Raw genomic sequence first — 72,089 nt, 5'->3', positions numbered from 1 at the left:
ATTTTTTAAAAGATTTTTAAAATAATTTTTTAAAGATTTTTAATAGGATTAAAATAATTTTTAAAACATTTTCTAAAAATATTTTTAAAATAATTTTAATAGGTTTTTTAAGATAATTTTAAAAATATTTTTAAGTAATTTTATAAATATTTTTAAGTAATTTTTTTTAAAAATAAAATAATTTTTAAAGGATTTTTAAAACAATTTTTTAAAAGATTTTTAAAATAATTTTTAAAAGATTTTGAAGATAATTTTTAAAATATTTTAAAGTAATTTTTTAAAAGATTTTTAAAATAATTTTTAAGTGATTTTAAAAAAAATTTACAATAATTTTTAAATGATTTTTTAAACAATTTAAAAAAAAATAAAATAATTTTAAAAAGATTTTTTAAATAATTTTTAAAAGGATTAAAATAATTCTTAAAAGATTTTTAAATCAATTTTTTAAAGGATTTTTAAAATATTTTTAAAACATTTTTTAAAATATTTTTAAGTAATTAAAAAAAAATATTTTAAAGTTATTCTTTAAAATTTTTTTAAAATAATTTGTAAAGGGATTTTTAAAATAATTTTTTATAGGATTTTTATAATATTTTAATTATTTTTTTAAAAAAATAAAATAATTTTTATATAATATGTTAATTAATATTTGTTTAATTTAATTTTTATTTTAGGGTTTAATTAAATTAATATTGGTATTTATTTTAATTTATTGTATTTTAATTTAATGTAATTTAATTTAACTCAATTAATTTTAATTGAATTCTAATTGAATCCTTTTTAAATTTTACTTTAATCCTTATTTATCTCACCTAATCTTAGTGTTAAGACAAAGGGTTCCTATGATTTTGTGAGATGAGTTAAATTAAATTTCAAGATTTGGTTTAACTTGTGTTAGATTCAAGTTTAGCTTTGAGTTCAACAAATAGAAATTCTTTGGATAAACGTCTAAGTTTTGGTGAGTCACTTGGACATCATTAGAGTAATCATACCTTCGAAATTTTTCAAATAGTCCTGTCCACTGAACTTAATAACAAAACTTTTGTCTCACCAGCTAAGATTAGTAAGGGGTAGCTTCAGTTAGTTCCATTAAGCCAAATGTAACAGATCGAAGTCATATTTTCCTAGACATGTATAGATAGAGTTTCCTTAATCTACTATATCATCCAAAAACTTCTCCAGTATCATTTATCATGTTAAGCTTTTGTCCCATTGAACTTTAATCCTAATTACCCTTCCAGGTAACTTATTGTTTTAGAGGTGCCAACTAATTTGGAGCCTCCTCTGAATTATTGAACTTTTAGTTTTAGGTTTTATATAGATTTAGTTTGGTTCTACTTGCTTGGTTAGACATGTTTTAGGAACCCTTTCTTTAATTTGTTAAGTTTAATTATGTTTTAGTTAAGATTTAATTAATTGTAGTTTAGGTTGAATTTATGTTTTTAATTTTAAATTAATTAAATTATCCTTCTTTAAAGGAGTGTACTTAATATTTAAATTTTCTTTCAATTTTAATTTTATTAAGTCAATTGAATTATCTCTCTTTAAGAGATTATTTTTAATGCTTAAGTTTTTATTAATTTTAATTTCAAATTGGTTAATTTTTTTGAATTATATTTCTTTAAAGATTTATCTTTAATGTTTAACTTTTTATTAATTATTAATTTTGAATTTGCTAGATTATCTTTATTTAAGATGTTATCTTTAATATTTAATTTCGAATTTGTTAAATTTAGTTTTAATTTTATCAAAATGTTTGATTTTACCCTTATATTTTCTTTATCTTTTAAGTTTATATTATTAGTTGAATTTGTTAAATTAGTTTTATCTATGTACTTGTCTTTAATATTTAAAATTTTGTTAATTAAATTATCTTGATTTTGGATAGAATTTTCTAAATTGATAGTATCTAGATTATTAAATAATTTATTAAGGTATTTATTGATTTTATCTAAATCTATTTTCTCATTTTTTTAAGTTTTAAATTCAAATTTATCTTAACGTTTGAATTAATTATTTCAGAATTTTTATTTAATTTTAAATTGTTTGAATTAATTAATTAATTTGAATTGATTTGGTCAATATTATGCTAATTTGGTCAAAGTCTTGATTGACTTGATTATCAGAATCTAGATTATTTTGTAGTTCTGAATTTGAATCATGTAAATCTAGATTATCATGAACCATATTTATGATAATTTCATATTTATCTAAATTATCATGTAAATTATTTTAACTACTACTGATAGAGATATTTTAGTAAATTATACTAACCTTAAGTGCATCCCTTGATTCGATAGGCTTCTCCATTGGATTTGACTCAAGTTTGGATTCACTTTTGACTTGATCCTCTAACTCCATCAGTTCCTCATGAAGCTTGGTCAAATGAGTGCAGAACTCATAGTCATCTCAGTGTTCTCCAATTCTGCATGTGATTTTATTAGGTAATAATTTTATAATTGAATTTATTACCTTTCTGTTGGCTTCTGTGTTTTTGGTTGATCGCCTCAGTGTTATACCGCCATCGAAGTCGTCCATAAGGATGAAGCATTCCATCTGCATCCTCCATAGATTGAATTCGTGCCTCTTGTGCATCTTATATGGTGGTGGTTCGTGGATGCTCCGTCCTTCTTGATGAGGCATTGATATTTGCAAAAATTATAGACAAGAAGTAATTTCCAAGACTTTTCTTGGGGTAAGTAATGTGGGAGATAAAATAAGGACGTTTCATCAATTTCAAAAATAATAATAATAAAATATTATGACAAATTTTGTCAAATGAGTTACTTAACCCATTCCAACTAATAGTGAAAAAATGAAAATGAATTTTTCAAAAAAAAATGGAGGGAAAAAATGAAAGGCGTAAGAATAATTTTTAATAAAAAATTATATATAATTTTTTTCTTTTAAAATAGAACCCTCTTTGCCTAATTGGTGGTTGTACAAATTCAGAGCGGTACCGCTCTGATACCACTTGTAGGATCAGAAAGATGTTAGAGGGGGATGAATAGCATTTGTAGATAAAAATTGCGAGCGAATTAAAAACAAGTATGCAGTGGAAGAATAAAAAAAATAATGCTAACAAACCAAGTTTTACTTGGTTCGGAGCCTTCGACAACTCTTACTCCAAGACCCGTACTTGTCGAATGCTTTTCTTGGGCAATCACTATCAGTTCACAAAAAGTGTTACAAGAGTTGAGTACAAGAACTGGAAATAAAAGTTACCGACAAACAAGAAAGGAAACAAAATGCAGTCTCTCATTCCGCTAACTTCGAAGTAGCCTTTTGGTGATTTTAGAGCCTTTTCGGAGCAGCACGCAAGAGAGAAACTTGCAGTAGTTATTTTGAGGCTCTTGGCTGAAGGCCTTTAAATAGGCCCATTCCGGGTGCCTGGACCACGTGGCTCGACTAGTCGACGTGCTCCACATTAGCTTGTGAATGAGTTTTTGGGTTTGGGCGCCTGGATCGACTCCGATCACCCGAGCCTCCCGGGTGCCAATGGTACTCACCCGGGCAAGCCTAGTCCGGGGGCCTAGATCCCTTCCGGGCGCTCGAACTCTCCTTTTCTTCAGTAGCTTCTTCCTTGCAAAAAGATTAGTCCAAATAATAGAAAATATATTTACCCTACAAAATAGAGTTAGCATAACATAATAAAATAGCAGTAATAATTAAATCTTGTCTCCTCGAAACCAGAATCTAGTCAAGATCTCAACTTAGGTTTTCTAAATGGACCTAAGTTGGATCGACGCCTACAGTTCCCTCAATGAGGAATGCGTCCTCACTGGATCTCTCCTCCAATTTCTTACATTCACTTACCAACTATATTCACTTGACTTGCCTTTGACCCATCAGATCTTCCCGCCAATTCTCAGGTCCGCAGACCCAATTGGATTTCGACCGGTTGTCAGGTCTCATGGACCTAACCGGACTTTTCGTCAGATATCGGGCCCTGTAGACCTATCTAGACTTCCCACCAGCTATCAGGTCTCACAAACCTAGCTGGATTTCAACCTGGTGTCAGGTCCTTCAAACAAGTCAACTCCTGCACACTTGGTAGAAAGCTTAGACAAATAACATATCTAACTTTAACCTATTTATTATATATCAAAACTAGATTATTAGTGTAACCTGCACCAACATTATCATCTACAACGCCAACTAATTTAATCTTAAAAGTTGCTTTCTCAATGGTGTAAAAGAGACTATTTAAAACATCTGGGTCTATATTCTTTGAAGTGCTTGATTTTGCTTCAAATTCGGTCCTATCTTGTTTTCTAGTTGCTTGTGGAACCTCTAAACTCATAGGTTGAGATGGTAATAGTCAAGCAGGGTCCTCAGAAAATAGTGGCTGATATGAAGATTCTACCTATTGCTTTGCATGAATTTGCCACTATTGTGATCAGACACTTAATCATTTAATAAGTTAGTACCCCCATTTTCTTCCGTCTCAAAGGTTCTTGCATCAGTGTCATCTCCTAATCCAATTGCGTATTTTCTTGTAATAGTTCCATTCCCAACTACAAGTCTTAAGTCTTCATAATTTTCAAAAGTATCAGTATGATAATATTCATGTTTAGGGTGAGACTTCCAAAGAACAAAAATCATAAGTGCAATTCAAATTCTAATTGTAAATATACAGTTTGTAAATATGCAGTTTATTATTCTAACCTTAAAATTATCCTCCCATGCTTCATCATTAGACATGAATTTCATTGTTATAGAATCCCATCCAAACCTAAAACTATGACGTATAAGCTTATAGTAGTTATTATATCATTGTTTGAACCATTTTAAACGGCTTTGATACTGTGCAAAAGTCTTTTCACACCTAAGTTTTGCATTAAGAGTAGAAAGTATTTTTATTTCCACTGTTCTTTTGTTCAACACACCATTCCTATCACGCTATTTTCACATTGCAGCATCAACTATAAATTTTAATAATTCATTGTTCTCCTCAGTAGTCCATATATTATATTTTGCTTGTGAATCTCCCATTGATAGTACTTCTTTAAATGCATAAGATAGAAAAATGATGGATAAACACATATCTAACAATATTCTGTTTTGTTTTATAATAAAAGTTTGCCTTATGCGACCAATTAAAAAAAAAAGAAAACTTCAACAATCAAATGCTTCTTAATTTATCAATTTCACTATTAAATTATATGAGGGTTTTCATCAACTCCTTCAATGGAAATAAAATACTCTATATTTATGCTCTCCCTAATGCCTTAAAGTTTATACCATTCTCGGTTACATATTTGTGCATGTCTATGAAAGCAAGTCATCATGTATAAAAATGCATGATGACTTATACCTTCATAGTATAATTAAAAATTGACAAATAATTGATATCTTCTTTGATCCTTTGTTCTTTGATAAAATCAATATTGGAAACTACACAACATAGAGCAGCTGCTCCATTTTTCCCAAATTACATAAATCATAAACTAGCGACATTCAAAGTTAATTTTGAGTTAGTATTGTTAGGCGATCGGTGGCCGGCTTGAAGGGGGGTTGGATAGCTAGGTCACCCCTAAATTCGTTTCTTTTCTACAAGGTTAGTTTACGCAAGCGGAAATATAAAAACTAAAGCAATAAAGATAAACAAGAATACAAACGCTAACACAATTCCTTTACGTGATTCGGAGATTGCTTGCTTCTACTCCACGGCGTGTCCTTGAGGTGGACGAACCCTTGATCTTTCAGTGGATCAGTCCTCGGTAATCTCTGGCTAGAACTTACTCCTTCTCAATGGAGTACAACCTCTCACAAGGCTCTCTTCCTCTTACAAGATAGAGACTTAGATTAGGAGGAAGAGAATGAACTTGGAAGCTTTGGGCAAAGACTAGAAGTTATTCAATAAGCATAAGTAATCTACTTCATGCCCCAAAGCTTCCCTTAAATAAGTTGAGAGGGTTGATCATCAAATCAACCCAACCCGATATCAGTCGACTGGTCCATGCACCAGTCGATTGATGTAGCCGTTAGACACAACCAACAGCTCTCTGCAAAAGCCATCTTTTACCAACGACTATGTACCAGTCGACTGGTCCCCTTAGCCAACGAGCATAGAAGCATTCTGTGCTTTCTGTGAATTTGGACCAGTCGACTGGTCCAAGTACCAGTCGACTGGTACCTTACATTCACTCTCACTCATCCTCTCCGGAGTCGCCTTTGAAGCCCTCTTCCTCGGCCTTCGTCCCTCAAATGCACCCGAGCCCACGACTTCTCTCAGTGCCATCCTTCACGTTGCCTTGAAGTCCGCTTCCTTCGGCTCCACTCCATTGCTCCTCGTCCGACGATCCCTCGGATGTCTTCCACACCATCCTTCACCGACTTAAGGATCCGAGCCCTAGGATGAGCTTTCCAATCTTGGCCACACCAAGCTCCTCATGTGTTTTACCAACTCCTGCAAGACTCAAACACATATCAAACACATATGAAAGTCTAACTTAAACTCTTTGACACACACATCAAAACCATGATCATACCGATCAAACTTGGGTTGATTGTGTAGGACCGTTGTGGCCGGCTAAAAGGAGGGTTGAATAGCCCTGTAAAACAAAAACAAATACCCTTCTCGAACTCTTAAACTAACACTTATAAAAAGAATAAGCAGAAAGTAAATAGAACATTAAAAGAAGAGGCACAAATATTTACTTGGTTACAACCGATGTGGTTGTTAATCCAAGGAGGTTGAAGCACTAAATACTCCTTCAGGCGGAGAAGCCTCTTACAACGTTGACGCGCAAAAAACAGAAGCTTAACTCTAAATTACAACACACAAGCGTTGGAAGTGAATTTCTAAGTTTATTTTAAGCTTATGGACCAAGGCTATATTTATAGCCTTGGTCGGGGCGGCTGGAAGGGTTCTGGGCGCCCTGGGGGGGATAAAATTTTATCCCCCAACGTTTAGATCGCGTAAAAAGTGATCCAGTCAAATATTGACTTTCGGGCGCCCGGACGTCCGGGCGCCCGGAATGAATCCGGGCCCTCTGCTCCGGTTCAGCTTGCCTCGGTCCGGGTCCTTCTGCTCCGGCTCCGCTCGCTTGGGTGATCTCGACCATCCGGAAAAGGGCTCACCCGAACCCAACTTCCGGTCTTCTCGAGTGGGCTTCCGCTCCGACTTCTCGTCCCTAGGAATCGCCGCGTGTTTCCTTCTTGTCTGCCGGCGTACTCATCCGCAGTCTTCGTCTCTCGGACACACCGCATGCCGTCCTTCTCGCTAGTTGCGTCTCTTGCTCCTCGAGCAGTCTTCCGCTCCGGCTTTCGTCCCTCGGAACCACCGCACGCTTCCTTCTCGTTCGCTGGTGTACTCTTTCGCAGCGCCTCGTCCTTCGAACGCATCGTGTGCCGTCCTTCTCGCTAGCTGCGTCTTCCACTCGACTACCTGTGCTCCTAAGCTCCTGCACACTTAAACACAAGGTTAGAAACACACAGGACCTAACTTAACTTGTTGATCACACTAAAATAACCTTGGGGTTCCAACAGATTGCACCAACAAGTATGACGTAAAAACAACCACCTATGTACCACAAAAGAAGAATATTTTACAAGAAGTTTCTATGATTAATTTTCGATACACAAATTGTGCTCCATAAAATAAAATGAAATCGAATACCCACTAGAATGAATAAAAAATGAAATCAAACAAAAATTCCGCTCTTATCCTTCTTATATATACATAATACACTATTCATATAATAGTACTTCAATATCTATTTACGTTGGCTCATAGAGTTAGAAAAAAGTCTATATTAAATAAAATATTCATAATTAATGGTGGTAGAGACAGTAGGTGAACAATCGAAATAATATCAATTGTTAGAGATGATTAATATAGATATATAGATTTATGAAATAAGGAAAAAATTATAGACGAACAGTCGAAACAGTACCAATCATCCCCCCACAAAAAAAAAAAAATAGTACTAATCATACCTTTGAATAGAAGAAGAGAATTTTTTTTATTGTGAGAGGAGAGGTCTTGTTTTTTTGGATCGTGAGAGAACCCTAGAGACATCTTGAGAGAGTTTAGTGTGATTAAAATCTGTCAGAATCTTTAGGTTGAATGGAAGACAGTTTTTTACTTTTTATGGTTGTACCTCAGACATTAAAATTTGTACTAAAGAATTTTCTAAGAATCCTTGGAAATCTATTGCAATTTTAGATACCTCTAAATTTTTATGGAGTCTTCAAAAGTCAAGTTTAAATACCACGTCACTTTTTATAACTTTTTAAAAATCTATTTTAAATACCACTAAAATCTATTTGTATAGAATTTATAAAAGTCTAGTTTCAATACATATAGACTTTTAAATTTCAGAAGAGTCATTAAAAGTTATTAAAAGTCTAGTTTCAATACACCCCGTTAGTTTTGAATCACATACACATGTATTTTGGATGAAAGGCTAGTTGGTTATTAAAAATGGTAAATATTGTAGATTTCTATTTTTATTTTTTGCTAAAAAACTTATTTGTTGCTTTGATTTTTGAAGATAAATTAGATGTTTAATTTTCTTCCCATCAAATATGGTATTTTTTTGGGATTTTCATCCTACATAAATTAGTATAGAATAAATTAGTATAGATAAGAGTTAAAGCACTATTACAATATAATATTGACAAATATTAATTAAATATGAAAGGTTCATATATATATATATACTATAGCTGTTAAACATATTATTATTAATATTGATTAAAATTAAAATATCTATGGTATAGCAATTATAAAATCATAGTGTAGTAGCTATGAACAACAATAGTTTGAGATAAAATATACTAATGCGGAATATAACATATAATTCCAATAAAAAATCCCTTAAAGCATATAATTTTTATAATTTAAATGTTCAACTTTGTCCAATTAGTGTTGGAGTTACACAACCTTTTGTCCTAGTTTGTTTACTATGAAAAATCTGAAACAGAATTTGTATAGGCATTCAAAAATTGACTTCCGAAAAGGTTGGGTACGAATAATGTGCATGAAAAAGAAGATTTATCAGTTGGATTCGACTGAAGGCCCATCTTCTTCTTTAGCCATAGTGAACACTACTCGTTTTATTCATTACACACTCTGCCTTCTGCATTAATGCCTTAATTTGCATAGGAATTGATATATTATAAACAAATTGATTTGCAGATGTATTTTAATTTTATCTGCCGTTTTTCTTAATATTTTACATTCGCTCGTGGAATGGAATTTCTATCTTCCTGTTAATAACTCTATAATAATTTTTTTAATGGAGACATTAGCTATCCAATTTATATTAATTTTTAAGAAGACAGTATGTATCCAATTTACATTAATTAATCTTAAGGATAATTTGACATTATAAAAATTTTCTATCGACTACTAAGATAAATAATAAAGTATTCATAATGGACATCCCATCAACTAATACAAAATAAAGCTTCGATCTAGCCGTGGAACCCATTTGTTACGAATCACGACCAATATGTGATTCCTTCGTTCTCATCTTTTTATCTTTCTTGCTTTCTTTCTCTTCTTTAAGCAAAGCAAAGTAAAGTTGAAAAGTAATTAGATGAAGATCTAATCCTCTTTATCTTGACTTGTCTTCCTTCTTAAGGAAGTTGAATTAGAATTAAAATAAGTGCACTAACATCCGACCCACCTTCATAATTATGATCTTTTATCTCCTCCTCCCTCCTCCTCCTTCACAAGTCGTGATTGACCATTCAACTTTCTTCTTTTTCAAGAAAAAACTTCTTATTTTTATTTACATGTTTTTTGTGGAGGAGTGAAGAATTCATAGTTTAGGTGGAAAGCTCCACCTAATCTTTTTTTTTTCCTTAAAAAATTGTGAGGAAAGACCAAATTGACATTTTCTTCTTGAAAAAGTGAAAGTGTCCAAATAGAATTTCTATTTCATTTTCAAAAGAAATGGATTTACTTTTTGTACGTCTTCAATTTTTTTCAAATGCGTGGTTGAGTTGGAGACCATTCAAAGTGGGCATATGTCACATCATCTCCAAACATTCATTCATTCGCGTGTTTTTTTAAATAAATACATAAAGTTAAGAGCAAAAATTTTTTAAAAAAAAGACTTCTTTTGCTCGAATTATTAAAGGAGTGTTACTTTTAATTTATAATCAAACGATAACCTAGTTTTTTTTATTCTAATGCATAATTTTTTTTAAGTAGATGATTAATTTAAAAATATGAGTACTTTTAATTTACTTTTATAGATCTAACCAGTAATCTCAAAATTAATAATTACACGACCAAATACTAAAGAAAATATCCTACTTAACTCCCTACTACTGCACTCTACAGTTAGTTTGTCAGCCAAAATTTAGATTAGATCTAATGCACACGCCTAAGGATATCTCCAATAGTAAAAGTTTTGAATGATTTTTTTTTTTTTTTTTTTTTTTTTTTTTGAAGATTTTAATATGCCACATCAATATTATAAAAATTCATTGAAATATTCCTAATGGTTAAAGTTCTAAGTGAGCTTTTTAGTAATTCTCTCCACATATAATTGCATGGCTCATGCACATTAATTCTCTCCATAAGTGGGCTTATTATTAATTATTTATAAAATGAAACATTATAAAACATTATGACAATCATTGACATTAATTATTAGCTCTATGTTTAAGAGAAAAAAGCAGGTTTGGAAACTCAAACCTGCTCTTAAATTAAAAACCCCAAACCTTATATACACAACCAAAGCTCTTTTTGGTGAGGTTTTTCAATTTTACAAACCTCTAATAAAAAAATGTGGAACCGCCACATCAGCGGCCCCCCCTAGAGCCGGTCCCACGGATATGGAGGGAGGTAAATACAGGTACACAGGTGGAAAGTGCATGGCGGAGACGTTAACCCCAGGCAATGACACCCCGGGGATCGACCCCTGGACCTTTCAGCCACAGAACCATGCACTCCCATCTGTGCTACGCCCTGGGGACAACAATAAACCTCTAATAAAGCTTGCATTGTAGATGCTCTAAGAAGACACGTGCAGTTATCGATTTAATTAAAACTATCACATGAGAATTATATATATATATATATTACTATTTTATTAAAAATCTCTCCCCTTTACTAACTAATTTTGGTGAAGCCTAAAATGAATTTACGTTACTGTCCTTTTTTCTATTCACACTAAAAATAATTTCAAGGTTTATTAGTAATTCCACAAGCGAAACAATCAATGATCTAGAGTTCGAGACTCAGCTACGACGTATTATTATGAATTTTTCTCATCATTAATTTTCTCTAGTTGTTTTATATAAAAAAATATAGTTCTCTTTAGTCCCACATCTTAGAATTGACAACACTATGATCAAACCAGCTTCTATAAATATTTTAGGCCGACAATGTTAAAAAATATACTTTTCTTAGTTTCTTTTACTAAGATAAGTATAATATTAAATTAAAATAATTTTTTGCATAGGGAAGTATATTACAGTAGTTTATTGCTGGGATTCTCTAACGACACCCTTATAGTAGTCCAAATGATTAATTCTTGCTTCTGAACTTAAGGGCTAGAAAATCCAAATAATTCGGATTTTCAAAGACCCAAATAATTTATATATTATTATATTACACGCGCAATTACACACGCAACGCGTGTGTATGATCACACTAGTATATATTAAAAATAATATAGAGTAAATCGATAATAAATTTTTATTATAAATTTAAAAAACAAAATTTATAAAATTATTAAAAATATATTTTTTAATGTTAAAAATTAAAATATTATGACAAAATATAAACTTTAAAAAATAATAGACATCAAATTAAATAAAAAAGTGAAATATAATAAAAATATGAAGATTTTGGTCAAAATAATCCATGTAGCAATTTATGCCAGGTGATTTTCTCTCTAAATTTTGAAATTAGAAAGATAAATACACCCTAGAGTGTATTGGAATCAACCTATACTTTCAAAGTAATCAACAAATTTAAAAATAACTATGTAGAAGTTTTGGCCAAAAATACTTTATGATCATTTTTTTCCCATCTAAAATAGATGGTTTTTTCTCTTTAAAATTTGAAGTTAAAAAGATAAAAGCACTTTAGAGGGTTGTTGAAATCATCCCATGCTATTAAATTAATCGAAAGATTCAAAAACAGTCGTCGTTGTTTTAATCAAATTTATTAAATGACTATTTTTTTATTTAAATAGATAGTCATTTTCTATTTGAAATTTAAAGTAAAAAAAGGATAAAAGTCCTCGAGGGTCATTGGAATCAACCTATGTGTTTCAAAGTAAATAAAAGATTCAAAATCCTGTGTAGCAATTTTGATCAAACTTATTATATGATCAAATGAAAGACTAAAAAATGATAATAAGTAATTATGATAATAAGTAATTGTAATCAAAATTCTGATATGGTCATTTTTATCTCAACTTTTGAATTTATATCGATAAAGTTCATTTTGTTGGTGCAATCAACCCCTATCAAGGTTGATTAGGTTCATCCAACTAGAGTTGACTTGAATTTGATTTTGATGTTTGTGTTAGTGCAATCAGGTTTAACTAAGTACGGGTTGGTTCGAGTTTAAGTTTTGATGTTTGACAATATATAAGAGAAAAGTCAAGTAGATCAAGGGAGGACCGGATATTTAACTGAAAAAGTCCTAACTGGAGGTTAGATAATAGAAAGTTCTAACTAGAGGTTAGACAACAGAAAGTCCTAACTGGAGATTAGACAATGAAAGTCCTAGTGGTGCTAGGCAATGGATGACCTAGTTAGGAACTAGGCAATGGAAGTCATAGTGGAGTTAGGTAGTGGAAGAGTTAGTTGAAACTAGGCAATTGAAGTCCTAGCAAGGTCAGACGAGATATAAAATCCAAGTGGGTGAAGGTGGACTGGACACTTGGCATAAAGCGATAAGTCCAAATGGGTCATGGAGGATTCGACACTTGACACAAGTGGAAGTTCAAGTGAGTCATAGAGGACTGAACACTTTGTATGAGATGGAAAGTCCAAGTTGGTCAAAAATTGACTAGACATTTCGTGAAAAAACCCTAGTAGGTTAAGGTTGACTAGATGTTAGGCAATAAAAAATTTCAACGATTCACGGATGACTTTAGGGTTAAGCAAAGGAGCCCTAAACTCTGATTCAGAGTTTAGGGTTGGGAATTGATTAATGTAATTGATTGAAAACTTTTTCGTGGAACATAGAAGGTACTGGAATTGATTAGGCAATGTCAATCAATCGAGGCAATTGATTAGGCAGTATTTGATCTATGAATAGAAGCTTATTGAATTGATTGGTCCAATAGATTCAGCATTACCAATTGATTAGATTCATCAATTAGGAGGTTGCTTTTCGCGAAGCACAATAAGTTGCTGAATCGATTAGCCTAATCAATTCAGCAGGGGCCAATCGATTTGGTTAATCGATTGAAGTGGTTTTGCGAAGAAGAGAAACCTTCAGAATCGATTGAAGTAATTGATTAAAAGCTATTAATCGATTGCTATGACTCATCACCAATCGATTGATCGGGAAAAATGAGCTAGTCTACAAGTTTTGAATTGTCGATTTGACACGATAATCGATTAGGGATAAGGTCAATCAATTGAGATGTATTTTTCAACCCAACAGAAACCCTAGAAAAGGGGTTCTCGTGGCCATTTCAGGAGATCCATTATCGAGAAGTTAGAAGCAAAGTGATGCTACATTTCCAACCAATCAATATATATTTTCAAGCAACAAGATAGCAAGCTAAGCAAGATTTCATTCTAAAGTGTCTACTTTCATTTTTACTTGTGTATTTTGTTATGTTTGTTGTGTTCTTATGAGAACAAGTGTATGAGGCTTCTCTGCCTCTAAAAGATTTTCAAGAAGGAGACATTCATAGTGGAGATGTGAGTGTGAGGAATATACCCTTGGATTATCCACCTCAAGGAGGTGGATACCAAGTAAAATAGAAGAAGTTGTGTCGTGTTTATTTCTCTTCAAGTTGCTGTTGTGACTCAAAATCAAAGAAGCAAAGTGAGTTATTCATCCCCTAGTTCATACATGTCCTAATAAGTGGTACCAGAGCGAGGTCACTCTTCATTAGATTAATCATCAAAAAGACCAAAGAACTAGAGGAAGAAGAAGAGTCCTAAATTTCAACAAGTTAAGGACTTAATTATCATCAAATAAACTCAACTTCAAAATGGATTCCCAAGATGGATTCAGATATAACATCCAAACACCACCACCTTACGGATAAGGAGGCTTCAATCTTTAGAAATCAAGAATAGAAAATTTATTAATAATGGATATAGGGTAATGGTTTACTCTACTAGAAAGATTTGAAGTCCCAATGAATAGCAAAGGAAAACCTCTTCGAGAGAACAAATGGTCTAAGGAGTAAGTTCAAAAGTCCATGACAAATGAAAATGTAACTAGATTACTAGTTAGTATTTTGCCTAATAACATTTTGTGCAAGGTGTTGGTGCAGTCAGTACTAATAATCAAACTCAGGTGTTTTGATGTATGATAAATGGTTAAAGTTGTTGTATTCTAAGTTATTTATTAAGCGTGTAGGACTAAAAGACTTGATGGGACCTGGCACTAGGCTAAAGTCCAGTTAGGTCTAGAGGACCTGATAACTAGCAGGAAGTCCAAATAAGTTGATATATGGCAGGAAGTCTAGTTGAGTCTGCAAAACTTGACAACTAGTTAAAGTCCAGATGATGCATCTAACAGGAAGACCCAGTGGCTCAAGAGATCAGAGTCAAGTAAGTCTGTAAATGATAAGTGGAGGTAAACACTAGAAGAAAGAGATCCAGTAAGGACGAGTCCCGATGGGACTATAGGCACCGATTGAACTTAGATACATTTTAGAAATCTAGGTTGAGATCAAGACTAGATCCTGGTCTTAGTAAGACAAGATCTAACTCAAAAATATATAAATTATTTGTGCATATATTTTTCTAACATTGTGTTGTAGATACATATGTAGATATTCAAATCCTACATGTGTGGCCACTGACAGAGCCTGATTTCGTGTCCGAAGTCAAAAGATATGACCTTCAGAAGATTGTTGTGTTGAACAGTGATTGGAGGCACCTCAAGTGGATGGAGTGAATTGAACCGGACCAAACCGAACCAAATTAGACTAAAGCAAAGCAACAGAGAAGATCTTAATTATTTAATTAGTTTTCTCGACAAAATTATCTGTAAGATACGAAGTCGGAAAGTTTATCTCGAATTCAATGGATCTGATAAGAACAAGTTCATCTATAAAAGGAGGTTAGACATTCAAGAAAAGAATAACATTTCTACACGATTCCTTGACTGTACAACTGCTCTAACATCATACTACTGCTGTGCTGCGACACTGCTACACCCGACTATTACAGATGGACCAACACCAATGCACTAACACATTCAGATCTTCGTTTAAGTATTGGGTAACAGTTTTGGTTTAAAGTTAATTATTGCTTAAAGAAAGTGTAGGTATTGTTACATGTTCTTCTTTGTTTGTGTATTCAATTATAATTGATTAGTGGATTACCCATCAAAAAGATCGAAAGAACCTGGATCTTGAAGTAAGAGTCATTGAAGGCTCTGAACCAAGTAAAAATAATTGTGTTATGTTTCTTTCTGTTTTTCTTACTTACTTTATTTTTCTATTGTGCACTCATTTTTCAAAACTAAAAATAAAGTTTTAAAATACATGTGATTCACCCTCCCCCCTTCTCATGTACAATTGATCCTACACAAGGTAGGTGAATATCAAGATGCTAAAGAGTTATGGAGTAAGTTGTCCAAGCTCCATGAAGATCCAACCTCAACAAATGTGAAAACACATCCAAAGAGGGAGACTCGATTAAGAACAAGAGGATTCAGAAGTTAAGAAATACTCAACATCCGAGGATGAAATTGAAGAAATATCCACCTCAAGAATTGAGGGGGAGAAGCCATTGCCACAAGACCAAGAGGATGTCTCTGTTGGAGTAATCAGTGTAACCCTAAATTTTGATGTTTGGGCAAAAGTTCCAAGTCTGTAGCCTTGGCAACGTAAGTCCAAGTATGATTTGGCAAGGATGAAATCCTAGAGCATGGCTCTTGGCGGTGAAGTCCCAAAGGCGATGCCTCTTGGCAATAGAAGACCCGACAATAAAGGATGACCAAGTCAAAGGAAGCTCTTAAAGGCAAGCCACAAAGGATGAGGAAGCATCCAAGGGACACAAGGTTGATGGAAGAGGCTAGAAGGCAAGGTTGAAATTGTGTAGGCGAGGACAAGTGCGTGAGTGATTATATTCAGGGTTAAAACCCTAGTGTTAGAGTTTACCAGTCGACTGGTATATGTCCTAGTTGACTGATCTAAGGCACAAAATGTTTCTGTGCACGACAGTTGTAAGGTCAGTCAACTAGTAAAGAGGTGTTGAACATAATCACGAATTCTATGGAGGCCCATTAGCTATGTCCAACAGTAACACCAGTCGACTGATGATAATATCAATCGACTAGCAGGTGGAAAATCTAATTAGGGATTCCAAGCAGTGACCTATATAAGCAAGTCTTTGGAGTTTGGTTATGGTTAATGAAACAGGAGTGGAAAACCCTTGTTAGTAGTCTACCTTGAGCTGTGATCAGGGTGTGGTGTATTGATTAAGGTTGTGTGAGGTTTACTTCACCGAGAAGGATCTCGACTAGCCGGAGGTTGCCGGGGCTTGATCCACCGAAGGATCATAGGGGTCGTCCACCTTACAGACAGTTACGTTGTAGAGTATAAGTTTTATCTTCAAATCATGTTAAACGAATGTGTTAGGTTTGTCTTCGTACGTTGTGTTTTCATTATTTTGCTATGCACTAACTAATTGTAGGATGAAAGTCGATTTAGGGTGATCGTCTATTCAACCTCCCATCTAGCCGGACCACGATCCTCAACAGTCTCTACCTCCGGATCAAAAGAAGAAGAATGTGTCACCCCTACAAGTAAAGAAGGTATAACAATTTCGATTGTTAAAAATAAAAATCATATCATATGCTTTGAGTATAGGAAAAATGGGCACTACAAGAGTAAGTGTCCAAAATTAGTAAAAAAAAAAAAAACCAAAGTGACACCTAAGATAAAAGAGAGGTTAAGAGAAGATAGCTCCTTGATACAAAGGGCAAAGAGTACATTGTATGCTTCTTATGCAATCACAAACGACATTATCAAAATCAATGTCCAAAGGGAAGCTTCTAAAAATAAAACTAAGGTACCATTAATCAATGATATTTCTATATATCATGATAACAAGTATTTTAGAAATAAATATTATCATTTTAGTATTATTTATCATGAAAGTAGAAAGAATGACAATCCTAAGGAAAATTACAAGTCATATTACGCTAAAATAACTTTACCTAAGCATAAGAAGGTAGAAAATGATTTAGGCAAACATTCTAGGCAAGTTAGATATATGTCTAAAAAGAAAAATGTTCAAGGTAATCATGAAAAATCTAAGTTTGAGGATTTAAGAATTGAAAATCAAAGTTTAAAGTTAGTACCTGAAAAATTGGAGTAGACCCTAGAGAAAATAACAAATAATGTCAAAGAGTCCAAGAATACAATGAATAAAAGACAATTATTCTCTTTTTTTATCATTAAAAATACCTTCCTCATCCTCAAATGTGACATACAATTAATAAAAGGCAATTATGCTATTATTTTTTTTAAATCATTTTTTTATAATAACCTTAAGAGGAAAAAAATATTAAATTGACCATTATATTCTTTGATAAAAACCCTTACAAAATTCATATATGTACCAGTATAAATAATAAAAAAGTAATAGCTCTAAAAGGGACAACCAACCAAAAACTCATTCCACCACTCACAAAATTTAAAAAAAAACGTCAAAATTCTAAATTAATGAATCAAAATCACTCCTACTTCAATGTATGCCACATTTAATGATAAACTTTGTCCATCTTCATTTAATTTTGATTTATCAATTTAAAATTCTGACTCTTTTTTTATTTTGATCAGGGTGGTGGAATGATTTTTTAGTTGATTATCCCTTTTAGAGTTATTATTTTTTTGTTATTTATATTGATATATATATAAATTTTGTAAGGATTTTTATCAAATAATATAATGATCAATTCGATATATTTTCTCTCTCTTTTAATTATTATCAAAAAAAAAAATAATAAAAAAGATAAGGCACAATTATCTTTTACCCGATTTCTTATACTTTTGGTAAAAAGAAATTAAATATTATTTTTTACATTTAGGGGTAAAATATTACTGGATAAAAAATACATGAGGCGGTATTTTTTTTTAATTCAGTATTATAAGGGTCGGTGAGGAAAATAAAAAAAATAAATGTATCTTTTAGAAAATTTAAAAAGTTAATACGCCTGTTAATTTTTTTTATAATTTTCAATTGCTGAACACGTGAAGAAGGTTCGGTGACGTCAAAGTCACACGTGACTACGGATTGCATTAAAATAAAAGATAAATTTAACTCCCTCGCGCGCGTGTGTATACCAGCTGTGGGTCGGCAGTGGTAAAGTCAAGCTCGAAGAAAAACAAGATTATGGCCAAACTGAAAATTAGCCTTAATTAAGTAATTATATAAAATTATACAAACAATCGGGTATTTAAGATTCCAATTCGAACGATATCATCCTATATAAATTTTTTAATGGGATGATCAATAAATTTAAGAAAATTGATAATTTGGATGTACTCAATACTTTTTATCAGTAAAAAAATTTTCTAGACTCAAATTAGTCGTCATTAAAATTAATCAATTCAGATCGAAAGTTAGATATCTGAATTCCATAAAAAAAACAATAGTTAAGGAACAATCATTGATTATAACACATTAACACTAAGCAGTTGACTCAGATAAAATTTGAGGGTTGATAAGATTTTATTAGGATCAAGATGAAATCTAGTGAAGCCATAAACATACTTTAGGAAGAAATAAGAAGACTTTGCACTTTTGTCAATGAGATCATTCAGGTAAATGCACTTGATCTCGCTACTTGAGTCTTTTGTGACTAGTAAAATATGTTAAACATGCAACATTCATGAGTCCTCTCTCTCTTTAGTCTGTTTTTTTTATTTTTTATTTTCGGTTTGGTAAGAATTGTCTAGATATATGCATAAGAAGAAAAATGCTTAAGATAATCATACACTATAAAAATAATCATGAATAATGACTGAATTTTTTATTCTGACGATATTTAGGGTTAACGATGAAATATCGATAGAATTTGTGACATCGAAAATAATTTGATTGGTACTATAATTTACCGACGGAAATGAAATTCAGTCGGTAATTACTGACGGAACTTTTTATTCCGTCGGTACAATTTAACGACAGAATACTTGTCCCGTCAGTAGAGAGCAAACAAAAGGTAACAGAAGTTGCCGACGGAATTAGTGGTTCCGTCGGCAATTGCTGATGGAATACCTAATTTCGTTGGCAATTGTCGACGAATCCACTAATTCTGTTGGCAATTGCCGACGGATCCACTGATTCCGTCGGCAATTTACCAACGAAATACCTAACTCCGTCGGCAATTATCGACGGAATCAGTTGTTCCGTCGACATTATATCGAAATCACTACTGTGTAAGTTCGATATTTTACTGACGGAATGATATATTCCGTTGAGAATCACCGATGGAATCACCATTCCGTCAGTAAAGTTTAATAAAATTTTTTTAAAAAAAACCCTTTTGTTTACCTCGTATCCTATATACAATTTTCATATAAATAAAAATCATCACAAACGATGGCAGCACAAATACAATTTATATATATATCACAATCCATACAACATATAATAAGCTATAATATAAAACTATCCAAAATACAATACAAAACATAATCATAATTGCCCAAATCTCCAAAATTCAATACAAAATACAAGCAGAACTATCCAAATATCAAGTACTCATAATCATAAGTATCCAAAAGTGAATGATAAGTGAAAGGTAAATACAAAATATCTAAAATACTTACTATGATACATCATCTACACATATATCTAAATATAATCTATAGAAGTCAAATACAAGAGATTATGATCAGAATGAATCTATGCAAATGTAATATATAACTCAAAATTCTTCCTTTGATGTTAACTGATTTGTCTTTCTCTTTTGCAGCCGAAGTCATGTTGCAAGCACGTCTGGCCGGTAAGCCGAAGCTTAAGGATGCCGCGATCAATGTGGCAGTTGTTGAAGAACCGGTGAGCCGCAACCTGTAGCCGGTCGGCTCACACGAAGAGCCCCAGGATGAGAGCGATGTGATGCCCATATTGGTGAGCGGAGGCGAGGCCAGCCATGCGCTGAGTGGAGGGGCGGCCACGGGGTCACAACCTCTATTCGAGCGACTCTCGATCACCTCGGTTGATGAGTAATCAGGCTCGACCTCCTCCGATGTAACACTGAACAGGCTCAAGAGGCGCCGAGCAGAGCCTTCATGCCACCACCTTCGAAGCCCTTGAAGGTAAAAAAGTCTGGCATCCGTCCGACATCCACCTCCCGACCGTCCGACCGAGTGACCTCAGCTCAATCGACCCCGAGCGACCAGCGCCATATCACGACGATCCTCCACCTACCGACCGAAGAATATCGCGAGTCGAGTGCCGAGTCTCGAGCCCCCGAGCACCAGATCATCATCCAGGGGCCGCTCGCCAAAATCTAGGAGGACGCCGGAGCCCATGCTGCGATGATGCCTTCGAGTGCTCTCGCGGACATCCATACCCAGATGTCCACTGGGGTAAGTGTTCCCCTTAGTGTACTTTCCTACTTTATTGCTGATCGGTGCTTACCTTTCCTCACTTGACTGCAGTATTGGGTAGAGAGCCTGGCTATGTGTCAGAGGCTCATCTTTTTGGAGGAGGAGGTTAAGAAGCTGAAGGCGTCGAGCGGTCAATCCTCCGCCGCTTAGGAAAAATAGATGCCGAGGTGGCCAAGCTGCGGGCCACTCTGGAGAAGAGCGACAAACTGGTTGATGTCGAATGGGCCAAGAGTGCCGAGCAGGCCATGATATTGGAGCGGCTATAAACAAGTCACCACTTTTGACAATAAGATTGAGTCGGCGAACGCACGGAAGAACCGGACCATCACAAACCTTGAGGAGAAGAATAAGGAGGCCCGAGCTCTTGCTAAGAAGATCAAGGAGGCCGAAGACTTTTTGGTGGCTGAGAGGAATAGCTGCTCGGCTGAAGAAACGACCCTTCGTGGCCAACTTGCCTCCAATGATGCTGCGTTAGCCGCCGCCAAGGATGAGATGGAGGGCTCCCGAGTGGATTTGAAGATTTACCAAGACGTCGAGTCGAGTAGGTTTGAAACCAGGAAGAAAGCCTACATCCGCTCAAATACTTTCAACGATAAAATTACCGGCCGGGCTTTCCGACTGTTTGATCTGGCCATCAATGGGTCGATCAATTAGCTCCACGAGGGAGGCCATCTGTCAGTAGTTCTGACAAGCAGCATCATTAGCTAGGATAAGCTCACCGCCACGCTGCCTGATGATATCCTGGACTATATTGAGTGACACCGAGCGTTCCTGAGTGAGGCCGAGCGTCCCTATAAGATGTAAAATTGTTGAAGTTTAAATGCATGCTCATCTGTTCGGACGAGCTTTACCTCCTTATATGATTTCAACTCCTTTTTGATTATTTACAAGAGTTCGTGGCCTCGTTCATGATTATTCTATCAACCGATCAACCCCTCTGGTATTCAGAGTCCATGATTCCGCGATCTCCCGCTCGACCCTGGGAGTATTTTAAAGAATAGCACTGAGCGGTCGCTATATTATGAAGACTTCGAGCTTTTGAGTAGCCCGGGTTCACTGTCGACTATTCATCGACGCTTGCCCGCTTATTGAGCTTTTGAAGACTGCTAAACCTTGAATGGGTGAGACAATGAATCCCGTATGCTGGTCTGAGACCAGTGAAGCTCACTCGACTTCTAGAGCTTGTGGCTCCAATATAATCCAAAACCCGGCTGATCAGCTTAGGAGTCTCTGACTCAAGGGTTTATAGTCGCTGCTCGACTGTTGATGAAGACCCGGGTTTTAGGTTGCCGCTCAACCGTTGTTGAAGAATATGCAAAGACTCGAGTTTAAGGTCGTCGCTCGACTGCTAATGAAGACACGAGTTTAAAGTCGCCGCTCGACCGTTGATGAAGACGCGTGTTTTGTTGGTTGCTACTCGGAAAGTCTAACGGTTCCACTGTACAAAAATTTTGTACAAAAGTCTGAACCTTTTCCTAGCTACCATGTGTTCTTTTAAATTAAACTTGGATCGCCTGCGGAACTTAACACGTTTGATCCGAAGTTTAATTTATTTGTTTTTTTAGGTTTAGACTTGGATCTCCTGTAGAACTTAACACGTTCTATCCAAATCACCTAGGTCACGAAGACAATTAAATATCTATTTCAAAAATCGGCTTCCAGTACTGCATGGTGAGGCACTTGGCCTTCTTGGATATGGGAGCAACTACCACCGACTAGACAAAGCCTTTTAAGGAAATTAAATATTTAACCTTCCCATAGTAACCCTAGGTTAACCGCTAAGAACAATCAAATCACAAGGAAAAGAAAAAACAAAAGAACACAACTTCGAAAACTAATTCGAAAAACTAGAATCGCATGCCTCTTGTATTTGGTAGTTTTACAAAGAAACAAAACTAACATGATGCGGAAAATAATTATTAGTTATACCTTTCTTTGTGGATAATGGCCTCTTGATCTTCTACTGTATTCCTCTTCTAATCTCGGACGTTGTGTGGGCAACGATCTTCCGAGACGAGAACCACCTAGCACCTTCTTCTTCTTCCTTCAAGTTTCGGCCAAACACAAAACCTCCTAAGGATGAAGAACTTTTTCCACCAACCAAGCTCCAAGGGATGCAAACTTTCTCTCCTTCTTCTCCAAGCTAGAATTCGGCCACCAATTAAAACTCCAAGAGCATGAAGAGGTTCGGCCACAAAGAGAAGAAGAAGAGAAGAAGAAGAGAAGAAGAAAGGGCCGGCCACACCACCAAGGAAAAGAGGGAGAAAAAGAATAGAGGTTGTTGTATATTTTTGAAGGTATCTTTACCCCCTCTTTTATAATCCTTGGCCTTGGCAAATAAGAAAATTTAAATAAAAACTTCCTTAATTCCTTTGCCATGAAAAAGAAAAATTAATTAATTAAAAATCAATTTTCTTTTTCCAACTTATTTGGCCGGCCACTTTCTCCCCAAAACAAGGAAAGTTTTAATTAAAACAAGAATTAAAACTTCCTAATTTGTTTCCGGAAATTTATAAAAAGTTCTCCAATAATTTTTATCCCTTTATGATTGGTAAATAAAAAAGAAATTTTATAAATTAAAATCTTTCTTTTAAACATGTGGATAATTTCCAAAAAGGAAAGTTATCTCTAAAAATTAAAATCTCCTTTGAATCTACAAATAAGGAAAGATATTAAATCTTTTCTTAATCTTTTGTAGAAACTAATAAAAGAGAATTTTTAATTTTTAAACTTTCTTCATGAACATGATTAAAAGGAAAGTTTTTACCAAAATTAAAATCAACCTTTTAATCTACAAATAAGGAAAGAGATTTAGCTCTTCTCTTATCTTTTGTAGAATCTTATAAAAGGAAAGATTTAAATTTTTAAACTCTCTTTTAAATCATGTTATCCACATAAGAAAAATTTTAAAATTAAAATTCTTTTTTATTTTAATAGGGCCGGCCACCTAAGCTTGAGTTCAAGCTAGGGCCGACCACATGAATTCACCCATGAACCAAGCCATGGCCGGCCCTAGCTTGGTCTCCAAGCTAGCTTGGCCGGCCCCTATAGGATGGGTAAGAAGGTGGGTATAGTACTCTATAATTAAGAGGCTACGATAGGGACGGAGAGGAGGAATTGGTTTTGGTCTCCCGGTAAAATTAAGCATCCCGTGTTCGCCCCGAACACACAACTTAATTTTATCAATAATAATTCATTCCACTAGAGAACTATTATCGAACTACCGCACCAATCCCAAATTATATTTTGGGCTCCTTCTTATTATGAGTGTGTTAGTCTCCCTGTGTTTAAGATGTCGAATGTCCACTAATTAAGTGAGTTACTGACAACTCATTTAATTAATATCTAAATCCAAGAGTAGTACCACTCAACATTATCGTCATGTCGGACTAAGTCCACCTGTAGGGTTTAACATGACAATCCTTATGAGCTCCTCTTGGGGACATTCTCAACCTAGATTACTAGGACACAGTTTCCTTCTATAATCAACAACACACACTATAAGTGATATCATTTCCCAACTTATCGGCCTTATTGATTTATCGAACTAAATCTCACCCATTGATAAATTAAAGAAATAAATATCAAATATATGTACTTGTTATTATATTAGGATTAAGAGCACACACTTCCATAATAACTGAGGTCTTTGTTTCTTTATAAAATCAGTATAAAAGAAACGACCTCTAATGGTCCTACTCAATACACTCTAAGTGTACTAGTGTAATTATATAGTTAAGATAAACTAATACCTAATTACACTACGACCTTCCAATGGTTTGTTCCTTTCCATCTTGGTCGTGAGCTACTGTTTATAATTTATAAGGTATTGATAACATGATCCTCTGTGTGTGACACCACACACCATGTTATCTACAATATAAATTAATTGAACAACTACATTTATCATAAATGTAGACATTTGACCAATGTGATTCTTATTTCTAGATAAATGTTTATACCAAAAGCTAGGCTTTTAGTATACATCCTAACAATCTCCCACTTATACTAAAAGACTAAGCTGCCATATCTGCTGCCATACATCTGAATCCCAACCCTTCAACATGCCCATCAAAAGCTCTTGCCTTAAGGGCCTTAGTGAAAAGATCTATAGGTCATCATCTGATGCAATCTAGGCAGCAACAACTTCTCCTCATTTATACGATTTCTTGTATTGGGTGGTACTTGCGCTCTATTGTGTTTACTTGCCTTATAGACTCATGGTTTCTTCGAGTTTGCTACTGCACCACTATTATTACAATAAATTGTAATAATCTTTGGACAAACCAGAAATCATATCTAAGTCTATCTTGAAGTTATTGAGTCATTCAGCTTTTATGGCTACCTCAGAGGCTTGCCATATACTCAGCTTCTATGGTGGAGTCCAGAAAAATACCTATGCTAATCACTCTTCCATAGTTATGACTTTACCTCCTAAAGTAAACACAAAACTCCGAGGTTGACTTAATATTGTCCCTATCCAATTGGAAGTCAAAATCTATGCAACCCACAGGGACCAAATTAACTGCCTTATAAGCTAGCATATAATCTCTAGTGCCTCTAAGGTACTTCAATATATGCTTTACTGCAGTCCAATGTCCTTGTCCAGGGTTACTTTGATATCTGCTAACTATGCCCTTGGCAAAACATATTTCTGATCTCGTGCATAGCATACATTAGGCCTCCGACAGCCGAAGCATAAAGAACTGCCTTCATTTCCTCTATCTCCTTTGATGTCTACGGAGACATCTCTTTAGATAAAGTTACTCCATGTTAAAAAAGGTAAGGAACCTTTATTGGAGTTTTGCATGCTTAAAACGAGCAAGGATTTTTTCGATATATGAAGCTTAGGATAAGTAAAATATTCTTTTCTTGCGATCCCTTATTACTTTGATCCCAAGAAAATATACATTCTCCCAAGTCCTTCATATCGAATTGTTTGGACAACCATACCCTTACTTCTGATAACACTTTGATATTGTTTTCAACTACCAAAAATGTTATTTACGTATAATACAAGAAATACCACCACGTTTCCATCACACTTTTTGTATACACAAGACTTATCCGGTTACTAAATAAATCCATAGGTCTGGATTATTTTGATAAACCAGATGTTTCAAGACCTTGAAGCTTTGCCTCAGTCCATAGACTGATTGAGCTTACACACAAGATGCTCTTTGCCCTTTGCAATGAACCCTTCTGGTTGTTTTATATGGATGCTTTCTTCAAGACTTCCATTAAGGAATGTTGTCTTGACATCCACTTGCCAAATAGATAAAAGAATCCGGATAGACTTAAGCATGGCTACCAGTGAAAAAGTTTCCTTTTTCATCAAGCCTTGCTTTGAAAGTTTACACCTTCCTGTCTATCCATCTTTTCCTATTGTAGACCTATTTTCACCCAATGACTTTTACACCATCTGGTGGTTCTACAAGCTTCCAGATTTTATTAGAATACATATATTCTAATTCTGTATTCATTGCTCTTTGCCAAGATGCTGCATCTTTATCTTGGAGTGCTTCATCATATGTCCGGGATCAGGCTCATGTTCATTTGGGATCAAGTCCAAAGATTTTTCCAAAACATGAATCTTTTAGGTTGTTTGACAACCCTCCCACTACGATGATGCACTGTCTATAATTGTGTATCAATTGTGATACGTGTTGCAGTTTCTTGTGATATTTCATCTTATACAGTTGGTACTAGATTAGACGTGTCCTTTATTAAGAACAAATTTACTTATGGGCTTGTGGTTCATTATATATTCCTCTTCTAAAAATCAGTCATTGATGCTAACAATGACCTTCTGATTTTTAAGACTATAAACCTACTTTCGTTTCTCTAGGATAACCCACAAACAAGTGAATTCCTATCCAACTTATCATTGTCTCTCTTCAGCATATGTGCTGGACTACCCGAATCGGAATATGCTTCAAAATAGGCTTACGCCTATTCAGTAATTCTATATGAGTAGAGAGTTCTGACTTTGGAAGGTACTATGTTCACTTTCTTTTTCAGAGTATATCCTTAAAATGAACTTGGTAATTTTCTGAATAACTCATCATCAATCTAATTATTTCCATAAGAGTCCTATACCTTCTTTCTACTACACCATTCTGTTGGGGTGTACCAGGTGCAGTTAGTTGGGATTAAATCCCTACTTTTGATAAGTGACTCATAAATTGTCCCAAGAGGTACTTGCCACTACGATCTTACCATAGTGACTTGATACTTTTACTTTAACGTTTCTCCGCATCAACCTTGTACTCTTTGAACTAATCAAAGCACTTAGTCTTGCGGCATATTAAGTAAATGTATTTGTATCTTGAATAGTTGTCTATAAAATAGATGAAATATTCGATACTACCTCTTGTCTGGATAGTCATAGGATCACACAAATCAGAATGAACCAATTCCAATGTATCTTTAGCTCCATACCCCTTATACTTAAAAGCTTCTCGGTTATTTTTCCTTCCAAGTAAGACTCGCAGGTTGGAAAGATTTTCACTACCAATGAACCCAAAAGTTCATCAGCTATAAATGAATCCTACTCAAGTTAATATAACCTAGCCTTAGATGCCAAAGATATAATTGGTTCATTTCTGAAGGTTGCTTTCTCTTAAAGTTAGAAGATGTGTTACTAATTTCCATTTGTTGCATCGTGAGAGTTATTGGATTTATAAATTGTCAACCAACGTACCAGAACAGATAACTTTCCTCTTTTTCTTGATAACAACTTTATTAAAAGAGGCAGAATATCAAGTTCTTTGAATAGTTTAGAAACTAAAAACTAGTTCTTTCTAAACTTGGTACGTAAAGACAATTACTCAAAAATCCATGTTTTATTCTTATCAAAGGATAAACATCTCCCACTGCAACAGCTGCCACTTTTACAGCAGTGCCCATATGGACGATGTTTTTATTTTCATTTAGTTGTCAGGTTTCCTAGAACCCTGCAATGAATTGCAGACATGATTAATGGCATCTGTATCTACACTCCAGGTTCTGGTAGATAACACCACTAGACATGTTTCAACTAATGAATTAAATACACCTATATTGTTCTTAGTTCTAAGAAGACAGTCTACCTTAATGTCCAAGTCCTATTTCCAATCATTACAATTGGGACTACTAAGTCTTTTCTATAGTATAACAATTAGGGGATTGACAAACATTTTAAATCCTAATAGTCACAAAAATATTTGGTCAAGATCAACTCCTTAAAATCCCCATGAATTTTGTATGTCGAGATAGTGTGGACGTATACAAAATCAAAGAGGAGATTTTATCCATTAATTTTATTATCTCATCAACTTTACTTTATGACGAATAAAATTAATAGTTGATCTGTCTTTGATCAAATATTTGGTCAAAACTTTTGAATTTAAAATAACATTGATTCCTCAAACAATATTATTTAAATTCACCAACACCTCAAACACCGTGAATTTTGCATGCCACGATAGTGTGGACGTATACAAAATTGAACATTTATAAGAGGAGGGTTTTACCCATTAATTATCTTGTCAATAAATCTTTATGACAAATAAAATTACCTCAAACACCGTGAATTTTGTATGCCATGATAGTGTGGACGTATACAAAATCAAACATTTGTAAGAGGGGTTTTTAATTTTATTATCTTATCAACCTATTTATTTGACAAATTAATAGTTGGTTTTCTTCGGTCACACAAATAATAGCAGTGACTCCGATGGGGAGGATACTATTAGGCGTGCCTAAGTGTATACCATTACTTGACACTAAGTCCATTAATAAGATTGTGCCCCTTCCGATGGGGAAGATCACACGCTCTTAATTAATTTCCTATAGTCATCCAAAATGGAAGTTTGATCTAGTGATCCACAAACAAACTCATCCGATATGGAGGAAGGCACTCAGAGCCAACGCGGAAGTTTGTTTGCATCACTTACAAACCAGTAATGGAGACCGTGGAATTTATTTAAAATCCCTCTCCCACTTAGTTATTTAAAGTGAGAAATTTTGACTATGCTAGCCTACTTAACATGCATACTAACAAGCACACACAGCACATCATAAAAGCAATAAATAAAAAAATTAATTTTCAACTATTATGACTTTTATCTATTGTTGTCCTCCGTGTGTTGCCATCCCTAGCTGCTGCCATTTTTGGCCACCGTCACAAGGTCTAGTTGTCGCATCCATCTTGCTCCTTGTTCCGCTGCGCCTCTGGTCCTCAAAAGGTTCCACGCCTTGCAAGATTCGATCCGCGACATAAATAGAATTTTACATTTTTCAATCCTATATTCCTCGAAGGAATGTACATGTATCTAGATCAAAAATAAAATCCTAATAAAACTAAATACAGCTCCTGCTGTATTTTATAATACAATCATACACACACAATAAAATGCCCTTGACATGTCCAAGGGTCCAATCACACACACAATATTTATAAGCCATAATAGTTGGATCCTGCATCCATAAAGTTAGCACATCCTACTATTATCCTGCCTAAATTATGTATGACATGTGCATAATTAAACTAATACCAAATACACAGAGGCAAAACCCTAGCTCTGATACCAATTGTTGGTTGCTACTCGGAAAGCCTAACGGTTCCACTGTACAAAAATTTTGTACAAAGGTCTGAACCTTTTCCTAGCTACCATGTATTCTTTTAAATTAAACTTGGATCGCCTGTGGAACTTAACACGTTTGATCCTAAGTTTAATTTATTTGTTCTTTTAGGTTTAGACTTGGATTTCCTGCAGAACTTAACACGTTCGATCCAAATCACCTAGGTCACGAAGATAATTAAATATCTATTTCCAAAATCGGCTTCCAGTATTGCATGGCGAGGCACTTGGCCTTCTTGGATATGGGAGCAACCACCACCGACTAGACAAAGCCTTTTAAGGAAATTAAATATTTAACCTTCCCATAGTAACCCTAGGTTAATCGCTAAAAACAATCAAATCACAAGGAAAAGAAAAAACAAAAGAACACAACTTCGAAAACTAATTCGAAAAACTAGAATCGCATGCCTCTTGTATTTGGTAGTTTTACAAAGAAACAAAACTAACATGATGCGGAAAAAAATTATTAGTTATACCTTTCTTTGTGGATAATGACCTCTTGATCTTCTACTGTATTCCTCTTCTAATCTCGGACGTTGTGTGGGCAACTATCTTCCGAGACGAGAACCACCTAACACTTTCTCTCCTTCTTCTCCAAGCTAGAATCCGGCCACCAATTAAAACTCCAAGAGCATGAAGAGGTTCGGCCACAAAGAGAAGAAGAAGAGAAGAAGAAAGGGTCGGCCACACCACCAAGGAAAAGAGGGAGAAAAAGAATAGAGGTTATTGTATATTTTTGAAGCCACCTCTACCCCCTCTTTTATAATTCTTGGCCTTGGCAAATAAGGAAATTTAAATAAAAACTTAATTCCTTTCCATGAAAAATAAAGATAAATTAATTTAAAATTAATTTTCTTTTTCCAACTTATTTGGCCGACCACTTTCTCCCCAAAACAAGGAAAGTTTTAATTAAAACAAGAATTAAAACTTCCTAATTTGTTTCCGGAAATTTATAAAAATTTCTCCAATAATTTTTATCCCTTCATGATTGGTTAATAAAAATGAAATTTTATAAATTAAAATCTTTCTTTTAAATATGTGGATAATTTCCAAAAAGGAAAGTTATGTCTAAAAATAAAATCTCCTTTCAATCTACAAATAAGGAAAGATATTAAATCTTTTCTTAATCTTTTATAGAAACTAATAAAAGAGAATTTTTAATTTTTAAACTTTCTTCATGAACATGATTAAAAGGCAAGTTTTTACCAAAATTAAAATCAACCTTTTAATCTACAAATAAGGAAAGAGATTTAGCTATTCTCTTAATCTTTTGTAGAATCTTATAAAAGGAAAGATTTAAAATTTTAAACTCTCTTTTAAATCATGTTATCCACATAAGAAAATTTTAAAATTAAAATTCCTTTTTATTTTAATAGGGTCGGCCACCTAAGTTTGAGTTCAAGCTAGGGCCGGCCACATGAATTCACCCATGAACCAAGCCATGGCCGACCCTAGCTTGGTCTCCAAGCTAGCTTGGCCGACCCCTATAGGATGGGTAAGAAGGTGGGTATAGGTGGGTATAGTACTCTATAATTAAGAGGCTACGATAGGGACCGAGAGGAGGAATTGGTTTTGGTCTCCCGATAAAATTAAGCATCCCGTGTTCGCCCCGAACACACAACTTAATTTTATCAATAATAATTCATTCCACTAGAGAACTATTATCGAACTATCGCACCAATCCCAAATTATATTTTGGGCTCCTTCTTATTATGAGTGTGTTAGTCTCCTTGTGTTTAAGATGTCGAATGTCCACTAATTAAGTGAGTTACTGACAACTCATTTAATTAATATCTTAGTCCAAGAGTAGTACCACTCAACCTTATCGTCATGTCGGACTAAGTCCACCTGTAGGGTTTAATATGACAATCCTTATGAGCTCCTCTTGGGGACATTCTCAACCTAGATTACTAGGACACAGTTTCCTTCTATAATCAACAACACATACTATAAGTGATATCATTTCCCAACTTATCGGCCTTATTGATTTATCGAACTAAATCTCACCCATTGATAAATTAAAGAAATAAATATCAAATATATGTGCTTGTTATTATATTAGGATTAAGAGCACACACTTCCATAATAACTGAGGTCTTTGTTTCTTTATAAAGTCAGTATAAAAGAAACGACCTCTAATGGTCCTACTCAATACACTCTAAGTGTACTAGTGTAATTATATAGTTAAGATAAACTAATACCTAATTACACTACGACCTTCCAATGGTTTGTTCCTTTCCATCTTGGTCGTGAGCTACTATTTATAATTTATAAGGTACTGATAACATGATCCTCTATGTGTGACACCACACACCATGTTATCTACAATATAAATTAATTGAACAACTACATTTATCATAAATGTAGACATTTGACCAATGTGATTCTTATTTCTAGATAAATGTTTATACCAAAAGCTAGGCTTTTAGTATACATCCTAACATGTTTAACGTCGTTGCTCAACGATTTGATGAAAACTCGGGTTTAACGTCTCCGCTCGACGGTTCAATGTAGACTTGGGATTAAGATCGCTGCTCGACCGTCGGTGGAGACAAGGGTTTAACGTCGCCACTCGATGATTTGGTGTAGACTTGGGTTTAAGGTCACCGCTCGACCGTTGGTGGAGAGAAGGGTTTAAGGTCACCGCTCAACCGTCGGTGGAGACAAGGGTTTAACGTCGTCGCCCAACGGTTTGATGCAGACTCGGGTTTAAGGTCGCCGCTTGACCGTCGGTGGAGACAAGAGTTTAACGTCGTCGCTCGACGATTTAATGCAGACTCGTGTTTAAAGCCGCCGCTCGACCGCGGTGGAGACAAGGGTTTAATATCGCCGCTCGACGGTTTGATGTAGACACACGTTTAAGGTCGCCGCTCGACCATCTGTGGAGACTAGGGTTTAAGGCCGCCGCTCGACCGTAGGTGGAGACAAGGGTTTAAGGTCGCCACTCGACTATAGGTGGAGACATGGGTTTAAGGTTGTCGCTCGACCATTTAATGTGTCGTTCGACTCAAAGTTTAGAATCCTTTGTTTTTATTCTCATCCTGCACTCAAAGAGGACGTACAGATATATTATTATTCACTCGCGCACCTTATCCTCCCCTATACGGCTGTAGGTGATTGGCGCTCCACGTCGTTCGAGCTGCCTTCCATCCTCATCCTCTAAGTAATAGGCGCCCGAGCGGAGCTTATGCACAACCTTGAAGGATCCCGCCCATGGGGCTTCGAGCTTAGCGACGTCACCAATCGACTTCACTTTCTTCCAGACGAGATCACCGACCTGAAAGGATCTCGGGATCACCCTTTGATTATAGTTCTGCTTCATCTGCTGCCGGTACGCCGTTAGCCGAATGGCTGCTTTATCCCACGCCTCGTCCACCAAATCGAGCTCCATGAGTCTCCGATCAACGTTGTCTCCATCATAGTGCTGCACCGGATCGGACTCCACTCTGACTTCTACGGGGACAACTGCTTCACAACCATATACCATGTGGAAAGGAGTTGTGCCGATCCCCTCCTTCGAGGTCGTGCGGAGAGCCCACAGCACGCTTGGGAGCTCGTTGACCCAACTGCCTCCAATGTGGTCAAGCCAAGCGAGTAGTACTCGAAGGATTTACTAATTGGCGACCTCCGCTTGCCCGTTGCTTTGAGGGTCGGCCATCGAGGTGAAGGCTTGCTGTATGTCATAGCCTTCGCACCATTCTTTGACCCTCTGACCGGCGAATTGTCTCCCATTATCTGATATGAGCCGGCGCGGGATGCCGAATCGGCATACGATGTTCTGCCAGATGAACTTTAGGACCATCTGCTCAGTTATTCTTGCAAGCGGCTCGACTTCCACCCACTTTGAGAAGTAGTCCACCGTGACGAGTAGAAATCTCTGCTGATCGGTCGCCATAGGGAAGGGCCCCACAATGTCCATGTATCATTGGTCTAACGGGCAGGATACTATGGATGCCTTCATTTCTTCGATCGACCGATGTGAGAGGTTGTGGTACTTTTAACAGGATAGGTAGGTGGTGACCGTCTGAGCGGCATCTTCTTGGAGGATCGGTCAGAAATATCCTGCTAAAAGCATCTTTCGAGCCAATGACCGGCCGCTCGGATGACCTTCGCAAGAGCCTTGGTGCACTACCCGCAGAATGTATTCAGCATCTTCCGATCCAATGCGCTTGTGTAGGGGCCTAGAGAAGGCCCGCTTATAAAGCTGGTCCCCCACCAAGGTGAACCACCCGACCCTCTTCTTCAGCAAGCGAGCTTCTTCCAGATAGGCAGATGTAGCTCCTGGCCGCAAGAACTCTGTCAGTGTCATTCTCCAATCGCTCGGGAAGGTTATCCCCTCCATTCGATCAATATGTGCCACCAGCGATACTTGTTCGATTGGCTACCGTATTACGATCGGCGCCAACGAACTGGCTAATTTCACTAGCTTATCTGCCGCCTGGTTCTCCGATCGGGGGATCTTTTGAATAATGACCTCTTGAAAATTGACCTTCAGCTTCTCGAAGGCTTCCTCATAGAGTCGGAGTCAGGCATTGCTGATCTCGAATGTCCCGGATAGTTGCTGAGTGGCCAGCTGAGAGTCCGAGTGGATGAGGACTTTAGTGGTTCCTATGTGTCGAGTGACTTGTAGGTCGACTATCAACGCCTCATATTCTGTCTCGTTGTTAGTGGCTCTGTAGTCCAGCCGAACGGAGAGTTGCATCCGGTCTTCTCGAGGCGATATGGGCAATATGCCGATCCCGCTGCCTTGCCAAGCAGACGAACTATCCACGTATATCCTCCAAACGGATTCTGGCTCTGGGCTTTGCACCTCGGTGATGAAATTAGCCAATGATTGTGCTTTTATGGCCGTTCGGGGTTGATACTGAATGTCGAACTCACTAAGTTCTGTCGTCCACTTAATCATCCATCCGAACGCCTCCGGATTGAGGAGGACTTTTCCCAAGGCACTGTTGGTCATCACAATTATTGAGTGCGCGAGGAAGTACAGGCGGAGTCTTCGTGCGACGAGTACTAATGCATAAGCCAACTTTTTGAGACTAGTGTAGCGGGACTCAGCATCTTTTAATATATGGCTCAAAAAGTACACAGGTTGTTCTTTGTCGTTCTACCTAACTAAAGCCGAGCCGACTGCATACTCGGTAGATGATAGGTAGATCCGAAGTGGCTCGCCGACACTAGGAAGATTTTATTTAATTTTTCCTTATTTGCCAAGACCAAGGATTATAAAAGAGGGGGTAGGGGTGGCTTCATGGCTAAGAACTCTATTATATTCTCCTCCTCTTTTCCTTGGTGGTGTGGCCGATCCTTCTAGTTCTCCCTTCTCCTTTTTCTTTCTTCTCCTTGGCCGAAACTCTTCATCCTTTGGAGCTTGGAAGGTGGCCGGATATTGCTTGGAGAAGAAGGAGAGAAAGGAGGCTTTGTTTCTTGCATCCCTTGGAGCTTGGTGGCGGTGGCCGAACCTCTACATCCTTGGAGGAGTTTTTAGTGGCCGAAACTTGGTGAGGAAGAAGAAGGGCTTGAGTGGTTCTCTTCTCGGTAGATCGTTGTCCACACAACGTCCGAGATAAGAAGAGGAATATGGTAGAAGATTAAGAGGTCGTTGCGTACAAGGTATAACTAGTAATTATTTTTCGTATCATACTAGTTTTTCTTTGTATGAATTCCAAACACAAGAGACATATGATTCTAGATTTTTGGATTAGATATTCGAAGTTGTGTTTTTTTTTTCGATCTTGTGATTTGATTATTCTTTTTGGTTAAACCTAATGTTATTTTAGGAAATTAAATATTGAATTTCGTTAAGAGGCTTTGTCGAGGTAGTGGTGGATGCTCCCATACCCAAGAAGGCCTGTGCCTCGCCATGTTTGACTTGGGAGCCAATTTCCGAAATAAATATTTAATTGAATTTGTAACATAGGTAGATTTGGATCAATAGTGTTAAGTTCTTCTTGCAATCCAAGTCTAAACCATTAAGAACAGATAAGTTAAATTTGGAATCAATAATGTTAAGTTCCGTTTGCGATTCTGAATTTAATTTCTAAAGAACACAATAGGTTGTTAGGAAAGGTTCGACACTTATACAAAATTTTTGTACAGTGGAACTGGTACGATCTTCCTAGAACCAACCAACAATATCCACTCCTCATTGTATTCAAAATGCTCAACCTTGAGCATTTACGCTAAGGAAGGTTAACCACCTTCCAAGGTGTATGAAAAATAGATTTTCATGTCCTTAAAGAGTAACTCCCCCTAAATACATGCACTAACTTCTGTCATTGCACCAACAATGACTTGGAATCCCTAAATATATAGGAAACCCAAATTTAGAAGTTTTGATGTTCAAAAATTCAATATTGAAACCAAACTTCAACATAAACCTCAACTTAGTCTTCCTTAACCAATCCATCCTTGTTTTCATCATGAAAAACTCCCCTTAAATGTATACAAATGTGTTTTGAGGGGTAAGGAGGGGTTATATAGACAAAAAAATGCTGAACTCTAGCTTACCCAGCCAAAATCAGCATTTCAATCGATTGGAGTTGGGTCCCAATCGATTGAACCCAGTTGAATCGATCCACTGATCGATTCAGATTGCGTGGATCGATAGGTGGATTAATCCAACGAGCTTCTGCTCGTGAGAAATGCCTTCTCAATCGATCTCCCGATCGATTGAGGCACTCCAATCGATCGGGTGATCGATTGAAGCTCTGAAAATGCCGAAATTCACTTTCAGTCAATTTCAGAAACTCCCCAAAATTTTTACAAAATTCGAAAAATCATAAAAATTCATGTAAACATTCCTTAGAGTATATATTATCAAGAAAAATATATTTTTCTATGAAAATACTTTCTATTTTCCAAGATTGGCACAAACTTGAAAACTTGTAAAAACTTTAGTGTTTTCTTCTAGTTTGTGTCTAACTTTTCAATGATGATTACTATTAAAAGATAGTCTTCATCAAGGTTTTCTAAAAGCATTTTAAAACCTTTTTCAAAATCAATATCCAACCATGTTTTTTGGGCTCAATGCACATGACTTGTACATTAGCTTTTTCAATGATTGGAAAACACATAACTAGTGTTGTTTTGATGAACTTAAAACTCAAAAGAATGCACTTAATTAACACCTTGAGTTTTGTTCATCACCCTAACATCTCACTTGTATCTAATGTATACGAAACCACATACAAGTCACCTTATAGTTCTTTAGTGAGATGTAAACTTTGGTTTGCCATAATCTAGGGATCATGCATATCTATCTAGGCATTTTGAGGTTAGAAACACCCACCAAGGATGTTACTTGATAATGAATGTCATTTGTCCTTAGTTTGCACGGAATTAAAATAATGCATGATGCGTTATGACATACATCAAAGATAAATAATTTTCAAAAGAAACTTTCCTATGACTACATGATGTATGCATGACATGACATGATATTTTTGTGTTTTTCATAATAAAGCATGAGTGCAAGAATAAATATGATGTCATGAAATATGATGGGCAAACACAAGCATGACAACTTAGCATAAATAAAATACATAGAATGACTATCTAAGTATCCTCACTACAACAAATATGTTAAAAGACAACACTATAAAGACAACAGTTTTTGAAGGAACCGTTGTTAATTTGATAAAAGACAACGGTTTTTAGCAAAATCGTTGTCTTTGAGCTTTAAAAAAAACAAAAGACAATAGTTTTGTAAAAACCGTTGTCGTTGAGCGAATTGTTTTCTAATCAACAACGCATTTTACAACGGTTTTCTAAAACCGTTGTTTTTAAGCGCATTTTTAGAGGTTTAATGCTTTCCCTCTACGAAAAATTCTTTGGCGCATGTTTTCCCTCCCCTTAGTCTTCGGGAACCCTAGGCATAACTGTGTCTTACTCCTCTCCTCATCACACGATCTCTTCACGTTCCCTCTCCTCACACAATCTCCTCTTCCCGATCTCCTCACACAATCTTCTCCACTCCTCACACGTTTTTGCCTTCCACCCCTTTGCACGAACCCCTCTCCTCAAAACTCCTCTCTGCCTAAACCTCTCTCGCTAAACATCTCTGACGAACCCCTCTCCTTGAACCTCTCCTTCGAACTCCTCTCAAACTAACCCTCTCGTGGCTCATCCTTTTCTCCTGTCGACTCGTCTCTCACTCTCTTGGCGGTTTCCTCGGCGATCAAGCGAGAGGCGGAATGGGATTCTTCAGGAGCCTCACCCGACTGCCCGACCCAACAGGATTCGGCTTCAGTTCCACATCCGAGCAGGTCATGAGGGCGTCGACGCTTCCAAGAAGACCGTCATCGTCACCGGTTTGTCCATCCCTAGGATATGGAGAATCACTCTTTGAAAATCTATTCTTGCTTAAGCGAGCTTGGCTTTTTTCAAACTCTAGCTTGATTCGTGTTTTGATGCACAGATCTGATTTGTTTCTGACTTGATTTTGGTGCCTAATTCATCCAAACTCCCACTCTATCAATGGATGTATATATAGAGAGATACCATCTTGAACCTTAGCTAACTTAAAGTTTAAACCTAAATCGCCCAATATTTCAAAAAAAAAAAGCCAAAACCCAATTTTGACATTTCCTTTGCTTTTCCTACATTGTGCCAATTTAAATTAAGCATATTCCTCAAATTTTGGCACAAATTACTCTTTTAAAGAGTAACAAATTAAAATAAGGTTTAGATTTACCTTTAACTTCCCAATAAAATGTCAAAATCCCAACTTGACATTTCTTTATGATTCTCCCACTTATTCCACTTTAATTTAAAATCAATTTTTTTTTTCAAATTATAGCACATTTTACTCATTTCAAGAGTAAATCATAATCCATTTCATTTTCAAAGGTTAACAATAACCTTGAAAATGCTCTCCGAGTGTCAACTTCATCAAAGTTGGGTTAACTACCCTTCTAATCGGAGTTGACACTCTCTAACCCATCTAAGGAGTAGAGAAAATGCTCCTAGGAACCCAAAACCTATTGCTGCTCCTTGGATGCTCTAGGTATTCACTAGGAATAACTTCCCTAAATACCTTCCTAGTGACCATATTAGGCTTCTTAGAGTCCTTGGTCATCTTTTTTAGGTCAACTCTAGGGATTTATTCCCCTGTGACATTCTTTGTGACTTTCTTAGACTTCTTAGAAGTCTTAGTCACGTTTGTTGTTGCAAACATACTTCTAGGGATAACTTCTCTTGTATTTTTGACTTGACCATTAGGCCTAGGGTTAGTTCCAAACTATATGGAACTCTATGGTAAGAAGGCATATCCTTTTTGGTTTTAGGTTTGTATCCCAAACCTCTATGACCCTTGGATGACCCTTGTTGTCCTAAACCTAGATTTTGCTCATTTTGCCCTTTTTGGATATTTTTCATCATTTTTAGGGTCTTTTCTAATTTATCAAGCCTTGACCTCAAGATTTGATTTTCTCTCATTAAATCCTTAGTTTTTGGTTTTTCATTTAATCCTTGAGCATTTTTATTTTTAGGCTTGTAACTAAAATCCTTGAGTATTTTTGACTTGACCATTAGACCTAGGGTTAGTTCCATAACTATATGGAACTCTATGGTAAGAAGGCACATCCTTTTTGGTTTTAGGTTTGTATCCCAAACCTCTATGACCCTTGGATGACCCTTATTGTCCTAAACCTAGATTTTGCTCATTTTGCCCTTTTTGGATATTTTTCATCATTTTTAGGGTCTTTTCTAATTTATCAAGCCTTGACATCAAGACTTGATTTTCTCTCATTAAATCCTTAGTTTTTGGTTTTTTATTTAATCCTTGAGCATTTTTATTTTTAGGCTTGTAACTAAAATCCTTAGAATTCTTGCCTAAATTTTTATCTACCTTCCTAGACCTAGGTGTGGTAGTTTTAGCATGAAGAGCTACATGTTTTTCCTTAATTCTATCATGCTTCATATTTCTATGGTAAATAGCATTAAAATGATATAAATTAGAACTAGCATGTCTTTTATCATTGTTTAAAGGGGTAGGCTCAACAAATGATACCTTGCGTTTTACCTTGGAGGCTCCCCCTTGAGTTGTGCTTCCTCCTTGAGCCTTGACCGCTTTCGTCCCCTTGGGGCATTAACAACAATAGTATCCCTTTTGATTGCAAGAGAAGCACACGATGTGCTCCTTGCTCTTCTTTGTTCCGGGAGCGGTCTCTTTGGGTTTCTCCTTGCCCTTTAGTGCTACTTGGCTCTTCTTTTTGGCCAATTTTGGGCATTTGCTTTTGTAGTGCTCATGTTCCCTACACTCAAAACATATAATATGATTTTTATTTTTAATTGAACCATTTTTACCTTCATGTGTAGGGATGACACTTGCTCCTCCATTTGATGTTTCTTGATTTTTGGAGGATGCAACATATTCTTCTCCATTTTTGACCCGGATGTAGAAGCTTCTCCTTCTTCTTGATCCGATGTCAACAAAGGTCTCTCCCCTTCAATCCTAGAGGTGGAGACTTCATCTTCCTCTTCATCCTCTTATACATGAAACAAGGAATATGCTCCTTCCTTGCTCTTTTGGTTGCACTCCTTTGAGGATGAAGCTTCTAGGACTTCTTCTTCCGATATTGAGCACCTCTCAACCTCGGAGTCCTCTTCTTCTTCTTTTTGATCTTGATTCAATGAATCACCCTCATTTGATTCTTCTTGGATTGGTACAGTGGAGGGGATCTTATGAATCGTTGTCAATTTGCTCCAAAGCTCCTTGACATCCTTGAATTCTCCAATTTGCTCCAAAATGTGGCTAGGTAATAGATTGACCAAAAGCTTGGTCACTTTATCATTTGCCTCGCTCCTTTGAATTTGTTCTTGGCTCCACTTGCTTCTCTTGAGAACTTTGCCCTTTGAACTTGTTGGAGCTTCGAAGCCTTCAATGAGAGCAAACCATTGCTCTATCTCCACCATCAAGAAATTTTCGATCCTTGATTTCCAAAGATCGAAGCTCATCATTGTGAACGGTGGAGGCACCCTTGTATCGAATCCAAGTCTATCTTGAAATTCCATTTGAAGTTGAGCTTTTGAATGAAGTCTTCGACTTGTAGAATTGCTCCAACTTCTTCACCCTCTAACTTTGTTGCCCCTTTCGGCGACGATTCCGGTAAAGAGCGATCTCGCTCTGATACCACTTGTTGGGACCGAAATGTAGCAAGAGGGGGGGGTGAATAGCTCTTCGCGATCTTGTGCTCTTTGTTACTTTGTTTCTTCGATGATGTGCAGTGGAAAATACAAGAAACAACAACTACAATGCTAACACAAGCGATTTACTTGGTATCCACCTCAAGAAGAGGTGACTAATCCAAGGATCCACACACTCACGCACCCTCCACTATGAAATCACTCCTTTACGGTAACTACCGAAGGCGGAGAAGCCTTACAACACTCTCAATACAAGAAGAAAGCAAGAGAAGACAAATACAAGAAATATCTTACAAGATATGCAATGAAAACCCTAACCCTAGCTTCTTTTTCTTGCTGTAGATCCGTCTCTTGACTTGGAAATACCTCTAAGAACCTTCAAGATCTGGTGGTGAGAGCTCTATAGAGAAGCTGTGGAATCGCTGTGGAGAAGAGATTGAAGAAGTACGCAGAAAAATGCTCGCCAACGACTTTATCTACGCCAACGGTCAAATCCCAATCGATTGGATTGCTCCCAATCGATTGGGGAGGCTTTGGATCGATCGACCGATCGATCGATCCAGAGCACCTCTGTGCTCTCTGGGAATTGCCTGGATCGATCGGCCGATCGATCCAAGGCTTATCGCGTGAAATCGTAGCTCCCAATCGATCAGCCAATCGATTGGAGGCTCCCAATCGATCGGTCAATCGATTGGGAGGCTTTCTGTGCGATCGGTGATTCTCTCCAATCGATTGCCCGATCGATTGGGGAAGCCTTTATCGCGGGGACTCACCCAATCGATCACCCGATCGATTGGGCATGAGCCAATCGATCGGCTGATCGATCCAGCTCAAGGTTTTTGCCCAAAACCAAGTCCAAAGTCCCCTAAACTAACATCTGGTCAACCATGACCTGTTGGTACATCATGCCTAGCATCTGATCACCTTCGTCCTGCTAGGACTCTCTCACCAAGTGTCTGGTCAATCCCTTTGACCCACTTGGACTTTTCTCCTCGTGCCAAGTGTCCAGTCAATCTCTTTGACCCACTTGGACTTATCTCCACCAGGTGTCCGATCAACCTTGATCCACCTGGATTTCCCGTGCTTGGCTTCACTCACCAGGACTTCCCTTTTACCTAGCTTCACTCACTAAGACTTCTCATCTTCCTAGCTTCACTCACTAGGACTTTCCTTCTGCCTAGCTTCACTCACTAGGACTTCCCTTCTGCCTAGCTTCACTCACTAGGACTTCCCTTCTGCCTAGCTTCACTCACTAAGACTTCTCATCTGCTTGACTTCACTCACCAGGACTTTCCTTCTGCCTAGCTTCACTCACTAGGACTTTCCTTCTGCCTAACTTCACTCACTAGGACTTTCCTTCTGCCTGGCTTCACTCACCATGACTTTCCTTCTGCCTGGCTTCACTCACCATGACTTTCCTTCTGCCTAGCTTCACTCACTAGGACTTTCCTTCTGCTTAGCTTCACTCACTAGGACTTTCACCTGGCTTCACTCACCAGGATTTTCCATACTGCCTAGCTTCCCAGTTAGGACTTTCACCTGGCTTCACTCACCAGAATTTTCCAGTCAAGTATCCAGTCAACCTTGACCTACTTGACTCTCCTTCACATCTGAACTGGTCACCTTTGATCAAAAAGGGAATTGTACCAACAATCTCCCCATATGAACAATTGCACCTGCAATCTCCATGTATTATCTCCATGTATTGTTAAACATCGAAACCCAAACGTCAAGACTCGAGCTTGACCCAATTCAAGCTCAGTCAACCAGGTCAACCTTAACCTAGGGAATATTGCACCAACACCTCGGACAGCCTTGAAGGCACCTTCAAGAGGTATGGAGGCGCGTTCAAGAGGATCAGTGAGGACTTCTTCTGCATTTATCCGCGCGGCTGACTAGGCTATGATGGAGGCGCCCTCAAGGGGCTTTAAGGCACCTTCAATAGCCATTATATGCAGATCTCAACCAGCAGCTCCATTCAATGAATTCCAAGTGATCATTCTCCCACATGATTCTTACGAGATGTTCCGATTGAGCTACGACAAGTACCCGACAAGCTGAAGCTGCAAAATTTCCATATTGTGTTGTCGGTATAGCTTTTTCCAGCATTATTTGTAATCATTCTTTGTAATCCTTTTGCATGATTATAGTTGTTGCCCCAAGTAAACGCTCAACGAGCGTGGACCTTGGAGTAGGAGTCGCTCAAGGCTCCGAACCAAGTAAAAATACTTGGGTCTTTTTATGTGTGCTTTATTTATTTCTGTTGAGTTACTCGTATGTTTTCGAATATGATAAGTGAAAGCCATGAGCACTATTCACACCCCCCTCTAGCACTTCTCGATCCAACACATTCGACAAACAGACAATCATTCACTAGCTCTTCTTTTCTTCGTAAGATATTCAAGATAAAAAACTTGACCCGCTTGTATTGTAAAAATTAAAGGTTCAAAATTATTGAACCTTCTGTTTGCACTAACCTCAACTAAATTATAATTTGGATGTATTCTGATACCTATTCTTGGGGTCAGATCATACCATGAACATTTGAACAACACACACCTTTATATAGGTAATGTAAGATATTCAACCTCTATAATTTCCTCAAGTCTACCATAGTAATCAAACTCAGTGTTTTGGTGTCGATAGATCCTTTAACACAAACACCAGAATTATAAGTTAATCTCTGTAAATCTCGTTGTGTCACATGAAATTTGAGAGCATTAACATAGTAACCAGAATAGACCATTATTTGGTGAAGGGGTTCTGATGCAAGATTCAATATTCTATCATCCTGCACATTTGATATTCTGTGATCTTTCACCTATCAAAATAGTTATGATATAAATTAGGACCGAACTTAATTTAATGAAGAATTGTGAAAATTTCTCTAACTTACATATATTTGAAACCATAAAGCAAATTCAGTTTCTAACTTTTCAGCAACCTCACTTGCACTCATTGATGGATTTTATAGATATAATTGTTGTTCATACAAGCTGTGAAAGAAGATAATTTTAAGATAATTAGGATATCAAGCAAACAAATACAATGAAATAAAAGTTTGATTAGAGAAGTTAACTTACTTTATGTATGGTTTGATCTCATCATAGTTTAAGAGTATGTATGTTCTTGCAGCATGTTATTCTTGTTGAGTTAACAATCTAGAAATAGATGCATCCATTGGTTTACCAGAAAATTTGAAAATAAAAACTATCGATGGGTCTATATTCTGAGTATCATCACAATTTATAGGACATTTACGATGTCTGATTTTAACAGTATCAACAAAATAATAAGATCAGAAGGAAGATGCTTCCTCAACTAGATAAGAATAACATATTGACCCTTCAACTCTTACTTTACGATGAACATTATTCTTTAATTTTCTCAAAAACTGTTCAAATGGATACATCTATCTGTACTGCACAAGACTAGCTATTCGTGCCTCATATGGTAAATGTACTGGTAGATGTTCAATTGAATAAAAAAAACTAGGTGGAAATATGTGTTCTAGCTTACAAAGTATGAGAGGAATGTCAGTTTCTAGCCGAAGCATATCGACTGTCATAATACACCTCACTGTCAAATCTCTAAAAAACAGACTCAACTCAGTAAGTGCTTGCCAAACATTATTTTGAAGTAAATCATAAAAAGCTTTTGGAATAAGTCTTTGCATGAACATGTGGCAGCCATGACTCTTCATTCCAAATATCTTTAACTTGTTCATATCAATGCATCGAGCCATATTCAAAGCATATCTATCTGGGAATTTAATTTCTTTTAACCAACTACATAAAACTTGTTTACCATCTTTGTCCAATGTATAACAAGCTTTTGGAAACTTATTAGTTGTTTCATTTTGATGCAACTCTGGTCTGTTGACTAGTTCTTTTAATTTTTCACGTGATTTTGTAGTGTCCTTAGTTCTTCCAGTTACATTCATCACAATGTTGAAGATATTATCAAAGAAAATTTTCTCAACATCCATCACATCTATATTATGTCGAATGAGTATATACTTCTTATAAGGCAGCTTTCAGAAAATGCTTCTTTTCTTCCAACCACACTTACACATCCTAACAAGATATTTATTTATTTCATTAGAATTAGGCTAAGATACTGGGAGAAATCCATAACTATCTATTTGTTTAATGATTTCTTCACCTGAAGCATTGACTGTTGGGGGAGGTTTTCTGACTACAACATTCTTTAGAAAATTTTTCTTATTTCGCCTAAAAGGGTGATCAACTGATAAAAATTTACGATGATTATCAAACCAAGATACCTTCTCACTGTAAGGTAATGAAAATACATCAGACTCTGTCATGTAATGTGGGCATGCTAATTTACCAACCGTACTCAATTCCGATAACATTGAGTATGCTGAAAAATCACTGATCGTCCATAATAAGATAGCATGCAATGTAAAATTAGTTTTACTTGCAACATCATAAGTCACCGACCCTACATTCCATAATCTATTCAACTCAGAAATTAGAGGTTGCAAGAAAATATATATCTTATCTTTGGTATTGGTTGGACCAGGAATAAGCACGGTAAGGAACATAAATTCATCTTTCATGCACATCCATGGCGGTAAGTTGTACGGTGTTAATATAACTGGCCAAGATGAATATTGTTGTCCCGACTAACCAAATGATTGAAATCTATCTGTAGAAAGTTCTAATATCACATTATGTGGTTCCATTGCAAAGGATGGAAACACAATATCAAGATATTTCCATGCAGGAAAATCACAAGGATGACACATTATACTTCCTTCGTGCTCATGCTCATGATGCCACATCATGTGGCAAGCTGTAGCTACAGATGCATACAAGCGTTAAAGTCTAGCAGTTAATGGAAAATAATACACCACTTTCCAAGCAATATTTTTCCTCTTCTTCCCTGGTATGCAAGTACGATTCTTAAAATGAGGGTGAGTACAAATTTTACATTCAGATCGCTGTCTTCATTCCAAAATATCATGCAGTTGTTTATATAACAATCAATCTTCTCTACAGGCAAGCCTAAACCTCTGATCAATTTCTTTATTTCATAGAAGCTATCAGTCATTGTGTTATCAACAGGGAGCAACTCTGACATCAATTGACAGATGTCATCGTAACATCTTTTAGAAAAATGATATTCTGCTTTCATATTCAATAATCTTGCAGTAGCTGATAGTTGAGAATGAGCAGAAGAAATGTCTTCCCACACTTCTCTTTCACTAGCCTTTAACATTTCATATAGTTGTTGATATTCATGTGTTGATATTTCATCTATATTGGAATAATCAACTGCATTCATCACTGTTGGTGCAACCTTAGGTCAAGGTTGACCTGATTGACCCGACTCGAGTTGACCTGACTCGAGTTGTATTTTGATGTTTGACAAGAACAAAAGAGTTGTATGTTGAAGGGAGTTTGGCATGGTGAAAAGTCCAAGCAGGGAGCTTGGCATGGGAAAAGTCCAAGTATGGAGACTTGGCACGGAAAAGTCCAAGCAGGGAGCTTGGCATGGGAAAAGTCCAAGTATGGAGACTTGGCACGGAGAAGTCCAAGTATGAGAACTTGGCAAGTGGAAGTCGGAGAAGGCTCGGTAGCTCGTTCTCCGGACTAGGTCAGAGAGGGCTCGGTAGCTCGTTCTCTAGACCGGATGGAAGTCGGAGAGGGCTCGGTAGCTTGTTCTCCGGACTGTGGTCAGAAAGGGCTCGGTAGCTCGTTCTCTGGACCGGATGTGGAAGTCCTGGTGAGTGAAGCCAGGCAGGGGAAAACCCTAGTGAGTGAAGCTAGGTGAAAGTCCTGGTGAGTGAAGCCGGGCAAGGAAAAATCCAGATGGATCAAGGGTGATCGGACATCTGGTGTTGAGAAGTCCAAGTAGATCAAGGGTGATCGGATACTTGCACGAAGAGGAAAGCCAAGTGGGTCAAAGGATTGACCGAACACTTAGTGGAGAAATCTAGCGGTCAAGGGTGACCGGATGCTAGGAATGATGAACCAACAGTCAAGGTTGACCGGATGTTGGTGTAGAAGCTGAGGTTTAAGGTCGGGAGTTTGGATCGATGCAGGGACCGATCCGATACATCGGATAGCTCGATCGGTCACCGACCGATCGGTAATAATCGATAGCCTCATCAGAGTTATCGATCGGTGCGAGACCGATCGGACAACGATCGAGGAGGCACAAAGAAGTTCGGGAGAAAGCTGATCGGTCTACGGACCGATCGGGGTTCTGATCGGTCCATGGACCGATCGAGAAACGAAGCGAAGGCTTAGGGAATGGATCGATGCGTGGACCGATCCATATAGCTGATCGGTCCACCGATCGAGGCACTAATTAGCTGCCATGACGCCAGATTTCTTCTGTGTTTCTTCGCTTTCTTCGCAGGTTATAAAAGGAGGGCTGCGAGCCTCCTCTCTTCTTCTTCTTCTTCTTCCTTGGATTAAAGCTTCTGCTTCTGTGCTCTGAGGTTCTGAGCTTTGTTGAGCTCGCTTCCGAAGCTTCGCGTGAGCTTCCAGTCGTCGATCAGCTGCTGCAGTTGGGTTATGAAGTTGCTGCTTCATTGCCTCCGGTCGATAGAGAAGGAAAGCGAGTGTTGCATTCATATTATTGTTTGTATTTGCATCTTGCTTTCCTTGTACTCCTTTCTTGTTGTTACAAGTATTGTGGCGAGGTTTCTCCACCCACAAGGAGCATTTATTAGCCGGTTCTCCGGGGACTCATCCACCGACGGATTGATAGGCTTCGTCCACCTTACGGACACGCCGAGGAGTAGGAGTTTATCTCCGAACCTCGTTACATCGGTTTGTTTGAGGTTTGTCTTCTTTCCCTTTCGTTTCTGTGTTTATTTTCCGCTGCGCTAACACGTTTTGTAGAAAGAAACGACGATTTGGGGTCGGCTATTCACACCCCCCTCTCTAGCCTCCGTACGAAGGATCCTAACAAGTGGTATCAGATCAAGGTTGCTCTTCGTCGGATTAACACCCGGAGGAGCACAAGCTAGAGAATGGATCGACTCGGAGAAGACATCATGTTTCCACCCTTCTACGAGTGCTGCGACTTCGTGTATTGGAAGGTAAGAATGAGGTATTTTCTTATGACTAACCTTGAAAATTGGAGTTGTGTTCAATTAGGTTTCAAGCCTCCGATGGACAAGAAAGGAGAAACCCTAGAGAAGAAGGAGTGGACCAAGGAGCAAATCCACCAATCAACCATCAATGATGAGGTAACGAAAATCATTGAATTTTCTTTACCTAATGATATTTTGTGTAAGATAGGAGGATACAATAATGCCAAGGAGTTGTGGGACAACTTGGCCAAACTCCATGAGGAGAGCCCCACTTCAAGCCATGAAGAGGAGCCTAGTGAGCCAAGTAGCTCACATCGTGGAGGTAAGGAATTAGAAGTTGAGGGCTACTCAACATCTAAAGAAGAAGAGGAGGTGAGTTCTTCTTCAAGATCGGAGCACGAAGAAGAAGCTTCTACCTCCGGGAGGGATGAAGAAGAGAGCATACATCCATCCTCAGCCCTAGGTAACTCAAACACTTTAAGTTCAAGTAAATTGCATATAATGTGTTTTGAGTGTAGGGAATTTGGACATTACAAGAGTAAATGTCCAAAGAAGACTCCACCGGCGCCAAAGATCAAGGAAGTCGGAGTCCCAAAACGCAAGGGCAAGGAGCACGTGGTGTGCTTCCAATGCAAGCAACGGGGACACTATAGGAGTCAATGTCCAAGGGGGAGGCAATCTCACCAGGACAAAAGACCAAGCACGTGTAAAGGGGGAGCGAAGGCAAACCCTAAGGTATCCTCTAAGGTTCATTCTTGCACTTCTAATAAGATACATGCTAGTAGTCTTATTGCAATTGTCAAGAATGATAAGCATGATAATCATAGAAATCAACATGTGTGCTTAGGTGCTAAACATCTTAGCTTAGATAAGAACAATACTAGGAAGGCCAACCCTAGGATTAACTCATCTAAGGCTAAGGAGAACCTAGGTAGAAACCCCAAGACAACTAGACATATGCCTAGGAATACCTCAAAGAAGAATGATAAATTAAAGGTTGAGTTATTAGAGAAAGAAAATCAAGTCTTGAGGTCAAGACTTGACTCTCTAGAAAAGGCTCTTAAGGATTTGACTCTAGGGTTTAAGGGTCAAAAACCAATGTCCAAGGACAAGAAAGGTTTGGGTCACAAACCTAAGTCCCAAATGGTCAAGCCCACCTATCATAATGTTCCATTCGATTATGGAACAAAACCTAGGGTTAGGAAGAACAACACCAAGGTCACAAGGGGAGTCACCCCTAGAGTTGATCTTGATGAGTCCCAAATGATCAAGACTTTAAAGCCTAAGAGGGTCATTAGGAGGGTTGCTAGGGAAGTCATCCCTAGTGAATATTTAGTGAACCCAATGAGCTCAAATAGGTATTGGGTTCCTAGGAGCGTGATTTCATCACGCTAGATGAGTTAGGGTGTGCCAACCTTACTTGAATAGGTAGTTAACCTAATCATGGCAAAAGGTGGCACTTTAGGAAGTTTCAAGGTGCAATCAAGCCTTGAAAATGAGATTGAAAAATATTCCTAAGGTGATTAGGATGTGCCAATCATATTTGAGGAGTTGTCTAGAGTCAATTTAATTGGCACATAGTGATCTAAACATCCTTGATATATGATCTTAGATCTATTACACTTAGGAATATAGAACCTATGGCAAGATGATCAAAATTATCAAAAATGGCAACTAAGGCTAGTTTTAGGTATTTTCTATACCTTTATGTGCTATTTGCCATATATTGTTTGCCATATACCATGTCATGACAACATATTTATTTTATGATCATTTAAAATGTCATGATAATGCTTAGGTTAGTTTAAATGTCATGCTTTATTTAAGTTTCACACTTTATGCCATGACATCATGACATTGGCACATATTTTTACTTATGAAATCATTATATGCCATGTCATCATCTTGTGCATTAATGATCAATGAAATTGATTTAAGGACTAAGACACAATTTGACATGGAGATCAAATTGATGTTTAGAAAATGCATGAGAATCTAGCCTAAGATAACCTAAACACATATCTCACATCAAAATTGACTTGGATGTGTTTGATACACCTTAGATGTGTGTGAGATATTAGGATCATGAGTTAGGATCAAGGGGCATAGTTCTTGTACCTAGATGAGACTAATTCAAGAAGGAGGATCATAGGGAAAGCTTATGTACAAGTCATGCACATTTAGCCCTAAGATTATGATCCTAAATTAAAGGGTTAAAAATCATTTCAAAATTGATTTGAAAAACCTTGATGAAGTCATTCTAGTGATAGCATTCATCATTGAACATTGTGATACAAAGTTTACTTAACTTTGAACTATTTCAAAGTCTTTTGAATTTTGTATCAAGATTGAAAAATGGAATCTATTTTCATAGAAAACTATTTTTCCTTGATAGTATATGTTATGAGGAATATATCCTCAAAATTTTATAATTTTTGGAATTTTCTGGATTTTGTTGTGAGTTTCTGAATTTCGGGAGAAGGAAATCAGAACTCGAGTCTGTCCAAGGCTGGATCGGTCACTGGACCGATCCAGGGAAGGCTGGATTGGTCTGGGGACCGATCCAGAGGGATTCTGATCGGTCCGGTGACCGATCAGGCGTGCTGAATTTGCTGAATTTCGACTGTGGTCTGAAATTTCAGCTGTGGGAGTTGAGTTTCGGGTTTCTAAAGGTTTGAAACTCTCCAAGACATTGTTGGTGCAATAGTCAAGGGGGAGTTGACCTTTAGGGGGAGTTTTATCTATTAGTCAAGGGGGAGTTGACTTTTAGGGGGAGTTTTTACTCCTAAAGACTTGAGTGATGTGGGATTATCACTAAGTTGATTGCTGAATTTAGTTTCAAGGGGGAAATTAAGAGTTTCAATAAAAGGTATGGGACTTTCATTAGGAAGAAACTCTTGACCTTGATTCACTCCTTTTGATGTGTGTCAAAAAGGGGAAGAATGTCTAGAGAATGTTCAAGGAAGAACATTGGAGTTAGTGGGAGAGTTTGTTGATCACGACGAGTGAAGTTGTGAACAACGATAACTTACTCTTCAGGGGGAGAGTTTGTTGATGTGTGCCAATAGGGGGAGAATGAAGGGTTTAAGTTAGGCCTTCATTATCTAAGAAGGAGGTTGCCTTCTTAGAAGGAGAATGTAAGGTTGTAACTTATTTTCATTACCTAGTGGCATGAGGAAAGTTGAGGCTATTGGATTAGCCTAACTTAAAGGTATTGTCAAACATCAAAAAGGGGGAGATTGTTGGTGCAACCTTAGGTCAAGGTTGACCTGATTGACCCGACTCGAGTTGACCTGACTCGAGTTGTATTTTGATGTTTGACAAGAACAAAAGAGTTGTATGTTGAAGGGAGTTTGGCATGGTGAAAAGTCTAAGCAGGGAGCTTGGCACGGGAAAAGTCCAAGTATGGAGACTTGGCACGGAAAAGTCCAAGCAGGGAGCTTGACACGGGAAAAGTCCAAGTATGGAGACTTGGCACGGAAAAGTTCAAGCAGGGAGCTTGGCACGGGAAAAGTCCAAGTATGGAGACTTGGCACGGAGAAGTCCAAGTATGGGAACTTGGCAAGTGGAAGTCGGAGAAGGCTCGGTAGCTCGTTCTCCGGACTAGGTCAGAGAGGGCTCGGTAGCTCGTTCTCTAGACCGGATGGAAGTCGGAGAGGGCTCAGTAGCTTGTTCTCCGGACTGTGGTCAGAAAGGGCTCGGTAGCTCGTTCTCTGGACCGGATGTGGAAGTCCTGGTGAGTGAAGCCAGGCAGGGGAAAACCCTAGTGAGTGAAGCTAGGTGAAAGTCCTGGTGAGTGAAGCCGGGCAAGGGAAAATCCAGATGGATCAAGGGTGATCGGACATCTGGTGTTGAGAAGTCCAAGTAGATCAAGGGAGTGATCGGATACTTGGCACGAAGAGGAAAGCCCAAGTGGGTCAAAGGGATTGACCGAACACTTGGTGGAGAATTCTAGTAGGTCAAGGGAGTGACCAGATGCTAGGAATGATGAACCAACAGGTCAAGGTTGACCGGATGTTGGTGTAGAAGCCTAAGGTTTAAGGCTGGGGAGTTTGGATCGGTCTGGGGACCGATCCAGTGATACACTGGATAGCCTGATCGGTCACCAGACCGATCAGTAATAATCCAGTAGCCTACTGTAGGTTATCTGATCGGTCTGGAGACCGATCAGACAACGATCAGGAGGCGCAAAGAAGTTCGGGAGAAGAGAAGCCTGATCGGTCTATCGATCAGGGGTCCCCGATCGGTCCATGGACCGATCGACGACAGGGACGGAACAGAAGAATGGATCGGTCTGTGGACCGATCCATATGGAGCCCGATCGGTCCACGCATCGATCAGCACTAATTCGACGCAACGCCAGATTTCTTCATGTTTCTTCGCTTTCTTCGCGGGTTATAAGGGCTGCTGCTGCGAGCCTCCTCTCTTCTTCTTCTTCTTCCTTGGATTGAAGCTTACGCTTCTGTGATCTGTGAGCTTTGTTGAGCTCGCTCAAGCTTCGCGTGAGCTTCTGTCCTCCGGCTGCGGATTGGGTTGTGAAGTTGCTGCTTCATCGCCTCCGGTCGACAGAGAAGGCAAGCGAGTGTTGCATTCATATTGTTGTTTGTATTTGCTTCTTGCTTTCCTTGTACTCCTTTCTTGTTGTTACAAGTATTGTGGCAAGGTTTCTCCACCCACAAGGAGCATTTATTAGCCGGTTCTCCGGGGACTCATCCACCGACGGATTGATAGGCTTCGTCCACCTTACGGACACGCCGAGGAGTAGGAGTTTATCTCCGAACCTCGTTACATCGGTTTGTTTGAGGTTTGTCTTCTTTCCCTTTCGTTTCTGTGTTTATTTTTCGCTGCGCTAACACGTTTTGTAGAAAGAAACGATGATTTGGGGTTGGCTATTCACACCCCCCTCTCTAGCCTCCGTACGAAGGATCCTAACAATCACATCATGAACCGTTAGTTGCATTAGAATATCAATATTAGTTGATGCTTCAGGAGCGGTAACAGTAATCCCAGAAGACGAACCACCAGAAGGCCCAATTGGTTCATATAAATAAGGCTCTCCGTGACAGTACCAATTGTAGTAATTTGACACAAAACCATTTCTACATATATGCATTTTTACAGTATCCTCATTATAGAAAGCTCTATTTTGACATTTTTTATGATTTCATGAACACAGTAACTCGACACCATTCATACACTCTGGATGACTTTTAGGAAAGTTTACAAACTATTCAACTTCAACAATAAAATCATCTCTGATAAATCCATTTTCTCATCGATTGTACATTCAAGCTTTGTTCATATACATTATTTCCTAATGAGAATAAAAATTGAAACTTTATTAAACTTATATCATTTGAAATAAGCTTAAATAAAACATTATGAGCTCAAATTCATCTCATAATCTTCGTATCATATTACCGAAAATCTCCTCTACACTAAAGCAAATGAATGATAAACTTTGAATATAATGGCATTGCTTAGGGTATCAAAACTTAGAATGTCATGTTATTGCTTAGGGAATCATTATAAACTTAGAATTTCTAATAAGCCCATGATGTTGCTTAGGGCATCATTAAATGAAATAGCAATACATATAATGAAATTAACTTTGATTTTTTGTAGTGATAAAAAATCTAAGTAAGAGGATTTAAGGATTGAAAATTAAGTTTTGGGATCAATACCTAAAAAATTGGAGAAGACCATAGAGAAAATGACAAATAATATCAAAGGGCCCAAGAAACAAAATCTAGGTTTAAAAAGACAAGAGTCTTTCAATGGCAAAAAAGGTGATACAAACCTAAAGTTAAGGACAATGTGTTATCATTTCGTAGAGTTCCTATAATTATAGAACTAACCAGGTGTAGGAGTCAAATCAATGTTATAAGGAAAGTTATCCTTATAATTGACTTTGAGGAGATTATCATAATTAAGATTTTTAAGAAGCCTAGAAAAGTTATTAGGAATGTATTTAGAGAAGTTATTTCTAATGAGTACTTAGTACACTCAAGGAGTATCAATATGTATTGAGTTCCTAATAGTGTGATCTCTTCACACTAAATGAGTTTAGAGTGTGTTAACTCAAATTTGAAGGGTAGTTAACTCAACCATGATGAAGTTGGTATTTTTAGGGTATTTTCAAGGTACTATGACATTTTAAAAATGGAAAGTTGATTTTCACTCTTAAAGAGTTTGAAATGCACTAATAAGAAACTTGAAGTTTTGAGCTTAATCAAATTGGCACAAATATAATATAATTTAAAGGAATGTCAAGTTGGGATTTTTAGTATTTTCTAAGGAGATGGGGCAACTTATGCTTCTTTTAGCATAATGGTTAAAAGATGAAACTTAGATGAAAATCTAGGTATTTTCTTTGTATTATAATTGTCATGTTTTATGTGTTTTATCACATGTCATGACATCATATCATGCATTCATATTATTTTAAAAAATATTATATGTCATATTATACATACATCATTATTTATGATGATCTTTCTTTCAGAAGTATTTATTATGATATATGTCATGTCATTGTCATACATTATTTTTAATTCCTTATAATTAAAGACAATGACATTAATTGACATTTTAGGTAGAATAATCAAAATTAGAATGTCTAGTTAAAGATGCATGATTCATTAGTTTAGGAAAAACCAATGTTTATATCTCATAATACCATAAGATGACTTGTATATATATTAAGACATATTAGATACAAATGAGATGTTAGGAGGATGAACAAAACTCAAGATGTCAATTTAATACATCTATTTGAGTTTTAGTTTTATTAAAATATATGAATTTTGTAAAGTCTAATCATGGGGAAAGCAAATGTGTAAGTTATATGCATTTAGCCCAAAGATCGTGGTTGAAAATTTATTTTGAAAATAATTTCAAAAATGCTTTGGAAAACCTTGATGAAGTGTATTTGTTGATATATAAAGTTAGAGTAAAATATTAAAGTTTTAATGGTTTCTAATTTTATATCATTCTTTGAAAATCATATATATTTTTATAGAAAAATATTTTTTTCTAATAGTATAGGGCATAAGTAATGCCTGCGTAAAGTTTTATGATTCTTCAAAAAACGTAGAATTATTTAGGTATTTCTCAATTTCGGTCAAAAATTGAATTTGAAAATCATATTCACCAATTGATTGGCCACTATTACCAATCGATTGGCACGTAAAGTAATTGTTATGTCTGAGAGGTGTCCTAAGGCAATCACCTTATGGTTTGTACTATTTATTTTGATAAATATAGATTCACTATTTGAGTGCACTTTGCTTGTGTGTTTAAATGGTCTTAAACTCATTTACTGAATGCCCACAATACGATTCATAATATGAGAGACTTTGTGATTAGATCACAACCAGTGAGAGTCTCTACATGTGTAATTATGAAAGTATTAAAATATTCCCTAGTTAATGAATTGATATATTCAGACATCATCAATTATGTGAGACTAGCACAGGTTATAATACTCTTTGGTCTAATCAAGTAATTGTTACTCATTAACTGGAAACATTGAGATATTTAAAGTTAAATTTAGATGCTAGTTATGGTAACTAGTTCATTAGAGTGACCTACAGTAAAACTTCATATGATTCTCTACATATATGGATATATTTGTAAAGTGCTTATTGCAGCTCGAGTGCAAGTTTCCTTCGACTTGAGGTATTCAAGTTACCTTGGTCATAGAGACTTTATAAGATACAACAATTAAATAATAAGTGTTATTGGAGAAATAATTTTATTAGATTTTTTAGGATTTTTTATAAATATTTTAGGAGTTAAACGAAGTCCATATGACACATTTAAGGGGATGAATCGATTAGGCTCAGAGGAGGTCTATTTAGAATATCCAATTAAAGTAGGAGTTGATTGATTTGATTAACTTATTGTTGAAATCATTAAAACCTAAGTATAAATATTAAAGCTTAGGTTTAGCTTCATCGCCCGATTCCTTTTTCCGATTCCCCCTTCTCCTCACCCGATCTCCTCTTGATCCCAATCGTCGATCGCCCTCTCCCTTCTCCACTTTGCGTCATCACTGACCACCATGGCCTGAATGTTGGTCATTGGCCCTTCACATCTTCTTCATCACTTGATGTTGAGTCGTCCCCGTCATCCCATTGACCGTTGACTTCGTCAGTGTTAGGATGTATACTAAAAGCCTAGCTTTTTGTATGAACATTTATATTTTGAAATGAGAATCACTCTGGTCAAATGTTGCATGTTAATGAAGTTGTCTATTTAATTTATATTGTAGATAACATGGTGAGTGGTGTCACACAGAAGATTATGTTATCAGTTCCTTATAAATTATAAATAGTAGCTCACGACCGAGATGGATAGGGACAAACCATTGGAACGGTTGTAGTGTAATTTGGAATTAGTTTGTCTTGACTATATAATTATACTAGTACACTATGTGTGTATTGAGCAGGATCATTTGAGGTTGTTCTTTTTATACTGATTGTATAAAAGAACAAAACCTCTGTTATTATGGATGTGCGTACTCTTAATCCTGATATATTAACAAACACATATACTTACTATTTATTTATTTAATTTATCAAAGGGTGAGATTTATTCAGTTAAATCAATAGGCCCAATAAGTTGGAAAATAATATTATTTATATAGTGTGTTGTTGATTATAAAAGGAAACTATGTCCTAGTAATTTAGGTTGATGATGTCCCCTTGAGGAGCTCATAAGGATTATCATGTAAACCCTGCAGGTGGACTTAGTCCGACATGATAATAAGATTGAGTGGTACTACTCTTGGAGCTAGATGTTAATTAAGTGAGTTGTCAGTAACTCATTTAATTAACGGACATACGATATCTTAAACACAGGGAGACTAACACACTCATGATAAGTAAGAGCTCATATTATAATATGGGATTGATGCGGTAGTTCAATAATAACTCTTTAGTGGTATGAGTTATTATTGATGAATTTGAGTTGGATGTTCGGGTCGAACACAGGAAGCTCAAGTCCATCAGGAGGCCAAAACTAATTCCTCCTCTCGGTCCCTGTTGTTGCCTCTATAAAGCCTCGCATTCACCCGTTTTGGTTTTGCTTCCTACCCAAGAAAGGGGCCGACCACATCCTTGCTTGGTGCCCAAGCAAGGGGTCGGCCAAGCCTTGCTTCCTACCCAAGAAAGGGGTCGACCAAGCCTTGCTTGGTGCCCAAGCAAGGGGTCGGCCAAACCAAAAGAAAAGAAAAGAAAAAAAAAAAGAAGATTTTTTCTCAACAGAATTAGAGATTTTTCTAAAAAGAATTACGTTGATTCTTTCTTAGAAATTTTCTAAAAAGAATTATATTAATTCTTTCCTAAGAAATTTTTCTAAAAAGAATTATGTTAATTTTTTCCTAGAGATTTTTCTAAAAAGAATTATGTTGATTCTTTCTTAGAAATTTTCTAAAAAGAATTATACTAATTCTTTCTTAAGAAATTTTTCTAAAAAGAATTATATTAATTCTTTTCTAGAGATTTTTTCTAAACAAAAATCTATTACTTTTTCTCCTTTTTTATTTGGGGGAAAAGGATTATAAAAGGAGAGGAGGTTATGCCACAAAAATCAACAATTCAATTAAGAATTGATAAGTTGTTCTCCACAACTAAAACCCCTCTCCTTTCCCTTAAGGCCGGTGCCCATTTTTCTTTTCTTTCCTCTAGGGTCGGCACCCCACTTCTTTTCTTCTTCCCTTTTCTTCCCTCTAGGGCTGGCGCCCCATCTTCTCTTGGTAGCCATAGCTTGGAGGAAAAGAAAATGAAGAGACGAAGCACCTTGGCGGTCGGCGGTTTGGAGGAGAAGAAGAAGGATGAGGTGTTCCTTTCTTTGCATCTTTTGGTGGTAGGCGACTTGGAAACAAAAGGGGTTCGGGTGTTTTTGTCTTGGTAGATCGTCGCCCACACGACGTCCAAGAAGAGGAGAGGGATACGGCAGAAGATCAAGAGGTCTTTGTCTATGAAGAAAGGCACAACTAGTTTGTATGGATCCTGAAATACCAACATAAGAGGCTAGCGATTTCGTGTTTTTATTTTTGTGCTTCGATTTTGTGTTTCGATCTTGTACTTTGATTGAGATCTCTGTAGTTAAACCTAAGGTTACTGTGAGAAGTTTAAATATACAATTTCTTTGAAAGGCTTTGTCTAGGAAGTGGTGGATGATCCCATAACCAAGAAGGCCTAGTGCCTCGCCAACGACCTGGAAGTCAATCCTTGAAATAAATATTTAATCAACTTCTGTAATATGGTTTAACTTCTAAAGAACACAAGGGTTGAACTTGGAGTAAAAATGTTAAGTTTTGTTTCCAATCCAAGTTTAACTTTGAAGAACGAACTTGGAGTAAAAATGTTAAGTTTTGTTTCCAATCCAAGTTTAACTTCTGAAGAGCACATGAGTTGCTAGGAAATGTTCTGTGCTTGTACAAATTTTTGTACAGGGGAAACTTCCTCTATGGATAGTTATAGGAAATTATTTAGTTTTGTGTGATCTTCTCCATCTGAAGGGGCACAATCCTAATTAATATACTAAGTATCAAGTAATGGTATACACTTAGGTGCATTTAATAGTATCCTCCCCATCGGAGTCACTGCTATTATTTTGTGTGACCGAAGATAAACCAACTATTAATTTTATTTGTTATAAAGTTAGATTGACAAGATAATAAAATTAATAGGTAAAACCTACTCTTACAAATGTTTGAATTAGTATACGTCTACACTATCATGACATACTAAATTCACGGTGTTTTGAGGTGTTGGTGAATTTAAATTATATTGTTTGAGGGATCAATATTATTTTAAATTCTAAAGTTTTGACCAAATATCTTATTTTGTGATTCTCAGGATTTCAAAATATCTTTCAATCCTCTCGCAGTTATTTTATAAGAAAACAAATTTACTGATCCCAATTATATTGATTAGAAATGAAACATGGACATTGCCTTAATTGGTGAGGGATATAAGTTTATACTTTTTGAGGTCTGTCTTAACGAACCTAATAGCGATTCTAGTGAAGAGGAGATTGACAGACATAGGAAATGAGTCAAAGCAGATGAGATGACGTGGTGTTACATTTTGGCATCTATGTCAAATGTGCTGTAACATCAGCATCATGCCTTACCTACTACCTATGACATGATGTACAATCTCAAAGAACTCTTCGGTCACCAGAATCAGGCTGTTAGGTAGGAGGCTATGAGAAACTTGATGACGACCACCATGACTGAGGGGACACCCGTAAGGGATCATATCCTTAGGATGATGGCTCATTTGAACGAAATACAAATCCTTGGAGCTGAAATCGATGGGGAAACCCAGGTCGATATCATTCTCCAAACGCTACCCAAGAGTTTTTTGCAATTTCGCCTGAACTATAATATGAACAAAAGGACATATTCGTTGGTGGAGCTTCTAACAGAACTTCAAGCAGTAGAAGGACTATTTCGTCAAAGTTCTCAAATTCACATTGCTGAAAACGTTTCTGCTTCTAAGCCGAAAGACAGGAAGAAGAAAAAGAAACAAGTTGGTTCAGCAAATAAGGTGATTCGACCTCAAGGGACTGGACCGCAAGTAGGGGTGAAGAAGCCAAAAGGAAAGTGCTTCACATGCAAGCAGTCTGGACATTGGAAAGTGGACTGCCCTTGCAAAAATAAGAACAATAAAGATATATCTTATTCTCTAGTGGTTGAAACATGTTTAGTGGTGTTATCTACCGGTACCTAGTGTGTAGATACGGGAGCCACTGATCATGTCTACAATTCATTACTGGGATTCCAGGAAACTCGACAACTACATAAAGGGGAGATTACCGTCAACATGGGCAATGCTACAAAAGTGGCGGCTATTGCAGTGGGAGATGTTTATTTATCTTTTGATAGGAATAAAACATTGATTTCGAGTAATTATCTTTATGTACCAAGTTTTATAAAGAACTTGATTTCAGTTTCTAAATTGTTTAAAGATGGATATTCTATTTCTTTTGATGATAAAGTAGTTGTCAAGAAAAATAGAGAGATTATCTATTTTGGTACATTAGTTGACAATTTGTATAAAGGAAAGTTAGAATAAGTGAAACACCCTGCACTTGTCCTTTTATAGTATTTAATTACATGAATTAAAAATTTACCGACACTTTAGGGATCAAAGTGGGAGCACTCGTGTCGATGTTGGTTGCAGGCCGTGATCGAAAGTCCTCGGAGCAGTCGTCGAGCACAACAGCTTTGCAGTAGAGTCATAGCAGGAGCTGGGAGTAATCGAAACATCAAAAGAATGTGTAGTAGCCCGTATAGTAGTTGTTGAAGAAGCTTTGGGTGAGCAGCTTTAAATAGAGTATGGAAGGCACCTTCCATAGCCATGGAAGGCGCCTTCAATGAGGTAAGTTTGATCTTGAATAGCCTAGCTCTTATCTGTGACGCTAAAATTTTATCCTGTGGAAGGCGCCTTCCATGAATAGTACGAAGGTGCCTTCACTGCTTGAAGGCTCTTTCGGACACTGTTCATCCAAAGACAATGTTCTTCTTTTTACCCTGCAAAATAATGTTAGTCCAAAAATACCCTGCAAAATAAGTATTAGGATAATTTAATAATAATACAGAGTAGTAATTAGTTTCTGTCCTTCCAAGACCAGGAATTAGTCAAGGTCTCAACTTAAGGATCCCAAATAGACCTAAACTGAACTGATGTCTACTGTCCATTTAATCGAGACACGCCCTCACTTGGTCATTCTCCACCAGTGACTTACCTTAACTTACTAGTTTGCCGACATCCAGTTAGCCCGACGACCTATCTGGACTTCCAAACCCCTCCTACACTAATGTAGCATAGGAATGACTCGGGTCGTCCGCCAACGAAAGTAACGATAGGATGGTAAACTTAGGATCGTATGTTATTTTTATTTTTTAGGGGGGATTTTTAATATGAAATTGGGGGTTTGGATTTTTTTGATTCTAAACCTAACAAATTAAAAGCAAGACAAGTAAGAAATTATTCTAATGCAGAATGAAATCTAACTAGATGCCAATAATTAATCCACAACGCATTGTCACTCTACGTTATGGGTTAATCATCAACACGATTAATCTAGAGAATGAAATAGCGAAGCATCAAATGATATCTAATCTAAATAATGAAAGACAATGCAAATAAAGAAAAGTATATCTATCTTAACTAACCATTGAAGATTTTCCTACATCGCATTGTCACACTACGTTACAAGATTATCTATCAATGAACATAACATGAAGTAAAGCATTAAAGAAACTAAGAATATAATGAAAGCCTAAATTAATCTATCCTAATTGCATTAAATCAAAACTAGGACTTAACTAAATTAAACGAACAAGACAAAGCAAGAATTAAACAAAATAAATTGCATCAAATTAAACCTAAATATTGGTTGAAGCATTTGATCGAACACGTTGTGAGCATTAATCTAATTGAACATAGTACGTGCAATTTAAACGTGGAAAATCTAGTTCAATACAAACATTCGACCACAAAGCAACACAAATAAACTAATCTAATCAACAGTAATAAACTAAGAAAATTCCAACCACAATCCAACATCCGCTTCCGATTACCAACGACTATCTTCGTCGTCACACGAAGACCCGGCTCGGAATCCCCAAAGCCGGTGAACAGTTGCCCACTGCCGGAATTGCTGCTAGCTTCTACGACGATGATGGGATGAACGAATCTTCCACCAAGGAACCCCCTCGAATGGAAGTGGCTGGAAATGAAGGTGCTGTGAATGGGCTGCCGGTGCTGCCTTCTTCTTGCTGCCAACTGAACCCCAGATGGTGAAGAATTGAAGGAAGAACGCCGGAAGGTGGAGGTCTCACCGGAGAACCCCTCCGGTGAGGTGGAATCGTCGCCGTCGCTTGCAACCGCCTGGAAGAGTGCCGCTGCCGTCGCCGATTGGGATCTAGAAGATGAGGTGATGGGCTGTGGATGGCCAGCCGGCGGCAAGGGAAGACAAGAGAGCCGCCGGCCGGAGAAAGAAAGGAAGAAGAAGGCCGGCGGTGTGGAGAAGTTAGGCGTGCCCTAGCTGGCGAACAGAATAGAGCCCCCTTCTGTGCCGTGCGGATGAGGAGAAAGGGTAAGTTTCGGGTTTGGGTCCATTAGGGCTTAGATCCGGATCCAATAAGAAAAAGGAAATTGGGTTATGAAATTGGGCTTCAGTTTGGGCTTTGTGATTGGGTTTGATTTGAAGCTTTTGGATTGGGTTTGATTGGATTCTTCTTTTGATTCAAATTGGAGATGAATTGAACTTGGATGAGGATGATCTTTATGGACGATCCAGATCAATTTAAATGAGGATGAAGGGATGGATCACTTGATCTGACTGAAGGGGCAGGATCTCACTGGTTCTTGATCAACGGTCCACATTAATTCAGCTTGATCTTCCTCGTTTAGCCTCCAAATCAAGCCAAATTTGATCCGGTTCGACCATAATCCATGGCTCTTTGAATTTCCTACAAAATCACATAAAATATGAAATTAAATTCTATAAATTGCAGGAAATTTACAATTAAGTCCAAAATGAATCCCTATTCGCAAATCATGATATAAACACAATATTAAGTATGCGAGAAGGTATAAAATGCTAAGTATAAGAGCCAAAATAATACACAAAAATACCCATTATCAACTCCCCCACACTTATTCTTGCTCGTCTCGAGCAAATCAACAAAAGAAGAAAGATAACTAAAAATGCATTCCTCTAGCAATGATCAATCATACTTAGAAAAATAGTGAAAAGAGAGTTATCTAGGATTGTCCAATTCAAATGACCAAAGCATTCATGGATTCAATTCATACATCGATTAACAAACATGATAACTTCAATCCACAACCAATAAATTGAGAATAATAACAAAATAAACCTCACAAGGTAAGTGATTGTGGCTCTCCTCTAATAATTATGCAATAGTGGAGCTCACTCAAGCTACTCATGGATTCATGCACTACCATATGCTTGCTTTGCTTCTAATCTCCACCACTATATACATAAGAGTGCACAATAAAATAATGAAGGCATTATTTGAAATATAAGGGAAACATAATCAAAGCAAATGATAGGATAAGAAAAGAGATGAAGAAAATAAAGGAAGTTATTGGTGGAAGATATGGACATAATGGAATATTACATAGATGAGTACAAGTAACAATGCCCAAAAAGTAGTAAATCCAAACTCCCAAGCTAGCTCTAAAACTCAATAAAAATGTGAACAATCTCTACGATAGCTTTTCAATAAACATTCACTCATGATCTACAATAAAATCTAAATTTTGCTATCATAAAGATTGTTCCTCACAAAAAATTCTACCGCCTTTCACCAATATAATAAAAATGTGAACAACTCTTACTCTAGCATTTCACACTAAAAATCCATACATGATATGCAATAATATCTCAATATTGCTAAAGTAAAAATTGTCACTTACAAAAATTCTACTACAAATGAATAAAAATGGCACATGTCAACATTTTTCACAACTCCAATAAACATGTAGACAACCTCTACTATAGCTTTCCAATAAAAATCACTACTCATGATATACAATAAAATCTAAATATTGCTACAATAAAGATTGTCTCTCTAAAAAGTTCTACCACACACAAATACAAAAGGGCACAACATGTTAAAGCTTTTTTTTTCAATTTTTTTTCTTTTAATTTATTTTCCACTTCTGTTTTTTTTCTTTTTATTTTATTTTCCACTTCTGTTTTTTTTTCTGATTTGCTTTTTTTTTTCTGATTTGTTTTTTTTCCTTTTTTTTCCATTTTTTTTCAACATGTTGTGCAACATTATACAACATCATCAATAGCTCAATAAAAAGATACAAAGCATGGCTTACCTATGGTGATCAAGCATGGTTCACCTATGCTTCTCCTAAATTCCACTAAGCTATTTCTCTCCCCCACACTTAAACTTTTGACCGTCTTGGGCAAAATACTCATCATGTACATCCAAAAATATCCACATCCATGAGAAGAAAGCAAAAGAGGGAAATAAATGGAAGAGAGAAAAGAATGAAATGATGGATGATATGGATTTTATTCAAGAAACATGTGATAACAAAAGAAATGAATATAAGAAAGTGAGATAGATAGCCTTCATAAAATCATGCAAACCTACGATAATATGGTCTCGACAGAATTAAGCAAGTTCTAGAGTAGCATTAACCACAAGTGCATCACACATCAATAGGAATAATAGGCTCAAAAGTATCCTCACTAGGTATATCAAAAATTATCATCTCAATCTACCAACATGAAATCCATTATCAAGTTGTAATCACATGCAATCCAAGAATCCAATCATGACAATAAATCATCAAATTCGACAATCAAATTTAACTAACTTTCATAATTTCTAAAATGATAAAAAGAATACATAGGAAATTTATTATGAAAACATGACTAGACAAACTAAAAATAAACTATCAAGCATAAGCAAACAAAGCAAACAAAGCAAACAAAGTAAAGAAATATATACAAGTAGAAAGACAAAGAAAAAGTGAGATGGAACCAACTCCCCTGAAATTATGGTGGTCGGAGTCGATTCAGTTCCAGAAGCCAATCTGGAAGTGGAATGGTTGTAGGTGAAGTGAAGACCGCTCCCTCCACCTTTGACTCCTAAAAAATTTTCTCCGGTGGCCAAAGACGGTTCAGTTGGAGTGTCCACTCTAGGAGCTTCATTATTGCATAAAATGTTAGGGCTTTCTTTAATCGGTACAATGCATCCTTGCATGATTTACTGTAAACAAAATATCTGTAGAAATCCTGCATACTAAAAAGAAAAGGATGCATTCCCTGCACGCATGCTGTGTGAGATGTATCGGAAACAATATTAAAAGTAACTGAGCATGAATCAAAAGATATGTCACATCCACTACAATCAAAATGAACTACTTCCATGGTATTTCCTAAAGATTCAGAAGAAATATCAACCTTACCATCCTGAAAGATACCTGGTGGCTCTAGTATAGTGAATGTGGCATCATCTTGATCAGGTAAAGGATCTGACTCTGAATCAGATAGTCGTACGATCGAAGGAAGTGATTCTTGAGTCGCCCCTACACTTCCATCGTCACTAAGTAAAATAGCAGACTCCACTTTCTCAAATGGTGGTAGAATAGTCATTGGAAGCGATTCTTGGGTCTCCCCTATACTTCCATCATCAAAAATAACACCTGCAACATCAAGACTATCTGGAACAATAATATCATCTACAACAACATAATCAGAATCAACTATAACATCACTATACAAAATACTAGAAGAAGTATGTAGAGTAGTAGAATCAAAGTCAGGAATATCACAAACTCTACAATCCATCTCCTCGGAAGTCGATGCGGTAAGATGATCTGATTGCAACTGTAACTGTGTCGATGATTGTGTTCTTTCCTGGAATTGTGCTTCTTGATGTTGTCTAAATTGTTGCAACTGCTCCCTAAAATCCTGCTCAGGCTGATGCTGAAGATATGACTGATAATGTTGAGACCACTCAGAATTCCCTTGTTGTGTGCTCCCATACTCGAATCCTGCAATTGAATTATACCTATCCTGCTGATGGATCTGATAAGACTGAGGATCAGGCAGATAATACTGGATCCTGGTAGGGAGTACACTAGCAAAGGAATGAACATCTTCAGTGATCATTGATCTAGTCCCATATTGCTGATAATTTACAGCCATAATCTCGATAAGTTCTCTGGCCTGAGTAGATGTCTTGTTAACTAGAGCCCCTCCACTAGCCACATCAACCATACTCCTGTCCATGGGAAGCAATCCCTCATAGAAGTATACAATCAGTAGCTGATCGCTTATCTGGTGCTGAGGGCAACTAGCAACAAGTCTTTTAAATATCTCCCAATAATCTTGAAACGGTTCTCCTGTGAATTGTTGGATTCCACAAATACTCCTCCGAATAGCTACAATCCTAGAAGAAGGAAAGAACCTTGCCAGAAATAATTTCTTCATCTCAATCCAGCTGGTGATAGAGTTGGGTGGGAGACAATATAACCAATCTTTTGTTGAATCTGCTACTGAAAATGGAAATGTTCTAAGTCTAACATCTTCTTTTGATATGCCAAGTGGGTTCCATGAAGAACAAACCATCTCCAAATCATGCAGATGTCTGTTGGGATCTTCACCAGAAAGTCCATGAAACTTCGGTAGTAAATGAACAATTTTCCATAACTCGAAGTCTGTCTCTAAATCAGAATACCAAATGCAGAATGAATCAACTGACAAATCTGGTGCCCAAAGCTCTCTGAGAGTTTTTTCAGTGTCCTTCTTCATGTTGCTCATTAAGTCTGAGGTTCTGAACACATTGAAACTCTAAAATTGTTGATAATGCATAGATTTCCTGATCTTTCCTGAAACACTCATGCAAATACCATCAAAAGACACAGGAAAATATAAAAGATAACACACATGCATACAAGAGATAAAATAATTAAGCCCCTAACAATGTTTTTGAATTTTTGCAACCACAAAAAAAATAGAAACAAGAAAAGAGAGAAAATAGAGAAACAATCCTAAGATTACCAAACACCGCTACTTATCCCCGGCAACGGTGCCAATTTGATAGTGGCCCAATTTTGTCGCGAATTGGGAATCAAATGATGTAGTACCAAACCCCTCCTACGCTAATGTAGCATAGGAATGACTCGGGTCGTCCGCCAACGAAAGCAACGATAGGATGGTAAACTTAGGATCGTATGTTATTTCTAGTTTTTGGGGTTTTCAATATGGAAATGGGGTTTGGGTTTTAATTCTAAATCCTACGAACAAAAAGCAGAACAAGAAAGAAACTAATCTAATGCTGGAATGAAATCTAACTAGGTGCCAATAATTAATCCACAACGCATTGTCACTCTACGTTATGGGTTAATCATCAACACGATTAATCTAGAGAATGAAATAGCGAAGCATCAAATGATATCTAATCTAAATAATGAAAGACAATGCAAATAAAGAAAACTATATCTATCTTAACTAACCATTGAAGATTTTCCTACATCGCATTGTCACACTACGATACAAGATTATCTATCAATGGACATAACATGAAATAAAGCATTAAAGAAACTAAGAATATAATGAAAGCCACTCGTAAATCAAATTAATTCATTTATACTCAACCGAACCCCTTAACCTACACTAAGGTAGTATAGTAGAGGACCGGGTCGTCTCTCACGTGGAAACAGTGATAGGACGTTTGCTCTCAGACGAAATCGAACAATGAGGTTTTGTTTTGGAATTTCTACACCTAATGCAAATAAGGAAATCCTAACTAAACAGCAAATATAAACTCATAATGCAGTGTCACTCTACACTATGAGGATCCAAGAAACATTAATAAAGAAAGCAATACTCAAAGACAATTAACTAAACAAACTTAACGACAATTATATGAAACCTAATTATGCATAAAAGTTAAACTTGTACCATATTGTCACGCTATGATACAAGATCAACAATCATACATAATGAACTAAACAAAATACCAAAACTAATTAACATGCATCATAAGAAGATTGAACACGAAATTAAACTAACAACTACACATTAAACAAGCATAAGAACTTAACTATAAAATGAAACAAGAACAGTAAATAAATCCTAATTAACCAATCCACTTCTCCACGATCAAACACAATAAAGTATTCTGTCTGTCACTACAGAATCACTGAGGAAGAAGACCGCTGTCACTCGGAAATCTCCTGAATCCGGTGGACGACTGACGTTACTGGTCGGAACTGCAATCAACGGCGGTGGAAGCGCGAAATCCTTGAAGAAACCTCTCCTTGGAAAGCTGCTGGAAATGAAGATAATCTGCCAAGAATGTCAACCTAGATCTGCCCTCTTCACCGTGTCGGGCAAATTAAGGTTGTGTGATGCCGAAACCTGGAAGATCATCACATGGAAACTCTCTGACGAAGGGGAATTGGGTGCTGCTGGAACCCTAAATCGCTGCCTTCTTCACCGTTTCCGACAGAGACCTTGAGCTCCGGCTAGTGGTGAGGGAAATGGAATGAACGCCGGAGAATACCCAAAACTCGAAGCCTCGTCGGAGAATCACCGCCTTCTTCACCGTGCCCGGCAGGAAACTCGACTGGATGCGAGGTGGATGAAGAACCTTCTGGAGAAACCTCTCCAGCGAGGCCCAGTGAACGTCGCTGGTGCAAATCCGCCGGTGCTGCCGCTGTCAACTTCAGCGTCTTCGTTCTGGAGAAGGAGGAAAGGGCGTCGGACTCGCGTGCCCTAGCCGATGCAGACGCCAGGAAGAGGGAAAGGATGTGGAGGACCGGCCGGCGGCAAGGAAGGAAAGAGGAGAAGCCGCCGGCCGGAGAGAAGAAAGGAAGGAGAGGTGGCGCTGGTGTGCCCTAGCCGCTCGAAGAGGAAAACACGAGCCGAGAGCTACTGTGCCGTTCGTGAGGAGAAGAAGAGGGTTTCTTAATGGGTTCCGGATCTTGGGTTTTGGTTGAGAAGGTAGATCCACTAAAGCTAGATCCGGTTCATTAAGGTAAGGTTCAAATTGGGCTTCAAATTGGATGAATTGGGCCTTTGTGATTAGGTTTGAATTGGAGCTCTTAGAATGGGCTTGAGAAGAGTGGGCTTTAAGAGTTGAATTGTTGGCTCAAATTGGGCTCTTCTCTTGATCCAAATTGGAGATGAATTGTACTTGGATGAGGATAATCTCTATGGACGGTCCAGACCTTCCAGATTGCTTCCCTACAAATAAGATGCACAATTTTAGATAAAATGCCAGAAAATATAGGAAAAATTATCTCAACGCTCTAATAAAACTCAACTCGTAAAACATGATATAAATACGGAATTAAGCATACGAGAGAGTATAAAATGCCAAGTATCAGAGCCAAAATAATGCATCAAAATACAAATTATCAACTTACCTTAACTTACTAGTTTGCCGACATCCAGTTAGCCCGACGACCTATCTGGACTTCGTGTCAGCTATCTAGTCGGCCCGTTGACCTAGCTGAACTTCTTGCCAGATATCCGATCAGTCCGTCGACCTATCTAGACTTCATACCAGTTATCCGGTTGGCCCATCGACCTAGCTGGATTTCGTATCAACTATCCGGTCGGCCGTTGACCTAGCTAGATCTGTAACAACCACCCTTCTTACTATACTATACTACTCTCTAAGCATGACCGTTACTTAACTACTAACTCTACTTAACCGGTATGATCGAAATCACGAGGAGTTTCTACCGGAAAATTTCGGCAGCATCTCCCCTGTACCGGTGACCATAAACAGAGATACATACATAGTATACATCAGCCACAGGCGGCTGGAATATATATCAAACACTCACGCAGATAAATAAGTGACAAACGTCAAAATATCTACTTATTATATTAAACAGAACTCATCTCCATGCAATCTAAAAAAAAATAATATCAAATGACATGAACTTAAAATACAACTTCAAATGTTTATTAATTACTAAAATGCGGAAAACTTAATAACGTCCCAAGTCTCTTCCATAGTCCTAGCATCACACACCATCTGCACCACCTTGTCGCCTTCCTTTATCTACAGTAAGAGGAAATGCAATCTATAAGCAAAATGCTTAGTAAGCGCTATCTAACTCACAAAAACTCGATATGCATGTGAATATATTGAAAACTAAAACTGAATGCTCAGAAGGAAAACCACTCATGCTCATCTACTAGTAAAAGAAACAAACATACTGAAATGCTAAACATGTAAAACTACTCATGCTCTTCTAATAGCAAAGAACAGTAAACTAATCTAAATAACATGCTAGCATAAAAGAAAACTCAACTTGCTGATTTTAAAACAAAGTGAAACTTAATTCATTTGTTCTAAACTTATTCTTTTATCTCACTTGTTTAAAACTTATCCTTTAATACTTTTATACTTATGTGAAAACTTATTTTACTTGTTCAAAAACTTATACTTATAATACTTCAAAATAGTAATCAACTTCTCTTGGGCCTAGGCATAGTAACATCATATGCGCGTTCCCTAATAAGTTGGGGTAGCGAGCCACCAATCCTAAAAGAGTAGACCTCGGTCTACCAGGGCCAAGACCTCGGAATTGGACACCTGGATTTGTTTAACGACAACCTCGGAAGTCGGGTACTAGCCTCTTAAATAAAGTAAAATGTCTTATTATCTTAATTATTTCTTTAAATGCCTTGGCATTTTAATAAGCACCTTGTGTGCCAAAATCCCTAAAGTCTTGACTTTGGGATCTACTTAAGGCCTTGGCCTTTTCTTTCTTTTCTTTATCTTTCTTATACTTGTTAACACTTCTAATAAAAGAATGCTTCTTAAAAAAAAAGGAAACTGAAATGTTTAAAACAATTTCTATCATTGAAGTACTAAACTGCACAACCAAGAGATCTAAACTGCACTAAAGTTCTGCATACTACGCTACAAAATTCTACATACTAGCTTAATAAAAATCTGTATACAAAGCTAAACTACACAACGAAAACTAGGAGCTAAACAAAATTTAAGATCTGTATTGCTTCATTTTGTTGTGCACACCTACTGCTATACAAAGAAATCTAGGAACTAAATGGAACTGAAAATCTGTTCATTGCTGTTTACTTGGCAACAAAGGGTTTAGAACTGCATATTTAAAGGAATGAACAGAGAACTGCACAAATCCTAATACACAGCAAATTTCAAAGGTTGTTCTGTTCATGCCAATTTAGTAGCACCACCCGAATTGCACATCCAAACTAAGCTTACTAGAATCTAAGAATAAAACATATATAAAACTTGTTCACAACTTATACCTTTATAGAGAAATAGGGTTTTTAAGCAGGTTTCGGCAATAATGCAAAGAAGAAGGTAAAATCTTGAAACTACTCTTACCTCTAACAATTAATTCTGTACAGCCTATTCCGAAATCCCAAAGAAAACTGAATCCCTTGCATTTCACAATTCTCTACAACCTAATCCGAAGGCCAAAATGAATGAACAGACTTCTTTATAAAACTCACGGCAAAAAATTCAAAGGGAATCACTGCTCCTTTCGACAAGCTCCGGAAAAGCAGAATGCTAACAAGAAATCCGAAACACATGTCGAAACTAAACAATTTGTTCCTTATCCAAAACCCAACCAATCCGGATTGAATTTACAGCAGCTAGCCTCAAGAACACCCTTCTTACAACATGCTTCGGAAGAACAACAAGAAGAAAACAAGAATCTGAACTACCCTTACTGCAGGTGAGAGCACTTACTTCGTTCTTGGACTTACAACCGGAGAAGAAGGAGTTGTTAGGGTTCGGATAGCTCAGGTCTTCAACCCCTCCTTGCGCCCACAGCCTCTCCTCGACGAGAAGACCCCCACCCCGTGAAGAACCCCTCAAAGATCACCCTCGTCAGCCACTGGAGTCGTGCCCTAGCTCGGCTTCCAGCTGCATCTTCGCCCGAGAACAGCTGTCGCGCGAGAGGAGCAGAGAAGGGTTTCATGAGAGGGGAAGAAGTTAGGGCACAGGAGATTCAACATTAACTCATCCCTTTTTATAATCCAATATTCTGTTACCTTCTTTAAGTAAATTTCCTACCTTTTCTAAGCAGAACCGACGGCCTGAACACTTGGTCAGCCGCGGCTTGGCTCGTGGTTGGAGTCGCGAGTTCGAATCCTGCCGAACCTCCTTTTTATTTCAATTAGGTATCTTTGGTTTCAATTATAACTTATATATATCTCGTTCCATATTTGTTCACAAAATGCTTGCAGAACAGTTGGCTAGCTGGATTCGATTAAGGTTTGGTTTGGTCGGAGGTCTCGGGTTCGAATCTCAACTTGAACATTTTTTTGTCGAAACTTCTTTTATCTAGTAAAAATACCAAACGACTTCCAAAATTACATAAAAATACTCTAAAAATTTCTAAAAATCTCTAGAATATTTCTAAAGTATTTCTAAATATTTTTAAGAACTTTTAGAACTCATAATGAGGAAAATTGGGTCGTTACACTAGATTTCATACCAGCTATCCGGTCAGCCCGTCAACCTAGCTGGATTTACTGCGCACTTAATCAAGTGGTTAGATCATGACAGAACCTAACTTAATTTACTTGACATTCATCAAAATCTAAGTTAGACCGTTAGTGCAAACTACACCAACAATCTCCCTCTTTTTGATGTAATGACAACCTGGGTTATGTTAGGAGAAAAAAAATATAATCATAAATAGACACATGATATGGTTTAAGTTTTTCAGATTTTGATTTGTTTCAACTTAACCCTTTAACCCTCCCCCTTTGATATTCATCAAAAAAAATATGAATAGATATAAAAAAAATTTGCTAGGGAAAGTAAAAAAACATATAATACAATAATTCATAGGATTACTTTCACGGAGGAAAAAATATGATAACTATAATATTTAAAAAATTTGATAACATATGTTAAAATATGTTCAAAGATAGTTTTGAAACCTCTTTAGTACTTCA

This window comes from Zingiber officinale, chromosome 8B (genome assembly GCF_018446385.1).
Source record: "Zingiber officinale cultivar Zhangliang chromosome 8B, Zo_v1.1, whole genome shotgun sequence".
Classification (NCBI taxonomy): Eukaryota; Viridiplantae; Streptophyta; class Magnoliopsida; order Zingiberales; family Zingiberaceae; genus Zingiber; species Zingiber officinale.
The sequence above is the reverse complement of the archived record's forward strand: the minus strand, read 5'-3'. Positions refer to the sequence as shown.